Genomic DNA, 60,948 nt, shown 5'->3' with positions numbered 1-60,948 from the left:
TAAATCTTGTGAAAGTTCAGACAAAGTTTAGAGTGATTTGTCCCTTGTACGAAATTTTACTTTCGTCGTATCGAAAATTTCACTCGATGTGAAAATTTGACCCATTTTACACTAATTTTACCTGAATGGCATCTCTGTGTATAGTTCCCTTCAGGAACGATTCTTGGAAAACAAAACGTGCGTATCCAATGCAATTAATGATCGTAATCTTTTATTGCATTGGAAACATTACTTTTTTGTAATTCTTATAGAAGGATAGTCGGGATAGTCTGCTTGATTTTTTATTCTCCTATTCTTGGTTTATTAACATCAAAATGGTTAACAAAACGGAATCGAACGAACGTGAAGTAAGTGACAAAAAGCGTAGAAAAACATCTGCAAATGAATCCTCATCACCGCCTAAACTCTCGAAGGAAGATCTGTACCTGGTAAGTCAGAAAGCTGGCTAGTGTTTGATCCAAATTTCATTGTTTTGCTTTTTATTCCGGCACAGAACACAATTGCTTTTGAGGAAAAAGAAGCGGCGAAACGATCACCAGATAAAGATGCACAATTATTTCATAGTACATGTGATGAATTAAGAAAACTTTTCGATGAAATAGCTCTGTTAAAAAAAGATAATTCTGATGAGTCGAAAGCAAAAATGGCTGAAAAAAGAATCGAAGGCTCGCTTGCATTTGTCACTTTGAAAAAGTTAAATCGGTTAGATAAAGTTCGAATTCGTGACGGTAAAGAAGCACTGCACAAGGAAAAGCTGAGAGTTGATAGCAACCGACTGCAGTTGCAAAATTTGCTATACGAGGCGGAACACTTGAGAAAAGAAGTGCAGCGATGCTACCTCTTCAAGAGTCAGGATGAAGAAATTGAACTTGTTTCTGTTGACGAGTTCTACAGTGCAGCACCGGAGTCGATTTCACGTCCTGAGAAGACGAAAACCGACGAACATGCACGCCGGATCGCAAGACTTGAATGGGAATTACACCAACGAAAGGAACTGGATGCTCTATGCAAAGAATTACATGCTTCGAAGGCAAAAGTGGCGGAAGAGATCATATCCAAGACGGAACGGTTAGATTCATTAGCTCCCAGACTTAAGGACTTATTGGCAGCGACACGTCCGTTGCAGGAAGCCTTAGATATGCCCATTGAGAAGGGTTGGGAAATTCAGAAGACGGTTCGATTACTTGTACAACCGTTGTACATGATGTACGCAAACGTTTCAGCATACGGAGAAGCTTGTGGTAAACAAAGTAATATATATTTTTGAGAATATTAATACAAGGGTTCCTGTTTCAGATCAATATCTCTCAACGTCTGTTCAGGGTGATGAAGACGAAGCTCGACAAGTGGAGTTAACTGGCAATCTAGACTGTGATTCTGATGAAGATGCGGAAACAGATCGAGAAACGAGGGGAAGTTACAATCGTCGAAAGTCGAGCAAACAGCAGGATCCTATGAAACAGAAACGCAAAGCTTTAATCAAGCCACATCCCCTCAGCGTAACCGTTACGATCAAAAGTAAGGAAGGCAAACAGTCCCTAGCGCTTATGTTCCAGTATCTTCCGAATGCAGGCTTCGTAACAGTGAAGTGCTCGTTAATCAACTTTGAAGTAGCAGGAGTGGCTGCCGGTGATGTTATGTCGCAAGAAAACATACTAAACGAGTTGTTCCCTGATGATAACGGAGAATGTAGCCCAAATCCAAAAACTAAATTTCAACTGCAGGAAGTTGGAATAAGTATGGACAAATTTTTACCAATGTTGAAGGAAAAGGATCTTGGAAAGCCATATAAATGGGCACAAGAGTTGTGCGGAATAGAGTTTGTTGATTCAGGAGAAAAATTTTTGGCTGCAAGTGACAAATGGCAGAAGACAATCCCAACGATTATTAAAGCAATTCGTACCCGATGGGACGCGAGGCTTCGACTGTACCAACAGATTCACGAGCTAGAAACTGGCACATTGGATATGTCCATCAACACCGAACATAATAATCCAATCCGTATTTCCAGTACACTGGTTCAATGGACTGCAATATCATACGCAGAGTATGTCGCATCAAATGTTGCATCGAAATTCGTCGAGCAAAACAATAATTTTAACGGAAATGAGCTATATTTTCGTGCGATCATCACTCGTGGTTCAGCCAAGTTAGAATGTTACATTTGTGTTCCGTGTGATTTCCCGGCCAGCTCATCGTTGTGGTCTCTTTCGTTGAATTGGAATGGAAAACACTCGGCTGAGGATAATGCTGCGGTAAGGGTGAGTATCAGTTCTTCATCATGTAGATTCCAGTATACATTATTTCGCCATTTTTTTTTTTATTTTTTTGTTTGTTTAGGAGATGGAGTACTGGACCAACAGCTTACAGGCTCCAAAATATCCCAAAACGATCCTGTCACTACAGTTGAAACGAGCCATGTCGTGTTTTGACATTTATTTGGAAACTGAGGGACCATTTTATACACCAGCCGAGTTCACCCAGGACAAAACGTACCTCAAACCGTTCCGAGGTCGTACACGCTCACGCCCTTTTCGTATTGCATCTAACGGAAGCAGTTCAGTGTTTACGCAAATTTAGACTCAGACTGAAGCAGGGCCGCTTTTACATAGGAGCAGTGGGGGCAAGTGGCCCTGGCCCACGGTCTTAAGGGGCCCCGGACAGGATCAACCGAGTAGAAAAAAAGACATTCAGAAAGCTAGGGGTACACACAAAAAATCTTGCCCCGGGGCCCAATAATACGTAAAAGCGGAGCTGGGCTGAAGATAGGTTTTCATTGCTCATAATACAGCAAATTAAATATAATTCCAGACTATTTTTTTTTTATCAAGAATGACTTTTTCACAATGTCCAGTTATGAATGATTTTCGCAAAATTTCTATGAGTGCAATTACCATCAAGGCTTTAGGGCTATTGGATTACTAGTCGCGTCTTCATCTATTTCGTTGTCGCTTTTGCTACCTTCCTTGTTATTTTTGTAGGAAGTATCGCTATAAATTTCCTCTGTTTATTTTATTTATATACGGATGCTGTGACAAACACGACTGTTTCAATCGATTTTAGCTTAGAAACAGACTCGCGACACGCCATTCGTCATATTTCATTGTTTATCGTTTGTCTAGATTGGAAATCAAGCTTCGCTTGCTTTTCTAATACACACTTCTAAGTGTGTTTGATATTAGTACTCATTGTTAAATATGTTCAGTTTTTCCGAATTTCTGTTATTAAAATTTCCATTAGCTTCAATATCTACCCGGACGTACCATGTTGTTTTGTTTTATTGTTATCAGTCTTGTTTCAGAACCACAGTGGTTGTTTGGAGCCCACATTATATCCCAAGCGTACTGAGTAATAAGTTCTTACTCAAGTAGTCGTTTTTGTGTGCCCGATCACCCCGAATGCCAGTGAAATTGTGTGTCATTGAATGTTAGCTCTCTATATGAATGTGCTAGTGCAGTGCTATCGCGCGCTAGTGGACATTAGGGATCAGTATGGGAATCACTGCACTACTGCAACAGTAAGGCTTCAGAAGAAATTGGCTCAAATGGCACGTTCCCCTTGATATTTGGAGATTTGTGCCTTAAAGCCACTGTTTTTTCATGAAACAAGTACTGTACAAGTGAAGAAATGGTTTTATAAGCAATATTGGAGCTCTGCCTCAAACAAATAATACGTATAAACACCGATGGTGCATCTCGCTCTGGTCGTCCGTATGAGGACGTTGTTCCGGAAAAAATAACTTATCGTTAGGATGGGTAAATTCCATAAATTGAAATTCGAATTCCTACCGCATTCAGCATATTCGCCGGATTTAGCCCCCAGCGACTTTTTTCTGTTCTCAGAATCAGTAAATGCTTACTGATTGGATATTTGACGAGATGGGTGCACCCAAGTAACCACGACGCATTATAACTTTATATTAATTCAGCTTTAAAAATTCGCGTAAAATTTGATTAAATGCAACAGAGTCACACATGTTTTCAGAATGCTATTATAAAGCTGAAAAGGCCGATTATTAGACTCTTATCACTCTTATAGTTATTATTGAAGTTTTGTTGTTTCACTAGATCTGGACGTTTCATGCATTTCTAAGACATTTGGCATCGAAATTTTTTTTTCTTTAGTTTTGAGGTTTTTTTACGTGGATTTCCGAAGTTACGCGGTGCGAGATCTCTGGGAAGATGATTTGGACGTGCAAAAAATCCCAAGGGTTGGTTTGCCGCCCCCTCAAAACGTTGCGTCCGGGGTGTGCCCCTTTAGTCACCCCCCTCCCCCCTTTAATACGCCACTGTTTGAGATCAATATGTTTCTTCCGAAACTGTATGTATATTGCATTATTCGATTCGTTCGACTGCAGCTCTTTCACCTTATTTTTTCTTTATTTTTTTAACCCTGGTTTTAACATCTATGGTCTTTAGTATTTAATACATGTCATTTATATTTCAAATTATAAAGAAATCACTGTTTTATTTTTTCTTGCTGATTCTATTCCCCTTTCGTTGCTGATTCTATTCCGTCCCCGTTGTTTCGTTGTCGCAGTTGATATTGTCGTTGACATCATCGCTGTAAGGATTCTCTGTCTCGTCTTCGTTTTGTTGTACATTGGTAGCGGTTAGTAGTTCAGTTGATGATAGTGTTTGATTGTTCTTTGTTTCTGTCTTCAAAGTACTAGGGTTACTTTAGATGTCTTTTTTGTCCATTTTCTCACATGGATAGCCATAGTGAACGGTTTGCTGACAGTATTGACACCTGGTCTACTGGTCTTCATACGTGACCAGCGATCTACATGACCATTTGCCGTCAAATTCGAAGGTTACATGAGATGGGATTTGTTTCGTTAAGCGCATTCTTTAGACCATTCAGAACACCTGGGAAAAAGTTCTTCCATTGTTTCCTCTCGATGGAGATGGAGATTTTTCTGTATTGCGACGGATAGCTTCTGATGAATTTCTCCCCAGCCTCTGGAGGGAGATCATGAATGCGCACTTCGATTGCACTATCTTCCACATTACACCGGTATGTTCTACTTCACGTTTTCTTGCACTACATAATGTTTGATGTTATTGTTAGCTGCGAAATTACTTGCCTAGCTCTCAGTGGCGAATTGAATATAAACTGCATTATTTGCTTTGTTGAGCTGTATCTCGGTAATTTTTTCAGATCGATGTGCATACTAATTTACTTCGAATTGATGACATTGTCAGCTTATAGAGATGTCAGTCTTTAGTTCAGTTACGCCATCGCACGGCATCACATTGAACATATCATGTTAACTGTATGGGTGCCCGGTGCTGCTGTTTTGGTGTGCACGAATTTGACATTTCTCTCACCCACTTGTATGTACGTATGTATGTACGATGCGGACTCTCTTGAGAGCGCCATTCTCGCAAAAAAGTATGTTGCTTGCGATGTGTTCGTGAAATGTGAGAGCTGGATGTCTTGATAATATGATGTTTTTGCCTGTCCTGTGGTGTTCTTTGCTGTACCGACCCAGACTATCTGTAAAGAGACCTCCTATTAACAAGATATCCAGCTCTCGAATTCGCCGAACAAATTATTCCCAACATTCTTTTTTGCTAGAATGGTGCCCACAGGCGAGTCCGCATCGAATCTCGTACATAGAAGTAGGGGGAGATAAATGTCAAATTTGTGCGCGCCAAAATAGCAGCACTGCGCATCCATACAATTGACATGATATGTTGAATGTGATGCCGTGCGATGGCGTTGCTGAGCTGAAGATTGATTTCGCTCCAAGCTGGCAAGCAAAGGCCTCTATGTAGCTCGGTCCATGGCCGCTCTTCGCCAGCCACTCAAAGCCCGGATACTTTGTAAATTCCCCTCCACTTGATTGATCCACTTTCCTCGCTGTACTCCATTTTTTTTGTGCCTACCGGTTACATACGTCAAACGCCAATTTTAGCATTGATTATTATCACCATTGAGATATCATTTTCTTCCTCAATTCAATTATATTTATGTAGCAAACACAACGGGAATAGGAGAACTATAGAATCTAACTTAACAACTATACAAACAGCGCATCGTTGCAATCGATGATTGTGTCGATTTTTGTCGGAATTTCTTATCTACTTATTTCCTCAAGATGATACATGATTCTGGCTTAATCACCTTTTTCATAGGCACCCGTTGCAAAATTTCGCTGAACTCAGAACCTTTATTGAACCATTCAATTAAACTTTAGACACATACGTCATGCGTATTGATTGTTCGAATAAAGGCACTATAAATCTGATATAAAAAATGTGGAAAAAAAAGTTTAGAGCTTGTACAAATGCAGCATTCGTATAGGTGAAATATACTTGATTTTAACGAAAACCTACTTATCTAATCTTACCACATCGGTGTTCTTATCAGATAACAACATAACTAATACCATACGAGTCGCATACGGATTTCTGCATTTAAACTGAACATATTAGTTCAGTTTCGTATTCGGTTCGAGAAGGTTAGACGATAAATTTGATTGGCTTATAATGAGTTTGTGTTAGGAAGAAAAAAAAATTCATTTGATTATTATACTTATTACGAACGATTAGAGAAAAGAATGGGTCGAAAAATCGGTAGTTTAGTTGCAGTTATGGTGTTCGGGGTTCTGGGTATTACTAGTGGTCAAACTGTAGGTAAGTCACTTGAAAATACTATTCGAACGAACATGGCAACGCCCTTCAATCTTCAATCGATTTGGTACCACGTGGCCCACATTTCAATAAAAGCCTTCATACGAATCAAGTTTAACTTCAATTAGTTTTATATTACAAATCTTTTTTCATTTTATTAATTTTTGTATTGAAAAATAATTGAGGTTATAGTGTATAAACTTAGAAATAAAAAAAATCAGCCCTCAAAATATTCCAACTTAACTTTTATGTATTGGAAACGTTCATTTAATCTAGTAAATTTGTAAATTGCAAGCATTGCACTGGCGGTTTAACGATATAATGAAAAATATAAATAATCAATGAAATAAACGCATAGAAATGTGGTCAGGCTTCGAACACTTACAGCTGGGTCAAATTTGTGGCAATCACTAATATTATTTCATCTAGTGATTGGAAATATTTCGCATCGGTTTGAAAAGATTAATCCATTTTGTTGCAATTACGCTATGTTGGCTTACTGCTACTGGCTTCTACACTGATGAAAATTTGCATGATCGGTTTATATGTAAACAGCACTAATAATTTAATATGCTTTTTCATTTCAATACATAACCAAAGCAATGCGCATGCTAATTTTCTTCAGATTGTTATGTTAGAACATGTGTTAAACATTTCATTTTCTAGTGGAAATGAGTACAGCATAAATGTATGTGCAAAACACTTGAATCGGTCAACTGTGTTTCAATGGAAATCTATGTGGAAAACAATGTGACATTCGTATTCATAAAGAATCTAGAGGTAACGATATATCTTATCGTTTTTATTTGCATTTCAGGTAAATGTAGCACGGTCTCTACTAAATATCAACAGTTTTTACACTTATTTTATGAGCTAAGCGTATATTTTCATGAATTTCATGTGTTCTACAAGTAGTGATAGTTCAAATAGTTTGCACATGATGCTAGAGCGCAAATTATTTCCAGTGTACTATAATAATCGGAATAAAAAATTCTTATGTTACTCCAACGTGTATTTAATAAAATTTATATTCAATCAAATTTATCCAAAGAAGTAGGTTCTTTAATTTTTATTTTTATACGATCTATACGGCACTGAAAATTTTACAGAAATACGAAAGAAGCAAGAAATTGTGCAATATATAATTTTTAAAAACCTTTAAGAATCCTCAACACTCATTTGAAAACGATCAACACCAATGAATGTTGATGCAAGAACTAGGAATAGATAATGTCAGAGACATGACCGCAAGATTGACGAGATTGATACTAATCATGTTTCTGCAATTGATATTTTGAGATTACTAACTATATCCTTCACATAACTTGTATGATTCTGCAATAAATTATTTGATTTATGAAAAGAATGGTTTTAGTACTAAACACCAGAGCTATTAAAAGTAATTTTCATTGACTCAAAATAGATGAAAATGCCAAAAAATGTCTCTCTCAGCTTCGCTTGCAAATTTTGAGAACGAGATTTATAAACGTAAACGAGAATGTAGTTTCAAAATTGTGTTTTCTCTTTCGTTTGCCCTTCTAGTCATTTTCGGTTTTCAGTGAAGATTGAATACTGCGCAGTATCGATATTCCACCGAAGCTTTGAGCATAAATAATGAGAGAAAACAGAAGACAGAATGATTTTTACCTATTGGTCCTTGTATCCATAGTAGATTTGGTTTGGTTCTGGGTTGTAATTACTTTGATTTATCATATTTTAGACAAACTTCATAGATTTTCATTATGTAGAAGAATGAATAATAGTTGAAATTCGACTGATTGTCCCTGCAGATGTTATTTTGGTTTCATCTTGTCGTAGGGGAACGAGTAATGTTGGCATTGATACTATCTTTTGTTGCAGTGAGAGATGAAAGTGCTTCCTCTCTCTTCATTTGTTTTGAATACGATTATTTATGAATGAGACATTAAAATGTCTATATTCATTTTCTTTCGGTATTGAATTGTATTGGTATTTTTGCGATGGTTTTCTATGTTTATCCTAGAACAGGACCAGACAACTGACTTTTTTAAAAAAGCATCCTCTTATTTTTGTGGATGAGTTTGAAAAGCCTGTCGGTCAACTTTGCCAGAACAGAACGATTAAACTTGGGTTGTGGATTTTTAACTGTTTTGGTTACAAAGCAATGCTTTGCACTTCATATTTACTTCATTTACTGATTATTGCAAACAGTAATCAACTAAACACATACAGCTTCTCCCATATTGAAAATAAAACAATCCAATGTCGGTGATCAAGGCAATACTTCTATTTCACCTTGCAGTAACATTAATTTCAAAGTCGTGTACTTGCTTATGTCACTTACACCAATCACGAGCTGGTCTTAAACGGGCTCTAAAAGCGGATACATATTCTGGTGTCGGGCTCTAAAAGCGGATACCTATTCTGGTGTTTATCAACAATGAAGTAATATTGTCAAATCTTAAGTAATATTCGAAACGCTCTCGAAGTTCTAAATTTGCTAAATAATATCAAATACATCATTTTATCAAGATATCTAGCGCTCGCGTTCCTAGAACAAATTGTAAGCGATATGCTATTTTGAGAGCGTGGTGCCCTCAGGTGAATCCGCATCGAATCTCGTACATACAAGTACGGGAGAGAAATCACTGCACATTCACAACTCTATTTTTACATTGTTAATGTATAATTACACTGATCCTACCTACTTTGAAGTAATGTGCATTAAATTTTCATTCAAAATGTAACTGAGCATTATCTTACAACAACCTTCCGCCGTGCTATATATCGACATTCAATGCTATATTTTGTAGCAACGAAACTTTAATAATAACAGTGCAAGGAAATTGAATAGCTGCATTAAATCAATGGGCCGTATGAATAAAATGTAGTAAAGTCTCTTGTTTGTAGTATCTTCTCAAAAACATAGTCCACAGAGTAAAACACAGAGTCTTGGTATTGATAAAAAGTGAAGTAGTTCTATGATTTAAAGTTAGTCTAAGTTTGCCTTTATTTACCAATATGTTTCAGTAGTAGAGAAGTAAAATGGATTACCGAGGAAAATTTGCCTTTTACTTACATCGAAACATTCGAAAACAACACTGTTAACATTCTGCAGCATTATGCATTGGTAATATATATAAATGTTATGTAAAATTGTGAAAGGTTCCAGATGAAAGGTTGACATAAATGCTCACCATATCATTTGGGGCAGCACAGATATTAATTCGAGAGGCTCTGATATGATAGAATTTGTGAGCAGTACAAACCTGCACATAGTCAATGCAGGAAACCGTCCAACTTTTGCGAGATCTGGAAGAGAGAAGGTTTTGGACGTAACTCTCTGCTCTGATAGAATTGCGCATGAGTTGGTGAATTGGCTCGTCTCCGATGAGCTCGAACCTTCGTTGTCTGATCATAAGTACATTTTCTTTGATCATTCAAACGTTAAATTTGATATTATCACATATCGTAATCCCAAATCTACAAACTGGGACCTCTATGAAGAGGGCTTGGCGACTAGATTTTACGGGTACCAACCAACAATTGGAACACCAATTGATTTGGAAAATGTTGTCGACGAGATAAATTCACTCATAGTTGCAGCATATGAAGAGGCTTGTCCACTTCGGAGTGTGCGAGCTACTAAAGGAACTCCTTGGTGGAATGCTGAACTTGCTAGACTAAGGAAACTATGCAGAAGAGCTTGGAACCACCGACGCAGAGATGGGTCGGAGGCATTCGTGTCGGCTCGAAGGGCTTACAAAAATGCTCTTCGATCGTCTGAGCGAAGTGGTTGGAAAAGCATCTGCACAAATGTCTCTAGTCTCAACGAGGCTAGCAGATTAAATAAGTTATTTTCGAAGTCTAAGGACTTTAATGTCAGTTTCTTAAGAACTTCAGATGGTGAACACTTGTCTGAAGAAGGTGATGTACTTCACTATCTTTTCAACACTCACTTTCCAGGATGTATGGATCCATCACCGACAGCTCTTCCCGAGACGATTCTTGGGCCCTTGCTCGAAGCGTTGTGACGATTGAATCGGTCAAATGGGCAGTTGAGAGTTTTGCTCCGTACAAGTCTCCTGGAAAGGATGGAGTTTTCCCAGTGTTACTGCAGAAAGGGTATGAACATTTCAAACATGTTTTGAAGAAAATACTTACTTTTAGTCTTGCGACTGGATATATTCCAGCAGCCTGGCAGGAAATAATTGTCAAATTTATTCCCAAAGGCGGTCGCGACACTTATGAGGAAGCGAAGAGTTTCAGGCCTATCAGTCTAAGCTCATTTCTTCTTAAAACAGTGGAACGCATAGTAGATCACTATATCAGGAATGTTAGTTTGGGCGTGCATCCGCTACATGGAATGCAACATGCTTACCAGCGTGGAAAGTCCACTACAACCCTGTTACATGATGTTGTGTACAACATTGAAAAAGCTTTCTCACAAAAGCAATCTTGCTTGGGAGTTTTCCTAGATATTGAAGGTGCCTTTGATAACGTGTCGTTCAATTCAATTCTGGAAGCAGCCCGTGGTCATGGCATACCTTCAAGTATCACAAATTGGATACACGCAATGCTTAGCAATCGACTTCTTTGTTCATCGCTTCGGCAAGCAGAGATTAGAAAGCTGAGTGTCTGTGGGTGTCCTCAAGGTGGTGTACTATCCCCACTTTTATGGAGTTCTTTAGTTCAGAGGTCACTGTGGTCGAACAAGTTAAATACGTCGGGGTTATTCTTGACTCAAAACTGAATTGGTCTGCTCACATTGACTTCAGAATTAAAAGAGCTTGCATGGCTTTCGGCCAATGCAGACGAGCTTTTGGAAAATCATGGGGACTCAAACCCAGATATATTCATTGGATCTACACAACTATTGTTAGACCAATTTTAGCATATGGATGTCTTGTATGGTGGCAGAAAGGAGAAGTCGCGACAGTTCAGTCAAAGCTAAATCATCTCCAAAGGATGATCCTAATAGCGATGACAGGAGCATTCACGACAACTTCTACTGCTGCTCTAGAGACGCTACTGTGTATTAAACCACTACATGTGTTCCTAAAACAAGAAGCATTATCTTGTGCATACCGTCTTAGGGTTACAGGGCTTTGGAACAGTAACCCATTAGATTATGCTACCAGCCACACTCGCTTGTGCTCTCAAATGGTTACGTGGGATGAGTATTTACTTGCTCCTAGTGACCTAACTCTCACATGCAGTTTTCCTTTCAAAACATTCAATGTGAGCTATCCTCTTCGTGAGGAATGGTTGTCTGGTTGTCTGGAACGACAACTTGACGAACACTTAGTTTGTTATACGGACGGTTCTCTGTTGAATGGTCGTGCTGGTGCTGGTGTCTACTGTCGTGAAATGAGGCTGGAGCAATCTCATTCACTTGGTAGATACTGTACTGTGTTCCAAGCAGAAATCTACGCAATTCTGTGTGGAGTACAATCGGCACTTCAGCAGAGGATCTGTGGTAAACGAATTTATTTCTGTTCCGACAGTCAGGCAGCCTTAAAAGCACTCAGTTCGAATGACTCACGGTCGAATCTAGTGATCGCATGTCGAACTCAAATTGAAGACCTCAGCATTTCAAATGCTGTTTACTTCTTATGGGTACCCGGCCATTCTTGTATTACTGGAAACGGATGGGCTAAAATTGAAGGATATTCTCTCGTTTCTCACCCAATGTAGTAAGGAGCTATAGTCAGAAGGGTTCATCGTTCTTCCTGGAGTGAATGAATCCCTTCTGTATTCACCTTAAATAGGGTTTCCTTTAGGGGGTACCGAATTTACTTCTGCTCGTACATACTGCGAATCGTTCTGCATTCTTCCGGGAGTGCAGAATGGTGTCGCTTTTGTAAGATCTCTAAATCCTCTCGGGGGTTGGAGGTTTTATTAACAGCAGACTGTTCGGGACCTCGTTGAGGTTCAGAATTTACTTCTGCTTCCACTAAATGTGATCCTCAGCAGATTGTTCAGCATCCCTTAGGGGTGCAGAATTTACTTCTGCTTTTATGTGTTTTTGTGTCGTAAATTTTTCCCATCCTCCTTGTCCAACCCTTACCATTTCCTTTCAATCCTTCCCTCTTATATATCGGGAAAATGATGCTAAAAACAAATTGATGGCAAGGCACAAATCTCCGAATATCAAGGGGAACGTGCCATTTGAGCCAATTTGTTCTGATTCCTGATATGTAAAATTGTGAAAGGTTCCAGATGAAAGGTTGACCTTCGTTCATTTATGTTGAATATTAGATATCTTTTTCAATATTTGAATTTCATTCGTAACTCATTATTTAAGCACTCTTATTACTTTGTGACATTTATAATCTAAACTTGAAATTGTTACCATCCATAAAGTAGATATTTGCATTATAGCTACTTTAATAATGTGCAATTCCTGCTTCACCTATCAGATCCTATAAGAGTCTAATAATCGCCCATTTCAGCTTTATAATAGCATGGTAAAAACATTTGTAACTCCGCTGCATTTAATCAATTTCTTTACCAAATTTTTAAAGCTAAAATAATGTAAAGTTATAATGCGTCGTGGTTGCTTGCTATAGTAAAGAAAGACGTAGTCCTACGTCAAAACTTATTCGGAGTGAATACCTACGTGAATCTAAATTATGGCCATTAATTCAGTAACAACATCGTCAATGTGTAAATGACCACACAATCATATAACATAGAAATCAGCAGCCTGACTGTTTTGCCAAAAAAAAGCTGAGAAGCAATATTTCCATATAGCAGGGAAATTCAATAAAAAAGGCACCATTCGCCCCAACGGTCTTCTTCCATATCCGACACGTTGTTCGGTAAATAAAGGATAGTCAGATTATGGGTAATACATTTTGAACGATGTCAAGAGGGAATGATTAGTTTTCAGTACGTTCTTCATGAGTAAGCGATTAGAATATTTGCTTAGCTATTAAGCAATATGAACAAGTTCTATGGGAAAGTCAGTTTTCTGTATTTCACTATCAGAATGTTCACTCTTTCGAAAATGGAATATAGTTTTCCACACAATGACCGAGAAACAGACCGAGTAAACTAAAGAGTGCTAGAAAATATGTATATCCATTGCCTCTAAAGTATGTTACAATATATTAGAAATTTACTACAGTTTCTAGATAATCACCCTTATTCTGAATAACGACGTATTGGTTTTTCGATCGAATATGGTTCGGTCGAATCTTAGCTACCAATTACCATTGATTTTGCTAGCGTTATTGGGAATACGAATGAAATACGATCGAAAAAACGAATAAGAATAAGGGTGAAAAACTAAGTTGAAAAATGATAAGCATGATGATTAGCTAAAGCAACTCAAGGTGCAAATATCAACAAGAACAATAACTGTCACATCAAATCAATTGATATGCTCTCGAGTAACACAAACTGAACAAAAACCTTGATAACATGCAACAGTTGGATGAATTTTTCATCGTCATATCTAATTCCCATGAAACCAGTCGATTCATCACCAACTGCAATTACAAGCATTCGCCGGTTGCGTGCCGGGTGATAAGATAACACCTTGCCGCAATTGTTTGTTTGTCCACACACCCAGTTCGTTTGTTTGGCCTCGAGTATTTGAAAATGTGTTTACTCTCGTTGCAGATAGGATATGCGCTAGTACAAAATTTAGCGAGCAGTGCCAGCAGCTACAGCGTGGTAATTCGGAAGTTATATGTGTCACCGTACAGGACAGGTATTCAGCAGTTTGCTTTATAGGTCGAACGCAATGACTAATGACGCTATTAAATCTTACTCCATACCGCGAAATATAGCATCGAATGCGCTCAGCGAATCCGCAATGGGACAGCCGATATCGGTATTTTTAGCGCCGAAAGCATGCTGCAGCTGGCATCACTGGCCTGGGACGGACTCACGGTGGTGAAAGAGCTGAGACACAACGATCGTCTCCGGGAAACCGTAGACTACCGGTCAGTGGTTGTTGTCCCGTCGAGTCACCAGGGAGGTCTGGAAGGATTGAACGGCAAAAAATTTTGTCATCCTGGATTACACTATGGACGACAGCAGCGGTGGAGCGAACGTTTTCTGAAACATTTCGAGCGGCTGGTAGTTCGGACGGACTGTGGAGAGCTTAAAAACGCCGCCGAGATCGAAGCAGCAAGTCTTTCCAAATTCTTTCATACCGCTTGTCGACCAGGAAAGTGGTCGAATGTGCCACAGGAGGATGCAGAATTGAGTAAGTATAGCTTTAGTTTATTGTTCTGTAATATGAACTGACTTTGTATGTTCCAGTATAAGTCCGTAAGGACTCGACGAATTGCCATTAAACTTGGTAGTTCTTGTTAAGTGAAATAGAGTGTTGTGTGACATGGGGAATATTCTTCCTTCTTTTGCCTTTCTTATATAGAAAGGCTATGAAATCGCTGTGAAATCTGTCTTTTGAACCGAGACGAATGTCATATACCATTCTATTCAGCTCGACGAACTGTGTGTATGTGACAAATAATGTCACTCAATTTTCTCATGGAAAGCTAAACCTATTTTCACAACCTCCAAACGGAAGGTCTTCTAGTCTCATAGGCTACTATTGAATTTTATCCCGATCCGACTTTCTGTTCCGGAATAACTGGGTGATATGCATAAAAAAGAAAATTCCGGTATTATTAATTTTCAATTTCATGAGTATTTTTTTACAACCTACTTTGTGACTACTAGTCTCCGGTTTCCGGTTTCGAAAGCACCGATAAAAGTGACGAAAAATTTAAAAACCGGAACTCCGATTTCTCAGCAACGGTTAAGCCGATTTTCACAAATCTTGATTCAAATAAAAGCTCTAATTGTCTTAAAAGATACTGTGAAATTTCATCCATATTCGACTTCCGGTTCCGAAATTATAGGACGATGAGTGTCGAACTTTCAAACCGTCATACAAAATGAAGAAGCAAAACCGGTACGTGCTGGTACGGTAGAAGAAAATTCCACCGCCTTTGCGAACGAAGCACACAGCGTGTTTTTTCAATTTCGTATATTGTATTAATAATAAAAAATAAAATCCAATCATAAGCATCATTATGCTGTTTGTAAAGTATTACTGCGCATTTAACGTGAATTTCTTATACAGCAATAACAGAAGCAGAGGCTTACGTTTGGTTTCACTTTCGTTTAATTTATTCAAACAAAATAGTGCATGAAAGGTGCATGACCCAACTTTAATCAAACAAAAACTTTTTCCCTACAATCAACATTTAAATGGAATAGTTGTTTCTCCAAACTTATTATATGTTGGTCAAAATGTCTAAGCTTCATAAAATTTACGACATCGAAGCACGAACTTTTCCAAATAGATTTTATAACTATTTCAACTTGTACGCCTGCCTATTTGATAACCGCAAAAACTTTTTAAGACTGTGACGATCTCCGAATTCCGGCTATGGAAATAGGTTGCCAAAAACAGATTTTTCTGGTTGGCGTCACATCACTTCAGATGGCCCCGATTGATGGTTCAGCAACTTAGGCTATATTTCCAGTTAAATTTCGTTTAAAATTCAATTGATTTTCTTTTCATTGAACTACCATTCGTTTTGTCAAAGTATGGATCAAAATTCTATTAAGCGAACTTGTTGGGAATCGATCATTTTGACGGGGGTAGATAAAGGGTGTTTCGATTAAAAATTGGTAAACAAGAATGAGTATAAATCGCTCAATCGTTTGATCAAAAAGTCGAAACATGTTTCCTTTAGACTTTCAAATAGAGTTAAGGTTTCCGTTTTCCGTTTAATTTCTTTCATTTTCGTCGCCTCAGAATCCGCTGATAACTGTTTTTCGTGTCTTCTTGAGTTTCCACTTGACGATGGTTCAACATTTCTCGTTAGAGATGTGCTCTGGTCAAGGATGGCTTTTATCGTATCAAAGAACGTTCATCGGCAACTCTTCACCGATTGAATCAGTGCCATCAAAGAGAGTTGGAAATCATCGCAACAACAAAAACCCGGCATGGCTCATTTAACATAGAATCGACACCAGTGCGAGAGCGAATTTCTCTCGATGACATTTCTGAGAATCAAAGGTTGGCACGCCGCTGTGGGGATCCTCTCTGAAGCAACAAACGGTCGCTTATTCTCGTTTCGCGATCCGATTCTATACAGGCAGTTGATAATTGCGATAGAATCATTTTATTATTGCCGCTTATTCTAACTATGTGCATATAATCTTTGTATAAGTTGTGTCTATGAAAAAAAATGTTTTGAAATATTGCAACCTAGTATGAGAATCATCAAGTTGAATCATCGACTCGATTTTCTGCGATAATTGTCAACTTGCGATTCTTTCTTGGGAAATTCCACACAGCAACGATCATTATCAGACTGTAATTTTTTTTAAAGGCCGAGAAATACTCAGAGTATGAAGTGGAGCGAAGGAATGTAGAAAAATTCTCTCGCGGTTCATGCATTGAGAGATTCGAGTTCTGCATTGAGAGATTTAGTTTCAACCGGATTGAAAATGTTGTATACAATATAGATAGCAATATAGCAGCTTCTGTGAAATTTTCGGCAATCACCAACACTGGCTCTGGTGTGATGGGTGGGTTCATATTCTTCAGTTTGCACACGTAGAAAAATTGTGTAAATTTTAGTGCTTCGAGACATTAAACATTTTTACAGTTTACACATAAAATATTTCAACACTTAAAAATTAAATCATAATACAAGTGATTCATGCATTATAATTTATTTTTAAGTGTTGAAACATGTAATTTTACGCACCTGTCTCAAAGGCTTGGTATTTTTGACACGTGATCAAATTATTTTTGTAAAAATCAGTCATATGTCGAATTACGTTCTTATGAATTGTGTCATGAATTTGCGTCACCAGCACGACGTTTGTCCTGGCACTCCTGTCCAAAATATTCTCGGTAGATGGTCCCCGGTCGCGATTTAAATATCGTTCTTCAAGCCACAGGAAAAGGTGGCGAGAGCTTTGACATATCATATCTGGCTTGGAGTGAAATCGATCTTCAGTTCAGCAACGCCATCGCATGGTATCATATTGAACATATCTTGCCAATTGTATGAGTGCACTGGTTGCAAACTAGTCACAAACACGCTAGCGTAACAAAAATTGTTACTTGGGTGTGCAGTGCGATGCTGACATATCTCTCACCTACTTGTATGTACAAAATTCGACACGGACTCGCCTGATAGCGCCATTCTCGCAAAAAATGATGTAGCCAATGATTTGTCCATGAAATGTCAGAGCTGGATATCTTGTTAATATGATGTCTTTGCCTACTTGATTCAGAAGTGCTGATGAAGTCAGCTGTCTTTACTAGAGTACTATTTTGCAAACCTCAGAAGTGCTACTTTCATCAATACAAACAAATGATTAGTTCATATTATCTACATAGGAAATGTTTAGAGTCGATACCGCTATTATAAAGAGCTCTCCTTGAATTGTACTATAATTCAGAAGAACCCGCAAGATTTACACTTCGTAAATAAATCATTTGACTACTCATGAGGTTCTTCTTCCTCTTTTTTTTTTGTTGGTGTAGTCTCACTTGAGATGACGGCGATGTTTGGCACAGAAACTTAGACTGTATTCCCCGAATTCCAAGTTAATTTTCATTTATAGTCCAATGGACTATCTTTTCACTGGTATACCTCACTGTGTTGCAATACCGAGTCATCAAAGTACGGAGCTCACACGTTGAGAGCTCAATCGCAAGTGTTTCGTAAGATTGAATATGTTTAGCACGAAAACCAAATTGTAAACAGTACAAATAGAGTAGCGCTTGTCTTTATACAGCTTCGAAAGATTCGTATTTCATTACTTAAAAGCGTGTGTTGACAACGAATATTCAGAGGGGTCTTAGAGATTCAAAAATGTACAATGTTTTTTCTTTTTGAAATCTAAAGTTCCACACGTAGCAAACAAGCAAACTACGCCTCGTCTACAGCGCCAGTAGGCGAAAACTTGAATTCAAAAAAACGGATAAAAACATTTGTTTCGAAAGAACTGACTCAGATTTTTGCCCTTAAAGTTTTTTTCAGTGCTTACAAAAAAAGATTCTTATAAACCGGTTTTTGCTCTCAATGTTTTTATCCGATTTTTTGTACTCAAAAATAGTTAAACGGTGGAAAACCAGTTGAACTTTACGGTTTCGGTATTTAGCTGTCCAAATGTGTTTTTAAACTATGATAAAGTTCATGCAGAATTGATTCTGAACATTGAAGTTGTTAAGGTGAAATGTAGCGTCATAAAATGCGCGCAAAATTTTATCCGCTTCAGTTGAACGAACCGTCGCACAAAGCATACCAAGAAAAACGGACACATAGAAACAAGAACTTTTTTCAATGATTGAGCGCAGTGGGTTTACCTCTCGTTATATTGGCTTGTAAAAAAGACTGAACGTAATGGATTTTGAATCCTTCACACTTTGAATATACGCTAATAAAATCGTTATTGTTAGTGATTACTCTTACACTAGAGCTATAAATCATGAGTAATTATGAATGACTAACATGAGGTTATATGTATATGTATTAACCAACTTGATAACCATGTATATGCCTGTTGTTTATCAATGTTTATCACATTGTTTATATCACGATAATACTTGGTTTGTATTTCATTCAGTAGCTTGTCAATGATGAAGTTATAGTTTTGCTATAAAAATTGCTACAATCCTAAATAATACCTGTTATACGATATCACACAGCCAAGTTTTATTGCTTCAGCAACATCAATGCATTGAACTCAACAGAATTGGACATTATTAGCATTATAAATAACAGTTACTTAGAAAATAAACAGTTTCTTACAATACCCCTTTTTTTTGTATTCAACTCGTTTTTATTTCAACACAAAACCCAATGCTGCATAAATTCGCGTCAAAATTTTATATGTAATTTTTGCTCACGATATAATTCCACCGTGCCCACCGTGCATTTCTCACACCACCTCAATACGAAACAGCAGCGCGCAAGCAATAGAAAAATGCGGAAAAGTTTATGTAAACTTTTTCAAATTTCGGTTGTTTTAGCTAAAATTTTATAATTTTGAGTTGCATTTTCAGATTCTTTGTGAAATTCTGCTACAAACACTACTTTTCAGTTCTAAAATCATCCCCGTGGAACGGAACAGTTACCGTTTATACATTTCAAAAACCAATTACGGCTCGGCAAAGCAAAATTTCAAAATTCTAAGAATACTTAGTTATGATAAATTTGATTTCGAAAACTTAAGTGTTTTTGGTTTTTCGAAAATCGGTCTAGTTTTTGAATAATTGATCAAAAACGCGATTTTCGCATTCCGCTACATTTCACCTTAAAGGTTCGTGTACTTATAAGCAACAAGAAAGTTGATTTTTGTCAGATGCTTGGGAACTTTTGGATAGATTCGTGCTGCGATGGCTCTTTGTTGTGACACAGCGAGGTTATCATTAGAAACTTAGCTCTAAGCATAAATAAACTGGCAATACTACCTTGATAAACAAAATTCCAGAAATCACTACCGTGTCGCGCTCTTAGTCACCCGATTAGCTTTTTTTTAGATTGCCACATCTGTCATCGATATTCTATTAAATTTTCAGATTGATACCTGAACATTTGTAAAAGTTACGTTGAATTGAGTACATCTGCGATTGTGCGTGTCCTCGATTTTGCACCATTTTAAAAATGGAATTGAATTTGCAACGAGTTTGCTTTGAAACATTAAAAACGGTTTCAATGGTGCGACGACATTGCAAATGTTAGAAGAAGTGTTTCGGCAATGATACTCTGAAGAAAACAGACGTTTATCCGTGGCACGAACGTCTGAGGAGTAGCCGTGAGCCTGTGAATGATGATGAGAGAAGCGGTAGGCCATCGACATTGAAAACCGACGAAAACATAAACAAAATCAAAGATTGGATGACAGTAGACAGTAAATTGACTATTAGAGAGATGGCAGAAGAGTTGAGATGTTTGCGTGATGCAATTCACTGAAAAAGATCAGATTTGTGGGCAAACAATTCGTGGGTCTTGTACCGAATTCACCTGATTTGGCTCCACGCGACTTTTTCCTATTCGGGCGATTCATGGAACCGTTCCGTGGAACGCGTTTCAGTATCCGAGATTAGATTATGGAAAAATCGCAGATGGCTCTGGCATACCGAAAACTGAATATAAAAATGTTAAGAGTATTGGATCAAGCGCTGGCATAAGTGTCGATAGGGAGTACTTTGAAGGGGAAAATATCGATTTTTATGAATAATGTTGTATTTTTAATTTTCTGAATAAATTCCGGGAACTTCTTGATCAAGGTAGTATAGCTTCAAAGCTGATCCATCACCAGATCCAGGAAAAGTACTTATACAGGTCAATAGAAGTTACTATCACTCTGATCTGTACCATAGACTTTTTTTTCACTGCCGGATATTGATAGCCAATGCAGGTAGCTTCGACAACATACTTGAATTCAAAGTTCGAAATGTGCGATCGTTAGACGCTTCCGTTTGGCTAAATACAATGCGTCTCCATCACTTTTATTTTGAAGGGTATGTTAGGTGTTTTGAGTTATTCTGGGGAATGACCATTGAACCGTCAAAGCAAGTACAATAATGAATAGCATTGAATAAATAAATTTCTGGCTCGTAATTATTTACCTTTTATTTCGATTGCAGAATCAAAATATCCGAATCTCTGTGAACTGTGTCAGAACGCCAACCAATGCAGCTATGATACTACAACCACTTCCCATCACCGGGCCGCATTACAATGCCTTCGGACCGGAGGTGAAGTTGCTTACGTATCTCAGCAGGATGCTGTCGAGTATTTTGTGTACAACAATGATGTTGCCGACAACTATGCCTTTTTGTGCCTGAACGGTACGTTGGAAGCGGCGAAAGGCAATGCAAACCCCTGCTCGTGGCTCACGCAACCGTGGCCGGTGATCATGTCGTCCGCTGGTCGTGCAGTGTCGATTTCCACCCGTATTGATAGTTGGTTGCGTAGGGAACTAGAATCGGCATGGAAACAATCAATTCAGGAGATCATTGAACACGATAGTCGAACGGCGATTTCGGTCGGATCGATTCAAGCTCCGGTTGATTATCTCCGTCCGTACCGGCAGGTCCCGATCGTATCTGATCTTTGTCAAACTACTGCACGTTGGTGTACTACATCTCTCGAGGAGAAAGAAAAGTGTGACGTTCTGCGGACGGCTGCATTGACGACTGGTATTTATCCAATGATTGAGTGTAGTGATCCAGTCACAAGCCGGATGACATGTCTGAATGAGATTGCTAGTCAACGAGCGGATTTCACCGGTATTGATTCGAACTATGGATATTTGGCCAGGCAGTGAGTGCATGTTTTTTTTCGTTCATCGCTGTCTGAGTGACTCATCTCTTCTCTGGATTTTCAGCCCATTCAATTTAACGGCAGCGATGTTCCAGGAAACAGAGAAAGAAAAGTATTCCTCTGTCGTAGTCGTCGTTCGTGACGACAGTCGTTTTACTCGATTCGAGAACCTTCGTAGCGCCAAAGCATGCGTTCCTGAGTTTGGCGGTATCGGTGAGTTCAGTGTTTCAAACATTTATCAAACGAATTCAATGGTGCTTCGGTTTTCCAGCATCCATAGCATTTATCAACGTGGGAAAAACACGTGGCATCTTCGACCGAAATGATTGCAATTACGGGCGACTTCTAGGAGATTTCTTCAGTGATTCATGTGCACCTGGATCCCGTGATAGTTTGCATGATCCACAGGGACTGAACCCTGAGTCGCTGTGTACGTTGTGTCGTGCCGCAGTCAATCCAAATGATACAATACCGGTTCCACGAATCGGTGACGATCAGGAAGATTCCACCATCATATCTATTGAGTTAGAGGAACAACCCCCAGAGGTCGAAAGTAAGACTACTTTGAACGTGACTATCAATAGGAATGTTAATTGTATCGCCGGTGATACTAACCCGTTCTACGGTACTAAAGGAGCACTGAATTGTTTGCGCCAGGAGGGTGAGGTGGCCATCGTTGAAATGCAAAATCTAGTGCAGCATGCGCTAGCTTTGGGATTGAACCCGGACCATTATAGGATACTTTGTCGCAATGGAACGTTGGCAGCCTATACAGGATTTCAGGTGGACGAAGAGTGTGCTTTGACTACCATCGTTGATGGTGAGATTGTCGTTCGGCGCCAGTCATCGAAAACGGCCGGTGTTGTGAATGCACTTAGTTCGCTTGATGCCTATCTGCAGAGTGATCCGGATTTTAAAATGTACAATATCTACGGAGGCGTTAAGAATTTGCTGTTCGAGGATTCCGCACTAGGACTGGTATCAACACAACACACCGAGCTGGGACATGCAGTTCAAAACTATATTCGGCTGTTTGAAAACATTGAAGATTGTAGAAATAGTGCATCAAATACGACCGTTGATTCAGGAGACAGTGCTGCTATGATGACCCTCAACGTTTTCATGACATTTTTGTTCGTGATGTACAACATCATCCGTAGATAACTATTACTGATAAGTTTCTTTCGTGCTTCATATTAGTAAATAAGTTTATTTTGTGATTTTCCTAACAAAATGTTCAATTGTATTGTTTCATAACAGAAAACATCAGAAAAAAAATCGAACGAACTTATTCTAAGTGTATAGTAATTGAACCACAATACTTAAACTGTTATACAGATCATCTTCCTCACATTGTTCCAGCAACGATCGTTGCTTCAGCAATGCACTCAGTCTTCTAGGAATAGGAGTACTTTTAATTGCGCTTTTACCTTTATGATTGTTGGCAATCACCTTCCATATGGAAGAAATCACAATCATCTGTTCCGTGGTTTCTGTTCCGTCTAGGACAACTTTCAGTGCGTGCATGTAGTCGTTGGAGGCGAGCAGAGCAGCTCGATTGCTCGTCACAAACGACATATTCCGCATGATTTCCAGTGATAGGCGACGAAGCTCGGGCGTTGATTTTCGAATAAGGGCTCCCAGTACGGTGAGGTTTCTGAAGAATAAAGGAAACTAGAAGAATGGTCTAGCGTCATTAATTTATTTAGTACTTACTTAACCGCCGTAACGTCATTATGCCTGGTGTAGATTTCCCAAAACTCTAGCCAAAGTTTCGTGACTGAAACCCACGGTTTTTGGAGCTTGGTCACAACGGGATGTAATTTGCTAATATTGTCTAGCACATTGAATTTAGCAATAACCGTACGACCCTCTTGACAAGCACAACAGTTAATCAGTATCCTCAGGCATAGTCTAAGTAGTGTGAGTTCACAATTCGGTCCCTTCACTCTCCCAGTTTCGGCCGTGGCTATCGCTATCGTTAGCTTCAGAATGGAATGCGGATGTCCAGGGTATGTTATTGGAAGACTTCGGCAAACGATGATCGACTTTTCTGTCAGGCAAACCAGTGCTTTCATGAACTCATTTTCCATATCCCGGTTGTTGCTTATCCAGGGCCACAACTGAAGAAACAATTTGCATATACGGAAGATGTTGGCCTGATGCACGAGAATGTCGTTCTGAAACCAGGCCGATAGCATGCCAGCAATAGAAGAAAGTTCTGCCACAATCGGAGCTTTTTTGTTCTCACCATTTTTCCTTACGAAATCTTGATAACTGAGACCAATTCCATTGTATACGCATTCTAAACGCTCGATTAGCATATCTAGGAATTTAGAACTACGCGCTACTCGTTTGGCTATTTCTGAACGATGAAGGAAAACTTGAATTGCAGAATACAATGTTCGCTTTTGTAGAGTAGAAACTAATGCTCCGTTCTCCGGCTTATCTTTGGCGGTTACGATGCGGAATTGCTCGATTAGTGTTGCAAATATCAGTTCTGCGCCTGTTGTGTATGTTGCTGTTCCAAGCTCTTTCCTGGTAGATTTGATGACAAAATGCCTACTGTTTGGATTTTGGTTTTCTTGGTCATCATCTGAAGAAAATCCGTTATATACTCGTTCCAGTGGTTTGATGCATTGATCTTTGCCAGTGAGCGATCGATTTCCGACACTCTGTTTGATGTCCTCGTTTGAATCTAATCGCACAGTTTCCATTAATCCGAGGAAGGATGTGGATTCCGAGATCGAAGCCGTCGGTACACCGGACGCGATAATTAACATAGTGAGAAATCGAAGGCAGACGATTTGGTAGTCTAAAAGAGGAAGGTTTAATATTATTGCAACTTCTTTTGCTGAAAATTTCTTTCTTTTACCTTTCCGTTCATTTTTGGAAACTCCTTGTACAATCAATTGAACTAATGGTTCCAACCTAAACTCGGTCAAAACATATATAATCAGTTGATGACCGATTTTGTGCATGGTAAATGCAAAGAGTAGGTTCATAATGTTGCTTGTTACTTCGTACATTATGTCTTCATTGCCATCGTTGTATAACGTTGGATTTAAAAGGTAAACAATGCCACCAATTACGGCCTGGTATTGTGTGATGAGTTCACAGATTTCTTCGTTGCTAATCTTCAAACATCTCTGAAGCAGATTGCAAATCTCCGATACCATCCGGAATGCCGATCGACTTGGGTGAAGAGGAACCTTCGATACACAGCTGTAAAAATATTAATTGAAATTCTTACTTTATATTAACACGTCGGTCAATTTAACCATGGTCTGACAGATAGATGGCGTCACTATTTAAAAAACGTATACGTTATTGACATAAGTTTGTTTGGCATAATTTCATTTGGTATAAAATAAAGTGATATAGTGTAATTGGCCCGGGTTGGTGGTTCAATGCATAGGGCGCTGGTCTTACAAGCCAGTTGTCGTATGTTCGAGCCCCGACCTGGAAGGATTGTTAGTGTCTGTAGGATCCATAGTACTAGCCATGCAATGATTCTGTACACTAAGAATCGGCTGCGAAGTCTGTTGAAACAGAAAGGCCAAATTCTCTGTTTTGGTTTTTTGGTGTTTTGTCTCTTTTATTCGTGAAGCCAAGAGTATCGCATCACTCGTATAAGACACTACTATAATATATATTTTAATAAATTATTACTTCTGTATACAAGATAGACATTGCTTTTGTTCAGCAACAATATTCTTTACATTTTTCTCGCTTACTGTATTTAAATATTTTGTTCACAAAAAAGTTATAATCAAATTTACATATTTTTCGCTTCCAACTAAAAATAATGCACCAGTGTAAATGAAAGACTGAACATCAGATTGAATTGTCGTAAAGGTTGATTATAGTTATAGAAAACTGTAACCAAATAACGGAGGTTTGAAAAAAACGCTAGGGTAGAAATTTACCCCCCGAGAGCGATCTAGGGTTAATAATCGGTTCCAGTCGAATCTAGTATCAGAATAAATTTTATATGGAATTATAATAAATGAAAACCATGTCAAACCACAATTATGCCAAGTAAAATTATATTTAATTTAATTTTGTGCCATATATAACGTGATATAACGAAATAGACTAAACAAACTTATGCCAAATAACGTACACACAATTAAAATGGGAGGTGAATAATGTCGCTAGAGATGCCATCAATTTTCATAGAAAATCTGTATCACCCTGTATAGAAAGTCTATATTTATCTGTATTCACTAATAATATGAAATGTGACTGTTCGCCGCGATCTTTCAAAACGTTACGTTACTTTGATCCGCAACGATAACAAAGTTCTCTTACCTATTACAGAAACTTTCCAACTACAACGATTAGAACCAGGCGCGTACACAGGGGGGGGGGGGGGGGGGTTTAGGGGTTCAAACCCCCCCCCCCCCCGAAACAAAAAATTCTAACCCATGGGAAACATTGTGATATAAATTGTACATGTGTTAATTTATCACCATGTTCTAAACCCCCCCCCCCCCCCCCCCCCCCCGAAAATTTTCTCTGACTACGCGCCTGATTAGAACACTACTCACACGATTCTAGTGTGAAACACACATACCATTCCCATGTCGTATATAATAATTGAATTGAATATGAATTCAAACAGAGTACAATAGATATAAACTTACCAGGCTGCCCATTCAAAATTTTACTCACAGTTTATGTATGCGATCCTGTATATCTAACGCTCGCATTTTTTTTCCGAAAAATAGTACATTTGGCGTAAAAATCAAGGAAATACAGTACATCGACTTTAAAAATACAGTACATTTTACAGTAAGGTTTTTTTTTAAATAGTGAATAAAAAACAAAAGCAAATAAATTTGATCAGCATCTTACGAGGAAAACAGATTGAAAAAAATGACATGCGAATACAACTATGAAATGAAAACCGCGAAAAAGCCACCGCAGAGATGGGACTCGAATCCGTAGCAAGCCAAATACGGGTAAATCGTTTTGCCTATTAAACTATCCTACATATGAGACACACATACAAACAGCCTAACTGAACATAAGAACCGAGCATGTTCAGCTGTACTCGGGCCCTACGGCGTTCATTTGTAGTCATTTCTCAATAACAATCCATCCGCAAGGTGTTTCAGCCCTCAATTAGTCCGTTTTTTTATGTTTCACATGCAGGATAGCTTAATTGGTAAAACAATTCAGGAGGATAGGAACTATTTTCAGGTTCGAGTACCGTCTCTGCGGTAGCTTTTTCACGGTTTACATGACAGTTGCATTCGCATGTCATGTAAAATTTACTTAATACGGCTCTACGTCTTAACAATACTAAACAAATCGTTCAAAGCAAGTTCATAAACTCAATTATTTTTTATTTCCTTTTTAGGGCATTTTAAAAATCGTCGAAAACTGAAAAATGTGCGAAAGTAATAATAAAAGTTTTTGAGAAGCGGATGTTTTTGATAATGTTTTTGATTTAGAGTATATTTTCTTTTTGGTTGAGACATTTTTCTTTTTTTTAATCATCAAAGTTTCGCCTGATTGTTGTGACGCGCTCTGAACGCTTTGTGTGTTTTCACTCACATTCGCTACGTGTTGTTACTGTTCTTGTACTGCCACAGATCGAAATTCGATGCGTTGAAGATTTAAAATTCTGTATTGAATTTTAGTGTGAAAAATACAGTACATTTAAGTGTAAAATACAGTAGATTTGAGGGTTAAAAACAGTACACAGTATTTGAGTCGAAAATACAGTACAATACTGTAAAATGCAGTACGGATACGAGCGTTATGTATATCTGATATCTATGTTGCAATCTGTATAAAATTAGTATGTATCAAATCTGTTTGTGTATCTAAAAATCTGTATAATACAGATAAACGAGTATAAGTTCCATCTCTAGATTTCACAGACATAACTGAAGGATGAGTATATGAATAAAACTGACCTGCTTCTCTCACACTACTTCTGAATATAGATAATCGTTCGTATTAGTTGATTGCGTGAATTTTACAACTTTTACCGCTTCGCTTCCAGAATTGTAACGATGTATCTATATTAAAGTATGACTTATTGACCACAAACATATTCTGCGTACAATTCAATAATACACTGAGGTCTTTTTTTATGCGGTCTTTTTTTATGCGGTTTTTTTTACGCGACTTTTTTTATGCGAATTTTCAGAGTTATGCGGTTTTTTTTTATGCGAAGTTTCAAAGTTACGCGGTTTTTTTTTATGCGAATTTTCAGAGTTATGCGGTTTGCCCTTCTGCGGTCTTTTTTTATGCGAAGTTTCAGAGTTATGCGGTTTTTTTTATGCGAATTTTCAGAGTTATGCGGTTTTTTTTTATGCGAATTTTCAGAGTTATGCGGTTTTTTTATGCGGTACGTAAATTCGCATAAAAAAAGACTTCAGTGTACTAAACAAATAAGAGTAACAAAATACAACACACAATGTTGTAGTAGTTTTTTGTGGTTTTACATAATCAGTAGAGGAAGTCTTCGCAAAATTCTTTGAAAATATTTGGATGGTTCTAAAAAGAACCGATTTGTGAATCTTATACGATGTTTATAATCCAGATCAAGAATTTAGTTCTGGAGTTCTGTGAATTCTAGAAATAAGTTCTGAACCTGAAGTAAGGAATGGAATTCAGTTTCAGAATCCAAGTTTCGAATTTAGTTCCAGCTTGCAGCTCCTGAATTCTGGGAACAAAGTCTGACTCTGAGTTTCCTGGATTCAGTTTTCTAATTTCTTTCCTGAATTTATTTCCAGAATTCAGAAGGTAAAATCAGAAATCTTACAGTTTCCTTATATAACATTTTGGTGAGGAAAGGGTTCCGATCTGCTTTGTAGCTCTCCAAAATGCTTTCCCTCTTCGTTGCCACTTTATATCACTCCGAATTAGTGCATGCGTGGCATAACTCTTTCAATACGAGGAAATAACAATATTATCAAACACTTTAGATTATTTATTTATGTTGATTTTCTTACCTTTTGTCATAGTTCATATCTTGATTTACCTTAATTCCAGTGGCTCTATTCAACTGTGTTGTGTAGGCCTGCTTTTAGTGCCGTGCCGAGGAAATTTGACGCCCGGGAAATAAGATTTGCTCGCAAAAGAAAGCTGAACTCCATCTCCGGAGAGATGATTTGGGCGAGCAAACAAAAAAACAAAGGTTCGATGGATTAGTTTGCCGCCCCCCTTAAAACGTTGCGCCCGGGGCGAGCGCCCCCTTCAAAACCTACAAACACTTGATTCGGTAAACTGTGTTTCAATTGAAATCTATGTGGAAAACAATGTGACATTCGTACGACAATCATATAGAATCTATAAGTAACGATACATCATATCGTTTTTAAGTGCATTTCAGATAAATGTAGCACGGTTTCCACTAAATATCAGTTTTTACACTCATTTTATGAGCTAGGTGTATATTTTTTCACGAATTTCATGTGTTCTTCAAGTAGTGATAGTTCAAATAGTTTGCACAAGCTCCAGGCCTTGGAAAATTAAATTCCGAGCAAGAATTTCCATCACTTCCTGGGACTTCAAAACCCCCGAAAGTCCCTAAAGATCAGTCAGAAAATTTACCAAATACTGGGTTTGTTAAATTCTCTGATATTGTGGACTGGATCATGTCTACTTTCAATATTTCTGAACCTCTTAAAAGCCTGATAATGGCTTTTATTCCTACAGTTAAAACATTCTTGAAGCAGTTGACTGCAAAATGGCCCCTTCTTTCAGCGATCGTATCCTTCGATGGCTAAGACACCCACCGAGGTCACGGATACAATCACTGTTATACAGTGGAATTGTAGAAGTATCATCCCAAAAATAGATCCTTTCAAATTTCTAGTAAATAATCTGAAATGTGACGCATTTGCATTGTGCGAAACTTGGCTAACTTCTGAAATACCCTTAAACTTCCACGATTTTAACATTATTCGTCTGGATCGAGATGATTCCTATGGAGGAGTACTTTTGGGGATCAAAAAGTGCTATTCTTTCTATCGCATTAACCTCCCCTTGATACCAGGTATTGAAGTTGTCGCATGTCATGTTACAATCAAAGGCAAGGACCTTTGCATTGCTTCCATCTACATTCCTCCAAGAGCCTCGGTTGGGCATCGGCGGCTCAATGATATCATAGAGCTTCTTCCCGCACCGACGTTGGTTTTAGGAGACTTTAACTCACACGGTACGGGATGGGGCTGTCTTCACGACGATAACAGATCAACTATGATCCATGATATCTGCGACAACTTCAATATGACAATCTTGAATACGGGGGAAATGACACGAATTCCTGCACCACCAGCAAGACCAAGTGCGCTGGACTTATCCCTTTGCTCGACATCGCTACGGTTGGGTTGCACGTGGAAGGTAATCCCTGATCCCCACGGTAGCGATCATCTGCCTATCGTAATTTCAATCGCCACCGGATTAAGACCATCGGAAACAATCAATGTTTCGTATGACCTCACACGAAACATTGATTGGAAATGCTACGCAAATTTGATATCTGAGAATCTAGAAACAACACAAGAACTTCCTCCGGAGGAAGAGTACACGTTTTTGGCTGGCTTGATTCTCGACACCGCGACTCAAGCTCAGACGAAACGTGTACCCGGCGCGAAAACTAACATCCGTCCCCCCAACCCGTGGTGGGACAAAGAGTGCTCAGAATTAAACGCGGAGAGAACTTCATCATTTGTCGAGTTTAGGAAAAACGGAACACCTGATAATTTCAGAAACTACGCGGCATTAGACGCTAAAATGAAAAGCTTGATTAAAGCGAAGAAAAGCGGTTATTGGCGTCGATTCGTAGACGGATTATCGAGAGAAACATCAATGAGCACTCTTTGGAACACAGCCCGACGAATGCGCAACAAAAACACCACAAACGAAAGCGAGGAATATTCTAACCGCTGGATATTCGATTTCGCTAAAAAAGTATGTCCTGACTCTGTTCCGGAACAGACAATCATGCGCGTCGCTTCATCAAACAGAAACGAAACACCTTTTTCGATGGTCGAGTTCTCACTTGCGCTTTTATCGTGTAACAATAAATCTCCGGGGTTAGACAAAATCAAATTCAACTTGTTGAAAAATTTGCCTGACTCTGCCAAAAGGCGCTTATTGAATTTATTCAATAGGCTTCTTGAGGATAATATTGTCCCACATGACTGGAGACAAGTAAGAGTTATCGCCATTCAAAAACCAGGGAAACCAGCCTCCGATCACAATTCGTATCGGCCGATTGCTATGCTTTCCTGTATCCGGAAATTGTTCGAAAAAATGATTCTGTTTCGTCTAGACAATTGGGTCGAAACTAATGGTTTACTTTCAGATACACAATTCGGCTTCCGCAGGGGCAAAGGAACGAACGATTGTCTTGCGTTGCTCTCAACCGAAATTCAAATGGCATTTGCTCGTAAAGAACAAATGGCGTCAGTTTTCCTAGACATCAAGGGGGCTTTTGATTCAGTTTCCATAAACATCCTATCTGAGAAGTTGCATCAGCATGGTCTTTCACCAATTTTGAATAACTTTTTGTATAATCTGTTGTCCGAGAAATACATGTATTTCGCGCATGGTGAATTGTCGACAATACGATTCAGCTATATGGGTCTTCCTCAGGGCTCATGCTTAAGCCCCCTTTTATACAACTTTTACGTGAACAACATTGATGAATGTATCAACACATCTTGCACGCTAAGACAACTTGCCGACGACAGCGTTGTGTCCATTATAGGACCCAAAGCTGCCGATCTCCAAGGACCATTGCAAGATACCCTCGACAACTTGTCGACATGGGCTCTTCAAATGGGTATCGAGTTCTCTACGGAGAAAACTGAGCTGGTTGTATTTTCAAGGAAGCGAGAACCAGCACAATTACAGCTTCAACTAGGGGGTGAAACCATAGCTCAGGTCTTCACATTTAAATATCTCGGGGTCTGGTTCGACTCCAAAGGCACCTGGGGATGTCACATTAGGTATCTGAAACAAAAATGCCAACAGAGAATCAATTTTCTTCGTACAATAACCGGATCATGGTGGGGTGCCCACCCAGGAGACCTGATCAGGTTATACCAAACAACGATATTGTCCGTGATGGAATACGGATGCTTTTGCTTCCGATCCGCGGCGAACACTCATTTCATCAAGCTGGAAAGAATTCAGTATCGTTGTTTGCGTATTGCCTTAGGTTGCATGCAGTCGACTCATACGATGAGTCTCGAAGTGCTCGCGGGCGTCTTACCGTTGAAAAACCGATTCTGGGATCTCTCATATCGATTGCTAATCCGATGCGACATCTTGAATCCGATGGTGATTGAAAACTTCGAAAGGCTTGTCGAGCTCAATTCTCAGACCCGTTTTATGTCCTTGTATTTTGATTACATGGCTCAGAATATTAATCCTTCTTCGTTTGTTTCCAATCGTGCTCATTTCTTGGATACTTCTGATTCTACTGTGTTTTTCGACACATCCATGAGAGAAGAAATTCGTGGAATCCCGGATCACGTGCGCCCTCAAGTGGCCCCAAATATTTTTTATAATAAATTTAGAACAGTCAACTGTGAAAAGGTGTTTTACACTGACGGTTCAAACATCAACAGGTCCACAGGCTTCGGCATCTTCAATCAAAACATCACCGCTTCTCACAAACTCAATGATCCGGCTTCAGTTTACGTCGCAGAATTAGCTGCTATTCAGTACACCCTTGAGATCATTGAAACCTTGCCCAAAGACCATTACTTCATTGTCACGGACAGTCTAAGCTCAATAGAAGCTCTCCGGGCAATGAAGCCAGGAAAGTATCCCCCATATTTCCTGGGGAAAATACGGGAACACTTGCGAACTTTATCTGAACGGTCTTATTTAATATCGTTAGTCTGGGTCCCTTCGCATTGTTCCATTCCAGGCAATGAAAAGGCAGACTCATTGGCTAAGGTGGGCGCATTAGAAGGTGATATTTATGAAAGACCAATCTGCTTCAATGAATTTTTCAGTATCTCTCGTCAGAAAACTCTCTAAAGTTGGCAAACTTCATGGAGCAATGGCGAACTGGGACGATGGCTACATTCCATTATCCCTAGGGTATCGACGAAACCTTGGTTCAGGGGGATGAACGTGAGTCGCGATTTCATTCGTGTTATGTCGCGGCTCATGTCAAATCACTACACCTTCAACGCACATCTCCGGCGTGTTGGGCTTGCGGAGAGCGGTCTCTGCACCTGTGGCGACGGTTATCAGGACATCGAGCATGTCGTGTGGTCGTGCGTAGAGTATCGTGACGCCAGGTCGAAGCTACTGGAATCCCTTAGGGCCCGAGGTAGACCGCCTGAGGTTCCGGTTCGGGATGTGTTGGCGAGTCGGGATAGTTTATATATGCTTCTCATATACCAGTACCTTAAACACATTGATATACAAGTGTAATGTGTTATCCCTCGCTCAGAAAGTATAAACTTCACCTACAGGTTCGACACTAACATCCGCCCGATTCTCTCGATCCCCGTCCCTGTCCACCATCTTCATTGGAACTAACAAGATCTTTTTTTGTCACTAACTTTTTCGTTACCCCTTCCCTGTCTCTTCACCATCTCGATGGCAACTAATTAGATCTTTATCGTTTTCAAACATTTTGTTCCCACATCCCCTTTTTACCCCGTTTCCACTATATTTACTTTTTTTTCATTCTCTTCCGTAACATCACCATCATCGTCCACGGAAGGCCGCCCCAGTCGAAAACCGGCATGCGGGCCACCCGCCGGGCCTTCGTAGCCTGGGGGTGTTTCCCGCGGACCCACACGGACCGAAGGATGCGGCCAACATGGATCTTCGCCAACGGCATATGGAAGACCCTCATGCGATATTCAATTCACCGGCCACTACCGATAGCTTCTCGAGAATCCGCTACCGCTACATTACATAATGATACTTTTCTAGTTTTAAGTTAGTCGTAATTAAGATTAGTAAATACCCTTGGCATCTTAGAGCTTAAGCAGTGTGCCTTAAAATTATACTATAATATTGAATAAAAAAAAAATAGTTTGCACATGATGCTAGCGTGCAAATTATTTTCAGTGAATAGAGCTCTATGAGCTTTATCGAACACACATTTGAAACCACTTCCGGTGAAACCGTCAAGAGTGAACACGTTGTATCGGGTTAATGCGATATAAATTTGAGTGTTTCGCGTATTCGAGTCTTTTTTGAGATTATACCAGATGTGGACGTTTAATGCATTTCTAAGATATATGGCATTAAAATTGGCTTTTTGTTTCGGCATTTTTTTACTCGGATTTCCGAAGTTACGCGGTTTTTTTTTTGTTGAGCGGTTTATTTTACGCGGTACGCATTCCCCGAGTAAATAGAGACCTCAGTGTAGTGATTATCATGACTTCGATGTTAGTGCCAGTCTTGTCCCATCCGATTTCGAAGAATTTAGGGTGATGATTCTTCTTTGCTGGACGAATTTTAATGTTATCATTTTTTTGATTCCATATTTTATAGGTAATAATATCTTTTCAGGTTCACGTTTTTCATTTAATTTTTTCCTGATATTTCTTGGTTGTTTCTGATACTATTTGTGAAATGCATGTTTCATTCGTGATTTCATCGTGAGCTCGGGTATCAATTTTAACCGGTAATAAAGTGATAATACTGTAGTATTCTTTCGGTGCATCATTAGCATTTTGTTCACCGCCAAACATCAATAATTATTAAATTTTGGTTGCCATATAATACAAGAAAATGTTATAAAATAACCGTCATTACGATGACTTAATAGCAAGATCCACCATATTCGCGACATTTAGCCCCCAGGGACTATTTTATGTTTTCGGATTTGAAAAAAAAGAAGCTTACTGTAAAGAGAATCGAATGATGAGGCCATCGCGGATATCTGAGCGTATTTTTACGGCTAAGGAAGTGGAGTAGAAATGTTGGAACGCCGTTGGACCAATACAATTGCTCTTCAAGGAGAATACAATGAAAAAATTTTTTGACCCCGATCTTTTTGACCGACGTAATATTACAAAAAAAATTGAATTACTCACTTCATCAAACGTTGCAGGCAACACTTCTCTACCAAAACGTCCATCAGTTGCGGTTTCAAATCCAACAGACTACTGAAAATCATACTGTAACTTTTCACCACGTCACAAGTCACAATCTGAACGCCGTCGAGTTCCTCCACACTCATATCGTCTAGAGTGGTAAAACACTGAAGCGATTCCAGTGCCTGCTCGACAAACCGATATTTTCTCAGTATCACTAGTACGGTTTGTAACGGATCGGCATCAAGCTGGCAATTACTTTCCTTGTCAAATGGAAGCATGAACTTATGCAACGGTCCATCTTTATCCAGTCTATGTGTGAGCAGATTTATCAGCAGACCCGCTGCGGATTCTTTAACCAGCCCAGCTTCCTCCGGGTCGAGTAAAGTGTTTATACAACACGCGTGGATTCCTCCCGGTAGATAGCCACATTCCTTGATGATTGAATGCGCTCCCGATAGGGACTTCGCAATTTTGGCCAGGACATTCCAGGTGCATGACCGGATTAGAGTGCTGGTGTGACTGCACTGCATCGATAAGACTCTGTAGTTTTTCGCTTTAAGATGTACCTCTTTTGTTTGGTCAAGGATGAATGACATAATGAGTAGACAGTTTTTGGTTATAGTCGAACCTGAATATGTGATCGATCGAATAAGGTTTATGTAGGAACAAAGCTTGTTAACCACATGGTTGAAAAATTTACTATCAAACTCGATCAGGCCGCTGTGGATAACAACTCGTGCTAAACCGATTAACGATAAGATTCGCAAGAGATCACATTTCTGTAGATCGGTGTCTAGTCGATCAATGATGATTTCGAAAAGTTTATTCAACAGATTGAAGTTGTGCTCTTTTTTTATTTTCATCTGATAGCTTTTCTCGTTGGTTAGCAGACACGTTACGTTCGGATTTTCGCAAGACAGTGCTTCTTGCAGAGTGATTTTAATGAAATCGGCATTCCTCATGAACAAATCGCTGGAACAGGTGTCCGATTTCAAAAGCTGAATGAAGACACTAGTCTGTTCGAAAAGTAAAGTAACAATCCAGACCAGTACGTTCTCGTAACCAATTTGTATCAAATCCCCCAGCAGTCCAATGACGGCAATAAGCAATCTCTCGTCGGCAGGCGTGTTTGGGGATGTAAGTATAAACTTTTTCAGGTGTTTCACGATGGAGTTATGCATAATTTGTTCCTGCATTGGTAGAATCAGATTACACTCCAAGCCGGACAGTCCAATGGACACCTCCGCATGGGACGAAGCAGATGCAATATTTTTCAGATTGTTCCGAAATATGTCATCTACGTGGGAAGTTTTGATCATGTTTATATCGGTTCTAGTTATTTTGAGCATCTGATCGAACTGCAGGCAGTGATCGTCCAAATCTATTATCTCTCCATCCTCGTTGTGTTTTGCGATGACCAGGTGCGGAGGAAGAATGCTATAATCCAGCACACGATCTCTGTCTGTGTTTGGGGACTGCCGACATTTTTGGGAATTCACTAGAATGTTCTCGAAAGCATCAAACCACTGACAGGCAAACGCTAGCCGTAAAAACCGCCATGCAACCTGGCGGTAGTTGTCCATATTTCCGAAATTTCCATTTGTTTGATTTAGGCTGAAAGTTTAATATTGAAATTTGTTTGCACAATAAATCACCTTATTCGATTATACTAAATACCTTTCATTGCTGATAAGAACATTGTTCCTACTCCAAGATGTTGCACACTCAATTCCACAGGTTCTTTTGACCATGCGAACACTGTTGTCCCGCATCGGATCAAGTGCAGAAAATCCTGTTTCTTCTATACCACTCACTCTCTCGAGGAAAATTTCTTCCAGAAGGCTCATTTCATTGAACGGGCTACATTTCCAGTGAAATTCGCATACGTACGGGATGCTGTAGTAATTGCATATGGCCGGTAGGGAAATTGCCTTCCCACAGCCTGTTGTGTAGCCACTGAATAACAGTAGAAACAATAACGAACAGCAATCCTTCTTGAATACCGGTAAATGATGATACGCAAGCAGAGCCCGTATCACCAAATTAAACACGTTCACATTGTCTGCCAGAAACCGACTGAACTCGGGAATCGAAAAGCACAACTTAGTGAGAATACCGATCGCAGGTACCGCGCTATCCGGATAATCAAGGGAATGTTCCTCTCGCAGAGCGTTGTCCAGAGCTTTTAATACAAATGCCCACCCATTAGCTTGATGCATGATCTCGCAAAGGCAGGGGTCTTCAGCCATTAGGTTTAACTGAATTAGAGTACTGCGCCGAATTGCTGGATCGGAATTTTCCTGTTCCAGTGTATCGAGCAGCGGTTTGATGGCACTCAACTCGTATACGTCGTTCGATAGATGTTTTGCTACATCATACTTCGATTTCACTAGGCATATTGCATTGGAAATGGTGTCCCGGATATGTTCAATGTTTGGAGAATAATGTTGACTATTGTTGGTGCCACTGATAATGAAAAGGACACGTGTTAGTGCTTCCTCCCGGAGATCGGTATCATCTTGGAAGAGGAAGCGTAGGTTGCCTCGAATAAGGTCGCTCATGGGAAGTCCCGAATCCGGATGTAGAAGGCCGATGATAGCACGGGAAAGGGTGGAATGTTTCTTGCTGATGGCTACCGTTTGAAGCAGCGGCATCACGGGAAGGATGATGTCCAGCAAATCGATCCACCGATCTAGCAGAAACGTTCTGGAGTTCAATACAAACAATAGAATAGTTTCGGCTCGCTGTTGAATCTAAATGTTACAAGAATGTTGAATCTAAATGTTAAAGAAAAAAGTCTGTGTATCTTTATTTCGATGATTACCTTTTCGTTGACACTGCTGCAGCCGAAGCAAATAACTTCGACAAGAATTTCTACCGTCAGAGGAATACCTAATGAGTGCAGTTTACCTTTCATTTTAGGAAAGCTTCGTCTATGTGTCAGGATAGCTCCTTCGTCCAGGCAACTGATAAATTCTTTGATCACATTATTGCACTGATCGTAGGCAGCACTGCGAAAAAAAGCAACACAATACAATCGGAAACATTCGAAGCACTCAGCTTATAAATACCATTTGACAGTCGGCTCCGTATGGGAGAGTAATCGCAAAACTAGCTTTTCGGCCGCCTCTTTTAGTTTTGGGTTTCCTTCGAAAAAACAGTAACAGCTAGGTACATTCAGAGAAAAAGTTTACTATTAGAATTATTTATGATCTGAAAATAATTCACTCACTTTCCGACAGCTTTTATCATCAGCTTCGCCATTTCGACAGATCGATGAAGATACAGTGTATCGATCGCTTCCAGACCCCTGAATATCAGCTCTTCATCAGACAGGGCCGCTGGCTGTCGAAGAATAGAAACCGCCGAAGCGAATATTTCATCTGCACTGAGCAATATTTGCAGCTTACGATTGTCTTCTCTAAGTGCCTGCTGTAGCACAGGTTCGTAAATCGATGGATACATATGCTTCATAGGATAATCCAGAGCCGCTATTTGTAATTCATGAAACCAGTTTCGATCTCCTTCTCCCAGGGATCTCAGATGGTTGATTGAGTTTATCGTTTCCAATTCAGCCGGATTATGCGGTTTGTGTGGGAAGCAGGTATCATCGACAACTGGCTCAACATGCTCAACATGCTCTGCTGGATTGAAACGACGTAGAAACGTCGACATGATATTGATAGTCACTAGATACTTTGTTCTGGCTGAGAAACACTTGGAGTTTGCTTCCCAATTTTGACGAAAGTGTTTTGCGAGAAAACCCAGCTCGTGCCGAATTTCCAGAAATAGAAACTTTTCTAGAGTTCGACTAGAACCCAATTCAATCAGTTCGTAAAACAGGTTAAATATTTTATTTGAATCCTGCAGATCCGGATTATCTGATATTTCCTTTAGACAGACTATTCCGAGGAGAAAAAGTTCATGTACGTAAGCGGAAACAGAGATTTGAACATGTTTTCCGTCTCGAGAATGATTTTGGAAAGTATACATGCTGGTTAGTTCTAGTGACTTCAGTCGCTTTTGAATTGACATCGTTAATCGATGGAATATTTCAACAGTAGTTTGAATACTCGCCTTCCTCATCTCCAATAATTTAACCAGTGAATGAAAAATGTATGGAGGCTGTAAAAAGAATTCCGCTGGATAATCATTTATAGAAGGCACTAAATAACTGTAAGCATGATGAATATCTTTCTCGTCACCATCGGGTTGCAAGGATGAATTTAGTTCTCTTAATGTTTTTGCATCCGAAGATAACGGAACTTCCCAGCATTTTGTGTAATAGTTGGGATTACGTTTAATCTGTTCTTGATTAACACCAACACTCTCTCTGGGGGAAGCGGTTAAATCTATACAGTCGACTTTTAAACTGGCGAGACTCTCAGCAATACTTTCCGGATTAGGTTGTATTTGTTCTATCTGCTGTACGTTGTGCACTTGTTGGACAATATTGTCCACCAGCTCGGACAGTGCGTGGTTTGATCCTATTAAATATTTAATTTTGCCTAGTTCTTTCAATAATCGATTGCTGGTGAAGTGATTGACGATGTTTGGGCCATGTTTACTCTAGAAATTTTGAGTAATAATGAACAGTTACAATCATCTTAGCCTAAATCCGTACCTTTAATAGTAGAGATAATAACTCCAGCACTGCCGTTTCCTCACTAATGGGGACATTTCCGAACCAACGAATAAGATTCTTTACTAGCGATGTAGGCTTGAACTTGAGGTCCTGGCTCTGCCATAAGCTTTGTTTCACTTTATTTTCTACGTCGTGCAACGTTCGTATGCGAATCTCGTGAATTTCATGATCTGAATTAGAGAAATATGTATCACAAGTCATTAAATATGTTTGTTTGATACATACTCAATTTGTCCAACATTTCCTGAGTAATAACGAGCGTCATGTCGTTAGAAAATAATCTCAATATTAAGCATAAACTAATAGATATAGAGATAAATCAAATATCCGTTACAACTGATAAACACAAACGGCTGAGAGCATAAATCGGCGGAATCGGTTGTTTTGTATAAAACTTTTTGACGTTTTCCTTAAACCACAGGGTGGATCTTAACAAAGACATCATATTAACAAGATATCCAGCTCTCACATTTCCCGAACAAATCATTGGCAACATCCTTTTTAGCGAGCATGTCGCCCTCAGGTGAGTCAGCATCGAATCTCATACATAGAAGTAGGCAGACCCTGTCAGCTTGGAGCGACATCAATCTTCAGTTCAGCAACGCCATCGCACGGCATCACATTCAACATATCATGTCAATTGTATGGGTGTGCAGCCCTGCTATTTTGGCGCGCACGAATTTGACATTTCTCTCCCCTACTTCTATGTATGAGATTCGATGCGAACTCACCTGAGGGCGACATGCTCGCAAAAAAGGATGTAGCCAATGATTTGTTCGAGAAATGTGAGAGCTGGATATCTTGTTAATATGATGTCTTTGGAAGTAGGGGAGAGAAATGTCAAATTCGTGCGCGCCAAAATAGCAGGGCTGCGCACCCATACAACTGACATGATATGTTGAATGTGATGCCGTGCGATGGCGTTGTTGAACTGAAGATTGATTTCGGTCCAAGCTGACAGGGTGATCTTAACCAACGCTGTTAAGTGAAAATTCTGAAGGGTTTGGAATTGATCCAATCCTAAGACAAGACCTGACATCTGGGGGGGCTGATTTTGTTCCAAAATGGACCAGTTTCTGATTGGCTGATTTTGATGTTGCCACCTGCACATTGTGAAAGGAAAAAACTTTTGCAGGGTACGCGAGCAATGATGCCAAGTATAAAGAAAATCAGAAAACAAATTTATTAAAATGTACAATTTTAACTCACCAATGAAAATGAAAATTTTCGGAGAATGTTTGACTTTTTTTCAGTCTCATCGGTAATAAATGTTTAAAGTGGCAGGACTGTGTAATTAAAATAGGCATCAAGCCATTTTTCTTTTTAGTGAATTAAGTTACACAGATTTGTTAAATTAGTGTGAACTCGAAAGTGTGTTTAGTTTTACGAGAAGAATGAACTGTTGTGTTCCACACTTTGGTCGCATTAAGCATTTCTATCCAAACCTGACTTTTACCGGTTTCCAAAAGATCCGGTAATACGTCAACAATGGATTCGATTTTTCGTTCAACATGAGATATTTCGTGTTTTGTCTTCAAAGCTCAATTAATTGTTTTTAAGCATTATTATATAATAAAGAAATGCATTCACCAAAACATGTTTTATGTTTATTTCAAATCAAAAACCTAAAGTCTAAAAATTGAAATGTAATATTTTTTTCCTAGCATAGTTATTAAAAAAAATCTGTAAATATGGCTACACTGTAGCCGATACGTTGGTATTTATTCCACAGGGCGAAAATGACAAAAAGGATGATTCGGAAGGAAGAATAAGAAGCCAGTTGTCAGGTCTTGTCTTAGATCCAATCATCTCGCATGCAGAGCTGCCATTTTAAAATCTGTGCTTTAAATTGAATAATCTGTGTGGCATATTTTCGATCATAATTAGTGAAAAACATTTCTGTGAAACAAATCTGTGAATATGGTAATAGTATGTTCACATTAGCGTTGATATCACTTGATATACCAAGATGATATGCATATCACGTCGAAGTGTTCACATATGAGCGATATGATATCATTTGACAAATTAAGTTGTCATTTTGAATATCCTCATTAGAAATAAGGTCAATGATATTACCTTTCTCTCTTAAAATTCAATCAATAATTGAAGTTTCGCATTTATCGGTCTCCGAATGCCAATAATCGTTTATAAAATCAAAATTATAATGATTGTTTATTGTCACCAGAGATGCCAGGTAAAAAATTCAAATATCTGTAGACAGGGTCTGTAAATCTGAAAAATAATCTGCAGTCAGCAAGTATGTCTTGCTGGCCGCAATTTCTCTATCAAGAATGACAAGCAAAACTGACTTGGCGAGCAAAAAAAAAAAAAAAAAAAAAAGATCGCGAAAATTTCAAAAGTCTGCGAGATTTTCAAAAGTCTGTAAAAGTCTGCACAAAAAAAAAAAATGTCTGCAACACTATACCCCAAATCTGCACATTTACAGACAAATCTGCAGACCTGCTGTTCAATGCCATTATCCGGGTTGCTAGTCGCGACTTTCGACCATTCGACATGATTTTCATTAGAGTGCCTATAACCAGAGTGACGACATCTCATCCGTAATGCTGGCAGCAATTCAAAACACTTAGTCCTAAATGTTGGCAGTTTCGTAAGTTTTACAACGTAATTGACAGGTCGTATGTTCGTTTGGGACAAAGCTGTCATTCCAAACGAACAGCTGTCGTCACTCTGGCTATATGCACTCTAATTTTCATGATATTACGGATATTATCCAGAAATGATGATATGCGTTGACATCAAATTGTATGGGATATAAAGTGATATGGAACATGATATTATCGTATAGCAAATATATCCGCACATCACTTGATATCAGCGCTAATGTGAACATACTATACACTGAACATTATTTTTGTTTTGAGGAGAAATCACTTATTGTCAAGCTCTTCTACAAGCTACCCAAAATAAGGTCGTTATCTACCCAAACTTTGAGTTGATCGGTAAAAATGGGTAGCGTGCTTCGTTACTCAAAATTGGGGAGATGCACTTGAGTTGATTGTGGGTAGGTTCTGACCTAAAATTAGATAGCAGCTGGTAAAAGTGTAATTCTCTTCGCATGCCGTTTTTTTTTCTTTTTCTGTAAATTTTGTTCTCATGACGAGTTTTATTTGGATCCCACTTCTGGTTCCGGAATTACAAGGAAATATGTGAAAATTTATGAAAATATATGCAATCAATTTTCTCGGAAATTTCTTGACCAACTTTCACAAACTAAGAAGCAAATAAAAGGTCTTAAAACTCTTTAAAAAGTCCCCGAAAAGTTGATCCAGATCCGACTTCCGGTTCCGGTATTACAGTGCGATTGGTGGAAATTTTCAATTTCATGAGTATTTTGTCACAAGCGATGGCGAAACGAGGTGCACATTTTTACATAAAACTACTTTGGGACTACTAGTCCCCGGTTTCCGCTTCCGAAAGCACCGGTAATAGTGAAGAAAATCTCCAAAAACGGATCTCCCGTCGATTTCTCAGCAACGGTTAAGCCGTTTTTCACGATTTATGATTCAAATTAAAGCTCTCATTGTTTTTAAATATACTGTGTAATTTCATTTTGATCCGACTTCCGGTTCCGAAATTATAGGGCGATGAGTGTCAAAACATTCAAATCGTCATTCAAAATGATGATGCAAAAATAGTTCGGGTAGGTACGTGGAAAAGTCTTGATAAAAACTGATTTTGTGGTAGTCTTAATAAAGACTGATTAGTTCGAAGAATAGTTCTTTGAATAGCAAGCCTTAAAAAAGTTGATTAATTTCTTAATCTTGAAAAAGGCTGATTAATTTCTTAGTCTTGAAAAAGACTGATTATATTAAAATATCACATTTTGTATATCCTTGAGAAAGGCTGACTAATTGTTAGTCTTTAAAGAGACTGTTAGTGATTCAGGTAGCCTTGAATAAGACTGAAGCCTTGAATCAATGAATCTATTGGTAGTCAGAAAAAATTTCCAGGAGCCAATAGCTATACGCGTGCGATGCTAACGACTGTTCAACACCGACTGCTATGTATGAACTCATGAAATAGTTCATTAGTGTTTATAATAGTTTTCACGACAAAATATTGATGTACCATTATAGAAAAATGTCGAAACAAACACTACTACCAACACCAACACTACCACTACCACCACCACCACCACCAACACCGGAGTATCAAAGATACCAACATTTACAATTCCAACCACACCATTTATATCAACCGCTTATGCATCCGTGGCAATGGCCATGGCTGCAGCAACAGCAACAGCCATGGTTGCCACAGCCACTACAAATACTATAACAGCCTCAACAACATCTACAACAACGGCCACAACAACATCCACAACAACGGCCACAACATCGGCAACAACATCCACAACAACGGTCACAACAACATCCACAACATTCACAACAACAGATACAACATCGGCAACAACAGATACAACGGCAACAGCAGCGGAAACTGCAGCAAAAATTGGATTCTGATGAAATTGTAAGTAGATCTAATAAATTTTGAAATTTAAGTATCATATCGATTTAATTGTAGAAAAAGGATCTACTTTAACTGAAGACGATGGGGCGGAACTACTTGTCGTTTGGACGCCAAATCAGGCGTAAGGTGAAGCTGGCTTCGCTTCCGAGAATTGGTTAGTTTTTAAATATAATATAAATATAAGTGATTTTATGATTGTTTATTTTTCTTTACAGAGTCTGAAGAACGTTTGAACAATTTATCTTGTATGGTAAATAAAATATTTGATAAGTTCAATTGTTAATCTATATGTATATAAATATATAAAAATGCAGAGATCATTCTTTGTAATCGCATCACGTAAGAACGGATGGACGGATTTACACGATTATTTTGTTTTTGTTTGATCAGTTTTTACCCCCACCGGGTTCGTACATCAAAAAAATTAGGAAAATTTGCCGGAAAAGTGGAAAAAATCCATAAAGTAGAATTGTATGGAGAATGGAATTTTCTGTTGAAAAAGTCGTCAATGATTGCTAGATCATCAATAGGTATTTGGCGCATAACGAGTTGCATAAGTGTTCGGCCGTTAAAGAAAAGAATACTAGATCATTGATAAAACTATTTGGCGCGCACATATAACAGACATAATTGGTCAGATATGATTGAACCATCGTTACGAAAATTTTATAGTAATATACTGTCGTGAAAAATTTTCAGTGTCATCAAAATTTCTGTAAAAAAATTGGTAACTTCTGAGAAAAGCAAGATGTGTATATTGCCTCGGGGGTGGGTTTATAATATCTTCCCCAACAAGAAAAGTTTGTTCTGTTGCGTCGGGTGAATAGTCAAGTATGAGTATTTTTTTTAAAACGAACTGTTCAGTATGCTTTGTATGCTGCTTAAGCCTAATTTTTTTTTACGAACTTTCGATTAATTAGGCTAAATACGAATCATTAATATCACAGACTAACAGACAGGACACTCAAATTAGATTCTTCAATCATTTTAACGGTCATTTCGAATATTCCTTTATTTGGGACAGTACTCACATGTGTCATGATGGCGCCACGTTACCCTATCAAAAACATCCTGTCTGTCATCTAGACTGTGTTTATTTTTTTCATTTACCAACAGAGTTGCCATTCATACAGAATTACCTGTAATGTATTGATTTGTATACGTCCATGCGAATTTCATGCATGATACAGATTTAATACATATTTCCAAAACTATATACATAATTGTGTCTATTTCTCATCCTCCAACGTAAGACAAAATCGAACCCGTTTTGTTACAATATTTACTTGCTTCTGGTCTGCCGCCACTTAATTTCTGGTGAAAACTACCAACACAATAAAAAATAGTTTAGATGAACAACGTTGAGTCAAATAAATGGTTACCTTCCAACATCGCGAAAAAGTTAAATATATTATCAACGTAATCCAATAATTTATTGTGACGATTCATTTTCAAATATGTTGACGAAATCAGGCATCCCTGCAAGCAGCTGATCGGTGTTGACAAACGAGGGGAAACCAACTAGTAAAAAAACTTTTACATAACACAAGGGGTGTACAGATAGTAAATAGTTCGCGCAGTACAATATAGGTGGAGCTAGTGCATCACGAAAAATTATTTTTTATAAGAATTTACTCATACTGTCATGTCTGTTAGTCTGTGATTAATATATTCTACTCTACCGAACCCATTCTATAAGTGAAACTCTTCAACATTGTGTTAAGTTTATCAAAGTTAAATTCTGGTTAGTGGTCGTTCAAAAGTTATAGTCGAAAACGTAAATTTTTTTCTTATGAGAGATATTTTTATATTTTAAAAATTTTTGTATGAAGGCATCCAAAAAGGCACTTCTAGATGAGTATTTCAGGATTATTTTATGAGGAAACGCGCGGTGGTTTGATGGTGCTCCTAGAAAATGTTATTCGTGTGCTGTTACTTACCCTAAAAAAACAACACGAAAATCTGTTACGGCAATGGATGTTGTAAACGCTAAAGGTAAAATCTAAATTTTTTGTAATACTGTGGTATTTTAAACCGCATTTTTTTCGCAGATCTCGCGTGAAGCTGATAGTTGCATTCTGTTCGTCGTCTCCGGATTAATTAATAAGGAAACACGTAGTGTTTTGAAAATGTTTACCAGCAAGGAAGGTCTGTTGTATGAAAAATTATCAGATTTATTGGCTTATTGTACTAACAGCAGTTCGGATTTACTGATACTGATGGAACCTTTCGGAGACGCAGTAAGAAGTTGTAACTTTATTTTACATTTTTATCTACAAAAAGCTATTCAATCACCGTGAAAAACTTTTACCCGAAACCCGGAGGGTCAAATCATTTGATTTGTAATATTACTAGCTAACTCTGGTCAAATTTTGAACGAAATTTATCGGGTCGTTCAAAAGTTATAGTCGAAAACGTAAATTTTGTTCTTATATGAGAGATATTTTTATATTTTAAAAATTTTTGTATGAAGTCACCCAAAAAGGCACTTCTAGCAAATACAAATTATAATACGGAATACTTCGACAAATTTTCAAGGACACATTTTGCATCGTGCGGTACACTGTCATGATACACTGTCAGAGTGACAATGTACTTTAACGAGTTTTCTATAAAACTAGCAACACTGAAGGGTAAGAACAAATTCACCATGGTTACTGTTTATTGTAGTGCAAAATAAACTTGAACTAGGGTAAGGGCTCCCTATTTCATCTCATTTGTAAGGACGTCGCCTTCAAACCCCGATTTAGCCACTAAAATCACTGTAACTATTTCATATTACTGCTTCATTCGCCTTGCTCCACGTTGAGAATTGATTCACATTTCTTGAAAATTCAACTAATATTTATAAAACAGCTAAAAACACTAATGATATTTTCACTACTCTGCTCCTAATTTCATCTCAATGGATTTTTATCCATCCTATCGTTGATCTTTTATTCATCCTATAAATTAGCAATGGCGACAGCAATCAAAACAAAATATTCCACTATTACACTCTCACCCGCATACGAATGGCTGCCAGATGGCTGACTAAACGCTGCCAGCTATGAACAATATGGCTGGGCAGACATTCTGGTGACCGACTGCATCACCGCTGCCAGATATACAACTCAAACGATACAACCGTACCCACCAGGATTTTTCCACATTATTACTATTGGTAAAAAATTTACTCGTTGAATTATCTAATTAATGGGTCAATGGCTTACGGAGATCTAAAGAACTATCTTTTAACATCATTTTATTAGTGAAAACAGATGGAACAGATATAGACTTTCTATGCAAAGTAATACATATTTTCTATGAAAATATCTGGCATCTCTGTGCACAGCCGATGAAACACACGCACACTTCACAGCGTTATGTTGACGTATAGCGGAATGAAACCAGTGCTACTAGATTTGCCACAATGGTTATTTCATTAGTATTTATATTTAACAAGTTCTTTCTGGTAATATTCGAAGTTGAAACAGTTTTATTGAAATATTAATATCAATAATATAATTAAACTAATGTCACGGATACCAAAAACATACTTTTTGATGATAATTTGAAGAAGATAAACAATTTTTGTTTTGTAACATTATGAGATAACTTGGCAACTTTGCGAAACCAAATGAGATGAAAACAAAGCGCAATCAAGTGAACGAAGTGAAAAACTTTCATCTCATATTTTTGAAGACTTTTATTGCGTGTCGGGTAATTTTTGAAGTTTTTAATCGTTAACTAAACAAGTGGCAAGTGAACATAACTAATTATGAAGTCATCCAGCATTCAATAGTAGTGTAATTGTGCGAAATAGTGATCATGTTTTGAGACGAATCGATTGGTAGATATTCAGAAACATGACGAACTGTGAATTTTGAGACGAAAATGTGTCTTAAATTGAAAAGTGAGTTTATTTTATATGAAAAAAAAACGATCACCGAAGAATTTAAAACCATTTCTTTCAATAGGAAAGTGTGACAATAGCTTTTCAAATCATTTTAAAACATTTCACAGTTTGCTTCCGGTAGGTTGTAAAATATTATTCATGTTCAAAGTTATGAGGTGAAGAGATGAGATGGAAACAGGAGCTCAGATGAAATAGGGAGCCGTTGCCCTATATTGTTGTGTATGAGATATGGTTATTCCATACCGGTTTTTGTTTTTTGTCCTCCATGGCTTTTCAGAAATTTGCTCCTTGGCTTTTCGGAATTTGCTCAGTATTATATGTTAGAATGTCTCGGCACTGTTCACCGAATCGTTATGGTAGCCATCCGTTCTTCTCATTGCAAATCACTCCCGTCAGAGGAGTAGGAATTTTTCCAACATCTGCTAAATGCGGGGAACCTTTACGTCATAATACTAATAGAAAATAATTCAATTAATAAGTTTATCCATCGTGAGAGAAAAACTGCTGTGTCTGCCACCGTTCGGGCTATAATCAATTTGTCTGGGTAACGCATAGATGAGTGACTATTGGGAAAACGCATACACAGCTTGCATTTGTTTCTCTTTTAACTTTTATTTTATCGTGTAGAGCGCTAATCGCTGTTTCCGTGGTACGTATACGAATCGTGCCCATGTTCCACGCAAGGCCCGTTTATGAAATAAAGTCCCATCACTGCCAAAATATATCGCAATTCTTCATCCATCGATTAGCTGGAGTGTACCTTTGAATTTGTTGCAATACAGCAACGGAAAACATAAACAAACAAACTTGTTTTGCGCCGTAGCAACTAGCATAAAGCGTTGCCAGAAACGATCTCCTTCCACATTTTCAAACTATCGCAACGAAAGGGAGTAATTTCCTAGGCTTACTTGTTCAGGCTGTGAACCAAACATTGGCGGTTCGTTTGTATGGGACTTAGGGGTATTATTATTTGTATTTGCTTCTAGATGAGTGATCATTTGATTTGTAATATTACTAGCTAACTCTGGCGAAATTTTGAACGAAATTTATGGTCGTTCAAAAGTTATAGTCGAAAACATAAATTTTGTTCTTATATAAGAGATATTTTCATATTTTAAAAATTTTTGTATGAAGGCACCGTAAAAGGCACTTCTAGATGAGTATTTCAGGATCATTTTATGAGGAAACGCGCGGTGGTTTGATGGTGCTCCTGTTACTTACCCTGAACTAGCAAAACGAAAATCTGTTACGGTAATGGATGTTGTATACGCTAAAGGTAAAAACTAAAATTTTTGAAGTACTGTGATACGATTTTAAAACCGTGTATTCGTTTTCACAGATTTTGCGTCAAGCTGATAGTTGCGTTCTGTTCCACGTCGTATTGCCGGATAACCTTATAAGGAAACGCGCGGTATTTTGAAGGTGTTCCTAAAAATATTTGCCGACAAAGATAATCTGTAATCTAAATTTGAATAGAAATTATGTACTAATTCAAACAAACTCGAAATCGTTTATAAAATTATCAACAGAATGAACAAAAATAACAGCTCATTTTATAATTTATATCAGTTAACCATCTGGTTCAAATAACATTCTTGAATACACTTAAAAGTAAATGATGAAATACGAAGAAAGGAATATGTTTTATTAAATTCAAATCGTTGTGACTGTACTAGAATTATATTAGGATAAGAGTTCTATGTAAAAGTGATGCTATAACGAAAAAAAAATCTTATGTAAACTGCCTTAAGGCCATCGTCCAAGTACCATGCACGCGGGTGGTTTTAGGAAATTTTCGATGGAAATTTCGAAAAATATGACAAAACCAAAAACATACAGACCTTTGAAATACTTTTATATATCTACAGGGTGAAAATGACTGAAAAATTCGGAGGATTTTACGAGTCTTATCAAAAATAGCGCTGAAAAAATGAGCTTTTTTTGTAATTTTTCACAATTATTTGAAAAAATAATTCGATGGAATGAAATTTTTTTTTCAAAAAAAACCTCATGCTAGCAACAAGGATCACATTCGAAAACATTTTTGGAAAACCTTTTCACGCTTTCCATGGAAAATCAACGAATTTCATATAACTGATTTCGTGGAAATTTTTGAAATTCGTGGATTTTCTATGAAAAGCGTGAAAAGGTTTTCCAAAAATGTGTCCGAATGTAATCTGTGTATCCATAATAAAGTTTATTTGAAAAAAAAAAGTTTATGTCACCGCTTTATTTTTCCAGATAATTGTGAAAGATAAAAAAAACACTCATTTTTTAGAGCTATTTTTGATAAGACTCGGAAAATCCTCCGAATTTTCCAGCCATTTTCACCCTGTAGATAGATAAATGTATTTCAAAGGTCTGTTTGTTTTTGGTTTTGGCAAATTTTTCGAAATTTCCATCGAAAATTTCCTAAAACCACCCGCGCGCATGGTACTTGGACGATGGCCTTAAGAAATAAACGTATTTATGGGAAAAGGGGGATTTGTGATATGAAAAATTATTTGATTTATTGGCTTATTGTACCAACAATCGTCCGATGTGCGGATGTGCTGGTACTGATAGGACCTTTCGGAGACGAAATAAGAAGCTGTAGTTTTTATTTAACATTTTTTATTTTATCATATATTTCCTAATTTTGACACGGTTTCAAATTTTGACACGAAGATGGCGCATCAATCGCTCGCCAAATTTTTTTTGTGCCTGGGTTTTTGGTGCCTGACTTGATACAGACCCTGTCAGCTTGGAGCGATCTCAATCTTCAGTTCAGCAACGCCATCGCACGGCATCACATTCAACATATCATGTCAGTTGTATGGGTGCACAGCCCTGCTATTTTGGCGCGTACGAATTTGACATTTCTCTCCCCTACTTCTATGTATGAGTTTCGATGCGGACTCACCTGAGGGCGACATGCTCGCAAAAAATGATGTTGCCAATTATTTGTTCGGGAAATGTGAGAGCTGGATATCTTGTTAATATGATGTTATTGCTTGATACAAACTATTCTCAGTGTATTTGCGTTGAATGACATCTGCTCTCAAAACAGTTTCCGGAGGGATCAAATTTTTTATCTGCATCTATTTGTTGCCGCCACTCTGATTCATGTTTAATCATGAACTTCGAAAAAATGTACCCAATGTTGTGGTTGATCATAACGTCATAAGTAACTGCTTAAAATTACAATAAACTTTAGTTATTATTGGCATGTTTTGTCGTGGTAGTTTGATTTCCTTGATCAAAATATTCCAGAATGACAGAATCTTCATATCCTGGAACGAGCGGTTGTCGTGCTAGCAGGCTTTCGTTGTCTCAAAAATTTTGCAATTCTGCTTCGAAACTCGATTCATGTAAGGTAAACATCTTCATTTCATATTTTTCTGTTGCTCAAGTGTGTCGACTACCAACCGATTCAGAAGGTTTAGAGTGATATGTTCAATAACCAAGCGTCAAAAAAGAACATTTTTTAGTTTAATACTACTGAATCGACTAGTATTCACCAACGGATTGACTTGACTTTTAGTTTTTACAAATTTAATTCTTTGTAGCCGCAAATGCCGACGCCTAGCTTCTCAACTCATGCAGATAATGATTTGATGCAAATTCTAAGTCAAGATCCGTTCAAATTGACCGATCGAACACTTGCGGAAGAAGACGACTTGATCTCCCTGGCACCGGATGCACTAACTGTTTCATCGAAGGATAGAGACGATATTCAAAATCAGGGTAATGTTCCATCGCCGATGTCGATTGTGTCTGTTAGCAGCACAAGTGATCGGGAAGTTAGTCCTACGCCAAAGAAGTGCACTATTGTAGAATTTTTTACCCCGCTGAAATGTCGACGAAATTCTATGAGTACGGGGGTGGATGTGAGCTCGCTGCAAAGTAAGAATTCAATACGAAAGACCTCGTCACGCAAAACGCTGCCAAAGACTCCAAATAAGACTAGAAAAGCGCGAAAACGAATCTGCAATAGTACAAATATTAAAATGCTCAGTAATAAGTACTTCGATGAATCACAGAAGAGAATTACTGATATTTTTGTTAAAATCGATGAGAAAAAAGATCGAATTGGTTATCATCAAGTACTCGAAAAGTCGGCCATGCCAGCTATCAACACTGGGGATGAGTATATCGAAGGTCTGTTGGAAGTTAACTTAAGTGAAGAGTCCAGTCCGTTACGGCCCAGTCAATTGAAAGGACCTACAATGTGTGCAATAACGGATGATCCTGAAAGCATCATGGATCGAATACATAAGATAGAAAGTGCGTGCTATGATAAAGAGAAAGAAGACTGGAAGATGGAAGTAATTAATGTAGCGGTTGGTTTGGTACAAGATCCCGACGAAGACTCTGGTATTTCGAATGATGGACCTTCAACAACGGAATGTGACACTGCTAAGCAGAAAAGGAAACCTGCTGTGCCGATACGAAACCCTTTCGCGACGAAGAATGTATCAGCGCCAGCGAAGTCTGCTAACAGGAAGCAACGTAAGATAATTTGTCCGAAGTACAAAATCATTGCTGGCACAACCTTTGCAGTCGATGGTTTCCGCTACGGGGATATCGAAGGGGTTACTCATTATTTTCTTACACATTTCCATGCCGATCATTACATCGGTCTGAAACGAAGCTTCTCTAAACCGTTGATCATGTCGCCCATCACAGCTCGATTGGTGAAAGCTTTTATCAATGTCAGTGAAGAGTATTACATGATATTGAATTTACACGAACCGTGCACAATCGATGGTGTTAAAATCACAGCATTAGATGCCAACCAGTGAGTACTCAACAATGGTTAGTTTCTATCGTATCATGACGAACTTTTTTCTAGTTGTCCAGGCGCAATTATGTTGTTGTTTCAGTTACCAAGTGGGACCAACATACTGCACACAGGAGATTTCAGAGCCTCTCCGGATATGGAGGAGTATCCTGAGTTTTGGAACATGGACATTGACATTATATATCTGGACACTACGTATTTGTCAACAAAATACGCATTCAAATCGCAGTATGAAAGCGTTGAAGAAGCCTGTAAAATAGTAAAAACGTTTCTGGATCGTCATATTGGGAACAAAGTTCTCGTTGCTTGTGGAAGTTACGTGATTGGAAAAGAGAAAGTATGGGCTGAACTAGCAGCTCAGTTCAATTTCAAAGTTTGGACGGAACCAAATAGACGAAAGGCTTTAAACGCTATAGGAGATTCTTCTCATCAACAGAAACTAGTCGATGATCCCAGTGTAGCCCAAATTCATGTACTTTCACTGAATAAGCTAACTTATGATGTAAAATATTTACTACCTTTCGTTCAAAAGCAATTTGTAAAATTCCCATTTTTCAGCAATTAATCGAGCATGTGGATCAATACCCGGATTGTTTCGACAATGTGATTGCTATTCGTCCGAGTGGATGGGAGAAAAATAGTCGGCCACAGTACCGTGGACGGATCAACATCGTCGGTGTTGAATATTCGGAGCATTCTAGTTATAACGAGTTGAGACGGTTCGTGCGATTTCTACGACCGAAGGAAGTTATCAGCACCGTACCATATGGCCACAGCAATCAAAGTCGTACTCCTCAAGTGCCCATTAGTTGGTACTCTACAGAAATAAGACCGGAAAAACAAACACAACAACTTCCGATAACGTCGTTTGTCAAAGTGATAGCGAAAAAGACTGCAGAAAAAACTAAGATGCCAGATGTTACGAAGAATCAGAATAACGCGATACGAACAACCAACGCGAGCTCAAAACTAAAGCAGATGAAGCCTTGTGATGCAAAACCCTCTCCAAAACAGAAACAAGATGATGATGACGATGACGACTCGGATTGGATGTTATAGGTGATACCTCCGGAATGTTTTAATATTGTCACTTGACGTGCATGTGACTGGCACCAGCAATGGTTGTACGTCAGTGAGAGTCCAGTTTTAGTGTACTGTATTTACTGACGCCATAGGTGATTGTGATTTTGATAAAAAAAATCCGACATGGAAACTAGTGAGAATTGTTATAATTTAATTTAATATTTAATAGTTACCTTTTTATAACAGAAAAATTTATGAAAGTGTTTATAAAATAAACAAAATGTTTTGAAAAGTACAAAGATGTCCAAATAAAGTCCGCATTTCCAGTAAAAAAGTCAATGGCTTAACGAAAAATCTAAATGAATATCGCCATCTACCTTCATTTAACCGGAATCGGAATACCACATATGTACTAGAGATGGTCGGGTATAAAAATTCTTATACCCGAACCCGACCCGTACCCGATTAAAAATTACCTGTACCCGTACCCGACCCGAATGAGTAGTAAAAATTTTACCAAAATTCAGGATGGAAAACATAAAGTGTTTCAGATAGCGAGGCGTATCAGTCTCTAGTTGGTAAGTAAAATACATTAAAATGCTTGTTTGCATTTAAACATATAAATACACTGTGAAGCAGGAATAGATTTCCAAGGTCTTTGATACTTTATACTCATTTACAAATGTCAACAAAAGGGACTAATATCTATTCAAATTTTTCGAGAAGCATATTTACTCAGTTCGGGTTTACATCTCATCCAAGTCAGTCGACAAACAAAACCGCTTACGTTGGGGACAGAAGAAACCAAGTACAGTATTGTGTAGTGAACAATAGACCTCGAAAATGAGTGAACCAAACGAACAGAAGCTACCGTCGGTACGAAAGAATACAATTATTGTTGACTTCAGACAGTGCAAAATTCGACCTTCGATACGAGAACTTGAAGGTTTGCTTAAGGAGCAAATGAATCTTGACATTAAACGTGTGCATTTACTCCAATGCAATAAGACCAATAATGTTGTTTATATCCAGTTCTATAAAGAGTTGGATGCAATTCAATTCGCTAAAGACAATAATAATGTGCACTATGTGGAGCATGAAAATATCAAGTACAACATTCCAGTATATATGGAAGATAGTGCTATAGAAGTGCGTGTGCATGATCTTCCCTCAAGCGTCAACGGTTCTTATACTCGCAAAACTATGTCCCAATACGGAGAGATTCTCTCTATCGAAGATGAAAGGTGGAGGAATTTTTTCCCCGGTATTCTAAATGGCGTACGTTTGTTACGCATGCGCTTGAGGAGGCCTATACCTTCTTATGTGACATTCGGTCAGGATACAAGAATACCGTGCAAATCACTTGTTACCTATGACAATCAGATGGCCACATGTCAATATTGCCAAAAGCTGTTCACTACGGTAAGCCATGTGATAAACTGGACAAGGAGACAACTATACCAAAGGACAACGGTGCTTCCTTCACATCAACCCCAAGCAACCCCAGTACACCTGTAACAGTTACCAACAACAGTGAAGCATCCCCTTCAACGAAACCATCAGTATCCTCTATAGAACAAAGTACACCAGCTGCAGTTAACAGCTTACCATCCAACCAACCAGCAACTGCAAACAATGTACAACAAAGCGCATCTACAGCAACCAGCAACGAAATCAACAACAATACCACCGATGCGGCAATGGATGACGAGACGAACCACGAACGAAGTGCCCCTCTATCCTCGCAGGAGGAAAATGGAAGCTCCTCTCCCCCTAGAAAAAGGGTGACAACGAGATCCAATACAAAAAAATCTTTTATTTAAAAACTCAGCTAAATCGGCCACGTAAAGCTTGTACGCAAATAGGCCTGAATAAAATATCTTTTAAATAAAAAAAAGCATATTTACCCAAAATATCGTAATACCCGTTGTATTCAATTTTAAGTAGGTATGGTTTTTACGAAACAGTGCTACTTTTGATTCTATCCTTTAGAACTACAAGTAAGCGTGCTCATTCATTGCCGTTTCAACCTTCCGAGTGAACGGACGTTCTTTGTGTTTACTGCGAAAGCGTTGAAATCCAGTGCCGTGTGTGATAAAGTGACCGGACGATCAAAACTAGATCTCTATTGTGTAATAGACAATAGTGCTTTTTCCTGTGATAGATTTTATGCACATTATATACTGAAGCAGTGCATTGTTGTGAGCGGACGATCGAAACAGTACCGTTAGCCGGTGATTGTTTGATCGATCAGAACAGTTCCAGCGGTGTAAGTGATATCACTGAGCGGATTACAAAAGAGTGTGCTTTTTCCTCTCGGAGGTTTTTTGCACACCACCGAAGCGGCGATACGCCGATCGACGAGGGCTGGGCCTTTGTGGCCCCGTTGGATTTAAGTTAAGTATTATTATTTAGTTTTTTTTTCTCCCTGCATTCGACTGTTCTGTTTCTCCCCGATAAATTTATTTCTGCGAGGTAGCTCCGCAACATGTTAAATGTAAATCCCGACCCCCCCTTTCTCGATAATCAGATGGAGACTTCTGTTGGCAGCAATAAGTCTCGCATAAGGAGTTATCCCGATGGGCTTGCACTCCCGGCCGGGCCTTACGCGGTTTATTTCCGAACCAAGTCTAGGGAAAAAAAATTAAATATCCTAAAAATATCGCGGGACCTGAATTCGCGATATAATACTATAAAAAGTATTGATAAAATACGGCCAGACAAGCTCAGGGTCTTGTTTACTAGCTCAAAACAGGCTAATGAGCTTGTACAAAAGGATCCTTTTACGCTGGAGTACCGCGTCTACGTGCCAGCTCGCGAAGTCGAAATCGACGGTGTGGTCACCGATTCGAGTTTGACTTGCGAGGACATTCTTAAGTACGGGGCGGGTTGTTTTAAGGACCCCTCACCTAAGAACGTCAAGATACTGGACTGCAAGCGATTGCATTCAGTATCGATCGCAGGGGATGGAACAAAGTCTTATCCCCAATCAGACTCTTATCGTGTGACCTTCGCCGGATCGGCTTTGCCTAACTTCATCCTCTTGGACCGGGTTCGTCTGCCTGTTCGTCTGTTTGTACCTCGAGTAATGAATTGTACTAATTGCAAACAATTGGGGCATACAGCTACCCATTGCAGCAATAAGCCACGTTGTGGTAACTGTGGGGAGGCTCATGCGGACGGCTCTTGCGGTAAGGATGCTGAAAAGTGTCTCTACTGCAAGGAGGGTCCACATGACATAATGGCATGTCCTGCGTACAAACTGCGAGGTGATCGAATGAAGGGTTGCCTAAAGAAGCACTCCAAGCGTTCCTTCGCCGAGATGCTTAAAAGTGCCACTCTTCCTAAACAGACAACGAACCCATATGCCTGCTTGTCAACTGACGAGAGCGATTCTGACGACCCTTTGGAAGGGCCATCTTCGGCGGTCCCTCATAGCTGTAGGAAAAGAATCAATAAATCCTCTCATAAGCTACCTAGTAAGGGTTCGAAGGTGTCTTCCGAAGGGCTTCGAAAAGTTACAGCTAACGGGAATCGGGACACACCACCGAAGCAAAAAGCTCCTGGTCTCGGAAAGCTCAATTCCGAGATGGAATTCCCACGACTTCCAGGGACTACAAAATCCCCAAGCGTCCCAGAAAATCTACCAGAGAACCAACTAGGTGCTGGACTTATCAAGTTCTCTGATGTTGTGGACTGGATTTTTACAACTTTCAATATTTCTGACCCTCTTAGAAGCATTTTAATTGCTTTCATGCCAACAGTAAAAACATATTTGAAGCAGTTGACTGCAAATTGGCCCCTTCTCTCAGCGATTGTATCCTTCGATGGCTAAATCATCCACCGAGGTCACGGATCTAATCACTGTTTTACAGTGGAATTGCAGAAGTATCATCCCAAAAATAGATTCATTAAAATTTCTAGTAAATAATATGAAATGTGACGCATTTGCATTGTGCGAAACTTGGCTAACTTCTGAAATACCCTTAAACTTCCACGATTTTAACATCATTCGCCTGGATCGAGATGATCCCTACGGAGGAGTACTTTTGGGGTCAAAAAGTGCTATTCTTTTTATCGAATTAACCTCCCCTCGATATCAGGTATTGAAACTGTCGCATGTCATGTTACAATCAAAGGCAAGGATCTTTGCATTGCTTCAATCTATATTCCTCCAAGAACCTCGGTTGGGCATCGGTGGCTCAGTGATATCATTGAGCGCCTTCCCGCACCGACTTTGGTTTTAGGAGACTTTAACTCACACGGTACGGGATGGGGCTGTCTTCACGACGATAGCAGATCAGCTATGATCCATGATATTTGCGACAACTTCAATATGACAATCTTGAATACGGGAGAAATGACACGGATTCCTGCACCACCAGCAAGACCAAGTGCGCTGGATTTATCCCTTTGCTCAACATCGCTACGGTTGGATTGCACGTGGGAGGTAATTCCTGATCCCCACGGTAGCGACCATCTACCGATTGTAATATCAATCACCAGCGGCTCAAAACCATCGAAGACAATCAATGTTTCGTATGACCTCACACGAAATATTGATTGGAATAGCTATGTGACTTCGATATCTGAGAAACTGGAAAGAACTCAACAACTTCCTCCGGTGGAAGAGTACACGTTGTTGGCTGGCTTGATTCTCGATACCGCGATTCAAGCTCAGACGAAACGTGTACCCGGCGCAAAAACTAACATCCGTCCTCCCAACCCGTGGTGGGACAAAGAGTGCACAAATTTAAACGCGGAGAGAGCCTCCGCGTATAAAGTATTTAGAAAAAATGGAACACCTGATCATTACCGGAATTACGCGGCGTTAGACGTTAAAACTAAGAACTTGATTAGAGCTAAGAAACGAGGTTACTGGCGTCGGTTTATAGACGGCTTAACGAAAGAAACATCTATGAGCACTCTTTGGAACACAGCCCGACGAATGCGCAATCATAACACCACGAATGAAAGCGAGGAATATTCCAACCGCTGGATATTCGATTTCGCTAAAAAAGTATGCCCAGACTCTGTTCCGGAACAGAAGATCACCCGCGCCGCGACACCAAGTACAAACGAAACACCGTTTTCGATGGTAGAGCTCTCACTTGCACTTTTGTCATGTAACAATAAAGCCCCGGGATTAGACAGAATTAAATTCAACTTGTTGAAAAATCTGCCTGACCCTGCCAAAAGGCGCTTGCTGAATTTATTCAACAAGTTCCTCACGGGTAATATTGTCCCACACGACTGGAGACAAGTGAGAGTTATCGCCATTCAAAAACCAGGGAAACCAGTCTCCGATCACAATTCGTATCGGCCGATTGCTATGCTTTCCTGTATCCGCAAGTTGTTCGAAAAAATGATTCTTTTCTGTCTAGACAATTGGGTCGAGATTAATGGCTTACTTTCAGATACACAATTTGGCTTCCGCAGGGGCAAAGGAACGAACGATTGTCTTGCGTTGCTCTCAACAGAAATTCAAATGGCATTTGCTCGTAAAGAACAAATGGCGTCAGTTTTCCTAGACATTAAGGGGGCTTTTGACTCAGTTTCTATAAATATCCTATCTGAGAAGCTGCATCAGCATGGTCTTTCGCCAGTTTTGAACAACTTTTTACATAATCTATTGTCTGAGAAACACATGTACTTCGCGCATGGTGATTTGTCGACAATACGATTCAGTTACATGGGTCTTCCTCAGGGCTCATGCTTAAGCCCCCTTCTATACAATTTTTACGTAAACGACATCGATAAATGCATCAACACATCTTGCACGCTTAGACAACTTGCCGACGACAGCGTTGTGTCTATTATAGGACCCAAAGCTGCCGATCTCCAAGGACCATTGCAAGATACCCTCGACAACTTGTCGACATGGGCTCTTCAACTGGGTATCGAATTCTCTACGGAGACAACTGAGCTAGTTGTATTTTCGAGGAATCGAGAACCAGCCCAATTACAGCTTCAACTAAGGAGTGAAACCATAGCTCAGGTCTTCACATTTAAATATCTCGGGGTCTGGTTCGACTCCAAAGGCACCTGGGGATTTCACATTAGGTATCTGAAACAAAAATGCCAGCAGAGAATCAACTTTCTTCGTACAATAACCGGATCATGGTGGGATGCCCACCCAGGAGACCTGATCAGGTTGTATCAAACAACGATATTGTCCGTGATGGAATACGGATGCTTCTGCTTCCGATCCGTGGCGAACACTCATTTCATCAAGCTGGAAAGAATTCAGTATCGTTGTTTGCGTATTGCCTTGGGTTGCATGCAATCCACTTATACGATGAGCCTCGAAGTGCTGGCGGGCGTTCTTCCACTGAAGAACCGTTTCTGGGATCTCTCATATCGTTTGCTCATTCGATGCGACATTTTGAATCCTCTGGTGATTGAAAATTTCGAAAGGTTAGTTGAGCTTAATTCTCATACCCGTTTTATGTCCTTGTATTTTGATTACATGGCTCAGAATATTAATCCTTCTTCGTTTGCTTCCAACCGTGCTCATTTCTTGGATACTTTTGATTCTGCTGTGTTTTTCGATACATCCATGAAAGAAGAGGTTCATGGAATTCCGGATCACGTACGCCCTCAAGTGGCCCCTACTATCTTTAATAACAAATTTCGAACAGTCAACTGTGAAAAGATGTTTTACACTGACGGATCAAACATCAACGAGTCCACAGGCTTCGGCATCTTCAATCAGAACATCACCGCATCGTACAAAATCAGTGATCCGGCTTCAGTTTACGTCGAAGAATTAGCTGCTATTCAGTACACCCTCGAGATCATTGAAACCTTGCCCAAAGACCATTACTTCATTGTCACGGATAGTCTTAGCTCAATAGAAGCTCTCCGAGCAATGAAGCCAGGAAAGTATCCCCAATATTTCCTGGGGAAAATACGGGAACACTTGCGAACTTTATCTGATCGGTCTTATTCAATATCGTTAGTCTGAGTCCCTTCGCATTGTTCCATTCCGGGAAATGAAAAGGCAGACTCATTGGCTAAGGTGGGCGCATTAGAAGGTGATATTTATGAAAGACCAATCTGCTTCAATGAATTTTTCAGTATCTCTCGTCAGAAAACTCTCGAAAGTTG

The 60,948-nt window shown here is 38.9% G+C and overlaps 4 protein-coding genes across 5 annotated transcripts; 3 read left to right on the top strand and 1 right to left on the bottom strand.

The window, feature by feature from the left end:
- Positions 1 to 253: 253 nt before the first annotated feature.
- Positions 254 to 2,810, top strand: LOC131437161 (THO complex subunit 5 homolog). Its single transcript, XM_058606328.1, has 4 exons — positions 254 to 428; positions 494 to 1,241; positions 1,297 to 2,261; positions 2,341 to 2,810. Exons 1-4 carry the CDS (start codon positions 315 to 317, stop codon positions 2,578 to 2,580), a joined length of 2,067 nt encoding a protein of 688 aa, XP_058462311.1. The 5' UTR covers positions 254 to 314; the 3' UTR covers positions 2,581 to 2,810.
- Positions 2,811 to 6,430: 3,620 nt separating this feature from the next.
- LOC131434952 (transferrin-like) lies at positions 6,431 to 23,643 on the top strand. Its single transcript, XM_058602293.1, has 6 exons — positions 6,431 to 6,641; positions 14,247 to 14,337; positions 14,417 to 14,838; positions 21,265 to 21,943; positions 22,008 to 22,156; positions 22,215 to 23,643. Exons 1-6 carry the CDS (start codon positions 6,566 to 6,568, stop codon positions 23,105 to 23,107), a joined length of 2,310 nt encoding a protein of 769 aa, XP_058458276.1. The 5' UTR covers positions 6,431 to 6,565; the 3' UTR covers positions 23,108 to 23,643.
- On the bottom strand, positions 23,237 to 40,011 carry LOC131434951 (protein rotatin homolog). Its single transcript, XM_058602292.1, has 10 exons — positions 39,863 to 40,011; positions 39,617 to 39,807; positions 38,225 to 39,561; positions 38,064 to 38,159; positions 37,817 to 38,003; positions 36,670 to 37,745; positions 34,990 to 36,606; positions 24,819 to 25,168; positions 23,660 to 24,758; positions 23,237 to 23,600 (listed from the first exon to the last, which is right to left on the bottom strand). The coding sequence occupies exons 1-10, from the start codon at positions 39,900 to 39,902 to the stop codon at positions 23,237 to 23,239; spliced, it is 6,357 nt and encodes a 2,118-aa protein (XP_058458275.1). The 5' UTR covers positions 39,903 to 40,011.
- Positions 40,012 to 51,069: 11,058 nt separating this feature from the next.
- Positions 51,070 to 54,151, top strand: LOC131437861 (5' exonuclease Apollo-like). 2 transcript variants are annotated; one of them, XM_058607488.1, is made up of 4 exons: positions 51,070 to 51,387; positions 51,581 to 52,812; positions 52,867 to 53,317; positions 53,374 to 54,151. In XM_058607488.1, the coding sequence occupies exons 1-4, from the start codon at positions 51,286 to 51,288 to the stop codon at positions 53,872 to 53,874; spliced, it is 2,286 nt and encodes a 761-aa protein (XP_058463471.1). In that variant the 5' UTR covers positions 51,070 to 51,285; the 3' UTR covers positions 53,875 to 54,151. The 2 variants fall into 2 exon arrangements, with proteins under 2 accessions (XP_058463471.1, XP_058463472.1); XM_058607489.1 differs by having other exon boundaries at positions 51,280 to 51,382.
- Positions 54,152 to 60,948: the final 6,797 nt, after the last annotated feature.

Source organism: Malaya genurostris, chromosome 3 (assembly GCF_030247185.1).
Source record: "Malaya genurostris strain Urasoe2022 chromosome 3, Malgen_1.1, whole genome shotgun sequence".
NCBI lineage: Eukaryota > Metazoa > Arthropoda > Insecta > Diptera > Culicidae > Malaya > Malaya genurostris.
Note: the sequence above shows the minus strand (reverse complement) of the source record. Positions and strands in the feature narration are given on the sequence as shown.

Excerpts from the sequence above, each read along its gene's own strand:
- LOC131437161 (XM_058606328.1), top strand. The coding sequence starts at position 315 with ATGGTTAACAAAACGGAATCGAACGAACGTGAAGTAAGTGACAAAAAG. Across the intron at positions 1,242-1,296 it reads AGCATACGGAGAAGCTTGTG|ATCAATATCTCTCAACGTCT; the intron begins GTAAACAAAGTA and ends TTCCTGTTTCAG. Across the intron at positions 2,262-2,340 it reads AGGATAATGCTGCGGTAAGG|GAGATGGAGTACTGGACCAA; the intron begins GTGAGTATCAGT and ends TTGTTTGTTTAG.
- LOC131434952 (XM_058602293.1), top strand. The coding sequence starts at position 6,566 with ATGGGTCGAAAAATCGGTAGTTTAGTTGCAGTTATGGTGTTCGGGGTT. Across the intron at positions 6,642-14,246 it reads TACTAGTGGTCAAACTGTAG|ATAGGATATGCGCTAGTACA; the intron begins GTAAGTCACTTG and ends CTCTCGTTGCAG. Across the intron at positions 21,944-22,007 it reads TATGGATATTTGGCCAGGCA|CCCATTCAATTTAACGGCAG; the intron begins GTGAGTGCATGT and ends CTGGATTTTCAG.
- LOC131434951 (XM_058602292.1), bottom strand. The coding sequence starts at position 39,902 with ATGACGCTCGTTATTACTCAGGAAATGTTGGACAAATTGA. Across the intron at positions 38,160-38,224 it reads ATGATAAAAGCTGTCGGAAA|CTGTTACTGTTTTTTCGAAG; the intron begins GTGAGTGAATTA and ends GAATGTACCTAG. Across the intron at positions 38,004-38,063 it reads ACGGAGCCGACTGTCAAATG|TGCTGCCTACGATCAGTGCA; the intron begins GTATTTATAAGC and ends TTTTTTTCGCAG.
- LOC131437861 (XM_058607488.1), top strand. The coding sequence starts at position 51,286 with ATGACAGAATCTTCATATCCTGGAACGAGCGGTTGTCGTGCTAGCAGG. Across the intron at positions 51,388-51,580 it reads CGAAACTCGATTCATGTAAG|CCGCAAATGCCGACGCCTAG; the intron begins GTAAACATCTTC and ends AATTCTTTGTAG. Across the intron at positions 53,318-53,373 it reads TGAATAAGCTAACTTATGAT|CAATTAATCGAGCATGTGGA; the intron begins GTAAAATATTTA and ends CCCATTTTTCAG.